We start from the raw sequence: 72,089 nt of genomic DNA, 5'->3' as shown, positions 1-72,089 counted from the left end.
TACTGCAGATACAGGTAAAAGAAAAGTGGACTAACGGAGGCTGGAGGACAATGCTATGGAGGTGTGTGTGTGCAAGGAGTTTGGAATAAAGATCCTAGGGGTCGAAGCAGCTTAATTCCAGTATTTATGTTGTTAGTTTGTTTATGGTTTAGTCCTTAGCTGGTTAAATGTTTTAATCCATTAAAACTATGTACTATTCAGTTTGTTCAGTTTAGGACGCATGTAGGTTAATGTTAGATTGTTTTTCATGTATCTAGAACCTATGTCTGTGAGTTGTGGTACGTTCCAGTGCCTGAAAGTTCTGAAATCAGAAACTCTGATTTCGTATCAGAGTTGGATCGGTCTGCCGACCGATCCGTTGCAGTATCAGGATCCTGGATCGGTCAGCCGACCGATCCAGAGGCATACAGTATGGTATCTGATCGGTCGTCCGACCGATCCAGCACCGAACAGAGAGCATCCAGCGTTTCCAGGTGCCTGGATCGGTCTGCAGACCGATCCAGACACACCTGGATCGGTCTGCCGACCGATCCAGCCTTTGCTGGATCGGTCCGCAGACCGATCCAGCAGGGTACAGAATCGCGACAAGTTTGATCGATCCGTGGATCGATCAGCAGCTAGCTGGGAAGTTAGTTCTGAGTTCCTAGCTCAGATGGGAGGTCAAGTATCCTCCTTAGCACATGTACACCAACCGGAAAGGGTCTTGAATCCTTCCTTATAATAGCATGGGTGTATCAGTTGTCAGATTAACCGAGTCAGTTAGTGAAACTTTATTTTACCCAGTTTTCCGCGCAGTAGCTTCAGTAGTTAATGTAGCGATCCGGCTCACAGATTAGTACCCAGGAGTTGGGTCGTTACAACGAGCTATTCACCCCCCTCCCCCTCTAGCTACTTTTTGGTCCCAATAGTTTCTAGTGCGCTTTCCAACCGCCTTGGATTAACAACCGTCTCGATTGTAACCAAGTCAAATAGCTTAGTCATCTCTCTTTTTATTTCTGTTAATTAATTTAAAATACTCTTATTGCTTTCATTTTGAGTTAAAGTTTTTTGAGGAGGGTATACTCTTTGATTGCAGGCAATTTACCCCCCTCTTGCCGGTCCCGTTGCACTAACACTTTTTATATTGACTAAATAAAAGAATAAGCCCTTTGTTATTATGGAAGTGTGTGCTCTTGATTCTGATATAATAACAAGCACATATATCTAGTATTTATTTCTTTAACTTATCAATGGGTGAGATTTAGTTCGATAAATCAAGAGGTCCGATAAGTTGGGAAATGATATTATTTATAGTGTGTTGTTGATTATAAAAGGAAACTGTGTCCTAGTAATCTAGGTTGATAATGCCCCTAAGAGGAGCTCATAAGGATTGTTATATAAACCTTGTAGGTGGACTTAGTCCGACATGACTATAAGGTTGAGTGGTACTACTCTTGGACTAAGATATTAATTAAAGTGAGTTGTCAATCACTCATTTAATTAGTGGACATTCGACATCTTAAACACAAGGAGATTAACACACTCATGATAAGATGGAGCCCAAAATGTAATTTGGGATTGGTGCGGTAGTTCAATAATAATTCTTTAGTGGTATGAATTATTATTGATGAAATTAAGTTGGGTGTTCAGGGAGAACACGGGAAGCTTAATTTCATCGGGAGACCAAAACCAATTCCTCCTCTTGGTCCCTATCGTAGCCTCTTATTTATAAAATTTTATATCCACCAAATACCCACTTTCTATCCATCTTAAGGTGGCCGTCCAAGCTAGCTTGGAGCCCAATCTAGGGCCGACTAAAACAAGGATAATGAGTGCAAGGTAGTGGCCAGCCCTTGCTTGGAGCTCAAGCTAGGAGGGCCAGCCAAAATAAAATAAAAGGATTTTATTTTTTAAAATATTTTTTTATGTGGAAACCATGGTTTTAAAAGAGAGTTTAAAATTTTAAATCTTTCCTTTTATATCTTTCTACAAAGGATTAAGAGAAAGGTTTGATATCTTTCCTTATTTGTAGTTAAAAGGATGATTTTAATTTTTGATAAAACTTTCCTTTTTTACAACTATGCTCATGATTTAAAACAGAATTTTAAAAATTATAAATATTTTCTTTTATATCTTTCTACAAAAGATTAAAAGAAAGATTTAATATCTTTCCTTATTTATAGATTGAAAGGAAGATTTTAATTTTGGAGAAAACTTGGCTTTTTGTAATCATCCACATGTTTTAATAGACAGATTTTAATTTATATAAGTTTCCTTTTATAACCGACCATGAAGGGAATTTTTAAGAGAAATTTTATTTTAAAAATTTCTAGAAACAAATTAGAAAGTTTTAATTTTGTATTTAAAACTTTCCTTGTTTGGAGCTCAAGGTGGTGGCCGGCCATTGAAGTTTAAAAGGGAAATCGTTGTTTAAATTTTCCTTTTGTTGGCAAGGAGAATAAAGAAGTTTTTATTAAAACTTTCCTTATATGCCAAGACCAAGGAATATAAAAGAGAGGGTAGAGGTGTCTCACCTCATAACCTAACATCTATTATTCCCTCTCTTCTCTTCCTTGGTGTGGCCAGCCCCTAGTCTTCCTTTTCTCTTCTTCTTTAGTGGCCGGCGGCACCCTCTCTTGGAGCTCTTGTGGTGGCCGGATTTTTCTTGAAGAAGAAGGAGAAAAAGGAGGCTTTGTTCTAGCATCCTTGGAGTTTGAAGGTTGGTGGCCGAAATTTGCAAGGAGGAAGGTGGTGGCGGTTCTCATCCTGGTAGATCATCGCCCACACGACGCCCAAGATAAGAAGAGGAATACCATAGAAGATCAAGAGGTTGTTGCTTACAATAAAAGGTATAACTAGTAATTCTATTCTGTGTCATACTAGTTTTCTTTTATAGATTTTGAAATACCAAACACAAGAGGCTAATGAATCTAGGTAATCGAATTTATGTTTTCGATTTTGTGTTTCTTTTGTTTTTTGAACTTGTGATTCGATTGTTCTTTTTGGTTAAACCTAAGGTTATTATAAGGAAATTAAATATTAAATTTCGTTGAAAGGCTTTGTCTAGGAAGTGGTGGATGCTCCCATACCCAAGAAGGCCTAGTGCCTCGTCATGTTTAACCTGAAAGCCAATCTCTGAAATTAATATTTAATTGAATTTGTAACATAGGTGGATTTGGATCAATAATGTTAAGCATCGTTTGCGATTCAAGTCTAAACCACTAAGAACAGATAAGTTGAATTTGGAATCAATAATGTTAAGTTCTGTTTGCGATTCCAAATTTAATTTCTAAAGAACACAATAGGTTATTAGGAAAGGTTCAGGACTTGAACAAAATTTTTGTACAGGGGAATCGATACAATATTCCTAGTAGCAACCAATAGGAATATGTTTAATGGTGTTATCTACCGGTACTTGGCGTGTAGATATGATAACCACTGATCATGTTTGTAAATCTTTGCAGGGGTTCCAGGAAACCCGACAACTACATGAAGGAGAAATCACTATTTATATGGGCAATTCTACATAAGTAGCAGTTGTTGTAGTGGGAGATGTTTATAGGAATAAAATATTGGTTTTAAGAAATTGTCTTTACGTACCAAGTTTTAGATAGATCTTGATTTCAGTTTCTAAACAATACAAGGATGGATATTGTGTCTATTTATGATAGCAATGGTGTTATCAAGATAAATAGGGAAGTTATCTGTTCTGGTACGTTCGTTGGCAATTTGTATACTCTAAATCCAATAACTCCCACGATGCAACAAATGAAAATTAATAACACATCTTCTAAATCTAATAAGAGAAAGGAACCTTCGGACATAAACCAAACATATCTTTGGCATCTAAGGCTTGGTTATATTAACTTAAGTAGGATTCAAAGGACTCTTGGGTTCATTAGTGTTGGAAAATTTTCCAACTTGCGAATCATGATTGGAAGGAAAAATGACCAAGAGACCTTTTAAGGCCAAGGGATATAGAGCCAAAGATGTGTTAGAATTAGTTCATTCTGATTTGTGTGGTCCTATGTCTATCCAGGTAAGAGGTGGTTTCAAATATTTTGTCTCTTTCATAGACGACTATTCGAGATTTGGATACATTCACTTGATGCGTCGCAAGTCTGAATGCTTTGATAAGTTTAAAGAGTACAAGGATGATGTGGAGAAACATTATGGTAAAAGTATCAAGACACTACGGTCTGATTGTGGTGGCGAATACCTCTTTGGAGAGTTTAGGAATTACTTATCAGAGGTCGGGATTCAATCCCAATTGACTGCACCTGGTACACCCCAACAGAATGGTGTGGCAGAAAGAAGGAATAGAACTCTTATGGAGATGGTTAGATCGATGATGAGTTATTCAGAATTGCCAGATTCATTTTGGGGATATGCTCTGGAAACAGCAGTGTATATTCTGAATATGGTACCTTCTAAATCAATACCCTCTACTCCCATGGAATTTTGGAATGGGCGTAAGCCTAGTCTGAGTCATATTCGGATATGGGGTAGTCCATCACATGTGCTGAAGGGAGATACTAACAAGTTAGAATAACGTACAAAAGTTTGTCTATTTGTAGGATATCCTAAGGGAACGAAAGGTGGTTTGTTTTATAATCCTAAAAATCAGAAGATCATTGTTAGCACCAATGCTCGATTTTTAAAGGAAGATTATGTAATGAACCATAAGCCCATGAGTGAAATTATTCTTGAAGAAATTAGAGAGGACACATCTAGTCTAGTACTAACAGTACAAGATGAAATATCACAAGAAACTGCAACATGCGTCACAAATGATGCACAGTTACAGACAGTGCCTCGTCGTAGTGGGAGGGTTGTGATGCAACCTGTGAGATTCATATTTTTGGAAGAGTCGTCGGACTTGATCCCTGGTGAACACGAACTTGATCCCCAGACATATGATGAAGCACTCCAAGATAAAGATGCAGTATCTTGGCAAAGAGCGATGAATTTTAAAATAGAATCTATGTATTCTAATAAGGTCTGGGAGCTTGTAGAACCACCAAATGGTGTAAAAGTCGTTAGATGCAAATGGATCTTCAAAAGGAAAAGAGGGACAGACGGGAAGGTGGAAACCTTCAAAGCAAGGCTTGTTGCGAAGGGGTATACTCAGAAAGAGGGAATCGATTATGAGGAAACTTTTTCGCCAGTAGCTATGCTTAAGTCTATCTTGATACTCTTATCTATTGCTGCTCATATGGATTATGAGGTTTGGCAAATGGATATCAAGATAGCTTTCCTTAACGGAAGTCTTGAAGAAAACATCCATATGAAGCAACCAAAGGGGTTTATTACAAAGGGCAAAAAGTATCTAGTATGTAAGCTCAATCGGTCTATTTATGGATTGAAGCAAGCTTCAAGGTCTTGGAACATCCACTTTAATGAAGTAATCCAGTCGTATGGATTTATTCAGTGTCCGGATGAGTCTAGTGTATACAAGAAGTGTGTTGGAAACGTTGTGGTATTTCTTGTACTATACGTAGATGACATTTTATTAGTTGGAAACAATATCAAAGTGTTGTCGGAAGTAAGGGTATGGTTGTCTAAGCAATTCGATATGAAGGACTTGGGAGAATGTGTACATATTCTTGGGATCAAAGTAATAAGGGATCGCAAGAAAAGAATGTTGTGTTTATCCCAAGCTTCATATATCGATACGATCCTAGTTTGTTTTAGAATGCAAGACTCCAAGAAAGGTTTTCTACCTTTTAGGCATGAAGTATCTTTATCTAAAGAGATGTCTCCGAAGACATCAAAAGAGATAGAAGAAATGAAGATAGTTCCTTATGCTGTAGGAATCCTAATGTATGCTATGTTATGCACGAGACCGGATATCTGTTTTGCCAAGAGCATGGTGTCACGCCCCAGAGGAGTCACTGCCAGAGGAAATTTCGGCAGCATCTCCCCTGTACAGGTGACAATCCTAACCATTTCTACAGACACAATATACCTCAGCCACAGGCGGTTGGAATATACACACAACCACGCAGTTTATATGCAGCCTACTCGGCTGATATAATAAAAACACAACCACGCAGTTATATGTAAATCTAACAGCCCACTCAGCTGTACCAAAACCAAACACAGCAGAAATATAATGGACAACACATACAAACTAAAAACAAAGACTGCTAGCCGGCTAGGCTTACACCACACAACAAAACAACACTCCAAAAACAAAATCGGAACACAAAGCTAAATACACAAATTTCATATACCAAAATAAAAATAAACAAAAGCGGAGATAGGTCTTCTGATGCGACGTGGGGACCAGCAGGCAGGATACTCCAAGCGACTCCATAAATAACCTGGTACCTGAAAAAGATAGTGTCCACGGGGGTGAGTTCAACAACTCAGCAGATACCTAGTTGACATGTATAGTAAACTATAACAAGTAGTAATAACTATGGAGTACAATCTCCTGGACAAAAGTTGGAAATGCACAATAAAAAAGGCTGAAGGGAACTATACTCACCAGGGCCTCCTATCAAAATAGTCAGGCCGTCAGACCGAGAGTATCATAAATCCTGTATGCATATCAAACATATGCATCCATCCAAATGCAGCATATAAGTACAGCAAACACAATCAGTAAATGCATAAATGTGTATGATGCCAATGACATGTCCTGGTCACCCCTACTCTCTAGTCAGCCGTCTCACACACGATGGTGAGACCGAGTGGGTGGGGTTGTGACAACCGTGCACTATGTTGTCACTGCTCCTGATGAGTGACCGAGTGGACGGGATGCTGTCGGAGTACACCTATCCTCCTACCCCAAATCATAAGTGGGGGAGCTCAATGCTCTCATCTCTCTGAGATAATCTAGAAAAGGGATCCTTGCAAGCTACCATGCTGCGTCACACTACTCATGAGCGGACCAACGGAGCCAAACAGAGGAAATCTGTCATGCCGGCTACCACACTACGTCACCACTACCCAGCGGAGCCTAACATAGCAACCTGTCTGCCGGCTACCACGCTGCGTCACCACTCCCCAAGAGTGGACCAGCGGAGCCTAACATAGTATAGCTGCCACACACCCTGCCTGATATACCACTAACACATGAGTGGTGGTGTGTGCAGATCCATGTAACTGGCGATGTGCTCAACAATAATGGAGCCGATAATTGCGCAGCATGCAATCATGCGAGATGATGCATGACACTAAGCATGACAATATCCTGAACCTATATATATATATATAATGTGTACCCTAGCGTCAATGGGTCATATCCGAAGATCTAAGGTACACATGTCAGGTATGATAAAAAAAAACCTAGTCTGGTATATCAAAATGCATGGTATGTCATTACCTCTATGATCATAAATAATCTGAAGGGTATAAACATGAATGCTAAACAAGTAACAATCAAAGCATGCACATGTAATGGATAATGACATACCGATGCAGATATAAAACATAATTATCACTACTTGTTAAAATCTACTAAGCATATCAACATGACATATCAAAAGATAAGTCAAGGTACCCGCCTCCAATCAAAAAATCCAATCCAATCCAAATCTGACGTCGAGATGCTCATCTCGCGTCAAAGTCCTATGTCACCAATATAAATATATTTTATTTAGCTAACTAAAATGTATAGCTAAATAAAATCCTTAAGGCTAAATTAGGGTAAAACCCTGATCAATCTAACCATCTAATAATCCAATTTTATCCCTAATTCAATAAATATACCTAGGTTAACATTAGTTATTAACCTATCTATCAATCATCAACAACAAGATCAAAACCCTATACCATACCTCAATTCACATCCGTTCTTGCTGCGGGTGAAGGGTTGTTTGCTGCTAAATTTCAAGGTAAGCAGCTGCTCCAATCCTGAGGAACCTACTACCAAAATTTCTGGCCACAACTACCTGGAATTATGATCCCTAAATTAAAATATCTAATAATCAGCACTTGCCGTGATCCAAGAGGTTCAAGTGCTATTGATTGAATTTGTAACCCAACCTCAAATCGAAATAGTACTACAACCAGTGATCTAATACATAGAAACAACAAAGATAAGCTGCTCACCTCACTGCTGTCTTGTTTGGATCTGGCAGCAAGAAGAAATCTAGGGCACGACGCTAGGGCACAAGGTCGACGGTGATGCTGGGTCAGACCTAGTGGCCGTCGATAGTGCTAGTAGGCGCGACGAGGGCGTCAGGGTTGGTGACCTAGAGCAGAGTGGGCATGCTCAACACTGTGGCTCGGGCAAGAAGGAAGACTAGGGCACGACGGTCGACGTCAGTAAGTAGATTTGAAGAGGGGAAGGGCGGCGACGCTAAGGTTGAGGGTTCGGTAGCTGGCGACAGGTGTCGGCCATTGCAATCGGGGCGACGCGAGAGAAAGGGAAACTTTCGGCGTTGCTCGGCCGGAAATGGAGGAAGAGATGGGGAAATGGAAGCTTGGCCGGCGCTAGAGAGTGAGGGAGGATCTAGGGCTCGGGGAGGAAGAAGGAGAAGAGGAAGAGATCGGTGAGGCTTAAACCACGAGGGAGTGTGGCGGTTTGCAGCGCTGGTTTGGTCACGCATGAGGGGAGAAGGAAACGGCGGAGAAAAATAAAAGAAAGAAAAACAAAAACAAAAAGGAAAAGAAATCAAACTTTTCCTCGCTTAAATGGGGTAACCTAAACAGGCTTTCCCGGGACCCATAATTGATCCCCGTAACCTACACCTTACGGTATCCGAAAAATTCCAAAAAAATTTCTAAAAACTCCATAAAATTCCCTTATCATTATTTTCCATTTTTGGTATTTTACATTCTCCCCCACTAATAAAAATTTGGTCCCCAAATTTCGTTATCTACCATCAGCAAGTACTAACAAAAGCTAAACAGTATAAATGCTAAACGGAATCATAACTTACATACCTCAAGTGAAAAGATGAGGATAACGAGCTCAGATCGTATCCTCGAGCTCCCAGGTAGCCTCCTCATCCAAATGATGCTGCCATCTGACTTTAACCAGCCGGATAGTCTTGCTCCAGAATCCATACCGAAACCTCCTCATAAGTGGAGTCAGGATGAACGGGAGCTGAGATATCTGTCAGCACATGTGTCGGGTCGGGTATGTATCTCCTCAACATAGATACGTGAAATACGTCATGGACGCCTGCCAGGGACAGTGGTAGTGCCAGATGATAAGTTATTGCTCCAATACTCTCCAGGATCTGGAAAGGGCCAATGTACCGCGGAGATAGCTTACCTCTGAGGCCAAATCTCTTCACCCCTTTCATGGGTGAAACTTGCAGAAATTCATGGTCGCCGGTAGAGAACTCCAGGGGTCTGCATCTCCGATCTGTATAACTCTTCTGGCGGTCCTGCGCCTCTGACATCCTCTGTATGATAGTACGGACCAACTCTGCCTCATGATGAGCTCTATGAGGTCCCAACAACTCGGACTTCCCCACCTCATCCAAGAGGGTGGGTTTCCGATAAGGCCGAGGGGTCGGGTCGAGGGGCCGAGGGGTCGGGTCATTACAATAAAAAGACGTCTTTTATTATAACGACCCGACCCCTCGGCCCCTTGGGCGGCCCAACTGGCGACCCATTTGGTGACCCCTTGGCGGTCCCTTGGGCGGCACAACTGGCGACCCCTTATGTCATCGACCGACGACCCTCGACCGTGCCGTTACTCACTAGGTCTTCCCACCCTTGGCCAGTGAATTTTTGCCTTCCCCAGGATTTGAACTCTAGACCTCCAGGCTAAGTACTAGAGTTTATGAATCCTGGTAGCCAAGTTGGGCCACCAATTTTTTTATTATAACGACCCGACCCCTTGGCCCCTTGGACGACCCAACTTGCGGCTCATTTTGGCGACCCCTTATGTCGTCGACCGACGACCCTCGGCCGTGCCGTTACTCACTAGGTCTTCCCACCCTTGGCCAATGGATTTTTGCCTTCCCCAGGATTCGAACTCTAGACCTCCAGGCTAAGTACTAGAGTTTATGAATCCTAGTAGCCAAGTGAGTGCTGCCACTTGGCTACCAGGATTCAAAAACTCTAGTACTTAGCCTGGAGGTCTAGAGTTTAAATCCTGGGGAAGGCAAAAATCCACTGGCCAGGGGTGGGAAGTTCTAGTGAGTAACGACACAGCCAAGGGTCTTCGATCGACGACATAAGGGGTCTCCAATTTGGGCTGCTAGTTGGGCCGCCCAAGGGACCGCCAAATCGGGTGTCAGTTGGGCCGCCCAAGGGGCCGAGGGGCTGGGTCATTACACATGGTTAGCAAATATCAAAGTAATCTAGGACTTGGACATTGAATTGCCGTATGGCAGATAATTTGCTCCCTGTGGGTTACACGGATTGGGACTGAAAGGTACAATATTAAGTTAACCTCGGGGTTTGTGTTTAGTTTAGGAGGTAGAGCCATAACAATGAAGGAGTGTTAAGCAGAGATGATTTTTCGGACTCCACTATAGAAGCTGAGTATCTGGCAGCCTCTGAGGCAGTCATAAAAGCTGTATGTCTCAGAAACTTCATGATGGACTTAGATGTGATTCCTGGTTTGCCCAAATTTATTATAATTTATTGTTATAATAGAGGTGCAGTAGCAATCTTGAAGGAACCACGAGCCCATAAGGCGAGTAAACACATTGAGTGCAAGTACCACCTAATATGAGACATCGTATAAACGAGGAGAAGTTGTTGTCACCTAGATTGCATCAGATGATAACCGGAATTTCCTTTCACTAAGGCCCTTAAGGCAAGAGCTTGTGATGGGCATGATAAAGGAATGGGAATCAGATGTATGGCAGCATAGTCTTTTAGTATAAGTGGGAGATTGTTAGAGTGTATACTAAAAGCCAAGCTTTTTATAAACATTTATTTTGAAATAAAGAATCACATTGGTCAAATGTTTACATTTATATGCTAAGTGTAGTTGCTCAATTAATTTATATTGTAGATAACATGGTGTGTGGTGTCACACACAGAAGATCATGCTATCAGCTCCTTATAAGTTATAAAAAGTAGCTCACGACTAAGATAGAAAGGAACAAACCATTGGGATAGTCGTAGTGTAATTTGGTATTAATTTATCTTAACTATAAAATTATACTAGTACACTCTAAGTGTATTGAGTAGGACCATTTGAGGTAGTTTCTTTTTATACTGACTATATAAGAGAACACTACTTCTATTATTATGGAAGTGTGTACTCTTAATCATGATATAATAACAAGCACATATACTTAATACTTATTTCTTTAATTTATTAAAGGGTGCGATTTAGCTCGTTAAATCAATAGGCCCGATAAGTTGGGAAATGATATTATTTATATGGTGTGTTGTTGATTATAGAATAAAACTGTGTCCTAGTAATCTAGGTTGATGATGTCCCCTTGAGGAGCTCATAAAGATTGTCATGTAAACCCTGCAGGTGGACTTAGTCCGATATGACGATAAGGTTGAGTGGTAGTACTTTTGGAGCTAGATATTAATTAAGTGAGTTGTTAGTAACTCATTTAATTAGTGGGCATTCAATATCTTAAACACAAGAAGATCAACACACTCATGATAAAAAGGTGCCCGTATAGTAATATGGGATTGGTGCGGTAGTACAATAATAACTCTTTAGTGGAATGAGATATTATTGATGAACTCGAGTTGGGTGTTCGGGGTGAACACGGGAAGCTCAAGTTCATCGGGAGACCAAAACCAATTCCTTCTCTCGGTCCCTGTCATAGTCTCTTATTTATAAAATTTTATACCCACCTAAACCCACCTTCTTACCCATCCATAGGTGGTCGGCCAAGTCAAGCTTGGAGCCCAAGCAAGGGTCGGCCAAGATAAGCCTTGGATGGATCAAGTGGTGGCCGGCCCTAGCTTGGAGCCCAAGCTTAGGTGGCCGGTCACAATAAAAATTAAAAGGATTTTATTTTAAAATCTTTCCTAATGTGGAAGATATGATTTTAAAAGAGAGTTTTAAAATTAAATTTTACCTTTTATAGTTTCTACAAAGGATTAAGAGAAAGATTTGATATCTTTCTTTATTTGTAGATTGAAAGGAAGATTTTAATTTTGGAGAAAACTTTCTTTATTGTAATCATTCACATGGTTTAATAGAGAGATTTTAATTTATAAAAGTTTCCTTTTATAACCAACCATGAAGGGAATTTTTTAAAAGAGAAATTTTTATTTTAAAAATTTCTTAAAATAAATTAGGAAGTTTTAATTTTGTGTTTCAAACTTTCCTTGTTTGGAGGATTTGATATGGCCGACCATTGAAAGAATTATAAGGAAGGTTTTATTCTTAGACATTGACAAGGAAAATAAGGAAATTTTAATTATGTTTTAAAACTTTCTTTATTTGCCAAGACCAAGGAATATAAAAGCGAGGGTAGAGGTGCCTCACCTCATAACAATACATCTATTATTCCTCTCCTCAATTCCTTGGTGCTGGTCGGCCCTCATCTTCTTCCTCCACTCCTTTTCTTCTTCTTTGGTGGCTAGCGACATCAACTCTCTAGGAGATTTTGGTGGCCGGATTTATCTAGGAGAAGAAGTAGAGAAAGGAGGCTTTGTTTCTTAGTATCCCTTAGAGCTTGATTGTTGGCCGAAGTTCTTCATCTCTAGGAGATTGTCGGTGGCCAAAACTTGCAAGGAGAAGAAGGAGGCTTGGGTGGATTCTCATCTCGGTGGATCGTCGCCCACACGACGTCCGAGATAAGAAGAGGAATACGATAGAAGATTGTGAGGTTTATTAGCTACAAAGAAAGGTATAACTAGTTGTCTTGTTCCGCATCATATTAGTTTTCTTTGTATGGATTTTAAAATACCAAACACAAGATGTTAACGATTCTAGGTTTCAAATTTATGATTCGGTTTTGTGTTTCTTTTGTTTTTCGATCTTGTGATTCAATTGTTCTTAATGGTTAAACCTAGGGTTACTATAAGGAGATTAAATATTGAATTTCGTCGAAAGGCTTTGTCTAGGAAGTGGTGGATGATCCCATACCCAAGAAGGCCTAGTTCCTCACCATGTTTAACCTGGAAGCCAATCTCTGAAATAAATATTTAATCGAATTTGTAATATGGGTGGATTTGGATTAATAATGTTAAGCATCATTTGCGATCCAAGTCTAAACCTCTAAGAACAGATAAGTTGAATTTGGAATCAATAATGTTAAGTTCTGTTTGTGATTCCAAATTTAATTTCTAAAGAACACAATAGGTTGTTAGGAATGGTTCAGGATTTGTATAAAATTTTTGTACAGGGGAACCAGTACGATATTCCGAGTAGTAACCAACACTAAGGGTCAAGATTGACTTAAACATCTTAAACTTAGGTGATGATCAATATAATTTTTTTATAATACACCCAATCAATCATCATTCAAAATTTTTAAAAATAGATTTATAAGTTTTCAATTTTTTTTTCAAAAATATTGTTAATTGACTTTAGCATCTCACCCATTCTAAAATATCAAATATGGTAATCCTATAGTTGTGTGAGATGACTTAATTAATTTTGAGTTGTAATTTGAATTGAGTTAAAATTGAGTTTGAATTGAACTTTGATTAAGATTAAGTTAATGGTAACATTATTATTTTGTGAATTAACTAAATTAATATTGTTTATTAATTTATTAACTTATGTTTAGTTTAGAAATTTTAAGGTTAATTGTTAGAGATAGTTAATTAATTAAAAATTAATTTATGATTAAGTTGATTTCTGATTATTAATTAGTTTAAGAATTAATTTTAATTGTTATGGTAAATTTATATAGATTGATTTCTAGATTAATTTAATTTTTCTTAAAGTTAAACTACTTTATTTGTTGATTAAAGTTGAAATTCGTTAAAGATTAATCATGTATATTAAGTTAAATTAGTTAAAGATTATGGTTAATTAATTAAGTTATCAAATTATGAAGTTAAGTCAAAAATTGAGTTTTATTATGAATTACTTGTATTTAGAATTAAGGATTTAGAATTGTGTTTTGAATTGGTTCAGATTAATTTTATTAATTTAGAAAATTTATTACTTAATGTTATTTAATTAAAGTTAAGATTTTAAGTTGAGATTCATTAAGAGTTAATTATGTGTATTAAATTTTACAATTTATTTATTAATTTAATTAATTTAAAATTATTTAGCAATTGATTAATAATTTATAATTAATTTAGTTTTAATTACCTTAATTTAGATTTAAGTTTATATTTTTGAGTTTTAAATTAAATTTATGTTTAAGTTTTAATTAATATTTTAATTTTAAGTTTTTATTTAATTTCTCATTTAACTTTAAGTTATAATTAATTTTAATTTTGAATTACATTTTATGTGTTTAATTTATTGTAGTTTTATTTAAATTTTAATTAATTTTGATTTAAAGTTTTAAGTTGTTTAGTGACTTCAACTAAGTTTAAATTAAGTTAAGTGGATTTAAATTATTAAGAATTTTGAAAAGGTTGTTCAACCCATATTAGATTCAAACTTAGCTTTGGGTTAATTAGGCAAGATTCCTAAGGATAAGTTTTCAATTTAGTGGTGGGGCATATGGCATATTTGTGTATCAACGGTGGTCCACATGCTGAATACTTTTCAAAATATTTCTGCCCAAAAAACTTAATACTAAGTTTTGGTCTAATTAGCCTATGTTTGATTGGGGTAGCTTCGGTCAAATCCTGTAACACCCCACCCTCCACTCTACTAGTCTGTGAAGGTGGGACGTTACTGTACTATTAACTTTTCTAAACTAGTGTTGCTCACATGTAAATATCAATACTTAAAACTCTCAAAAACTCAAAGGATACAATAAGAAACAGTTGGAAACATAAATAACTCATCTAATACATTCTACTCAATTATTTGTTCTCAACTAAAACTATATATGTTAATCTGAACATGCTAAAAGTATATATTAATCTGAACATGCATGCAACAATAATACAACTCAGATAGCGGAACTAATATGCATAGCAAATAAAAGGAAGAATTCTAAAACTTAAAATATTCAATGAACAAATCCAGCAACATGAAAGAATAATCCCAACCGTCTAAATACAAAATCTTAATGAATTCTTAAGCAAAATCCCAAGGCTTCCATAGTCTAGACATCACACATCCATCCACACCTCCTTGTCGCCTTCCTTCACTATAGCTTTCCTTTTCCTTTATCTGCAGTAAGAGGAAAATGCAACTATAAGCAAAATTCTTAATCTAACTCACAAAACTCGAATATGCATATGAACAGGAAGAAATCTAAGAACTGAATACTTTAAAAGAAATACTACTCATGCTCATCTAATAACAAAGGAATCAAACATACTGAAATGCTAAACATGTAAAGATGCTCAACTAATAGCAAATAACAGTAAGAAAAATCTTAACAACATGCTAGCATAAAAGAAAACTAAACTTGCTGATCTTTAAACTTATGTGAAGCTGATTTCACTTGTTCAAAGCTTATACTTTTATACTTCAAAATAATAATCTCTTGGGCCCAGTCTTAGTACTATTGCGCGCTCCCTAATAGAAACTGAGGTAGCGAGCCACCAGTCCTATGAGGGTAAAGACCTTGGTCTAACTAGGGCCGAGACCACGGAACCGGTCACCTGGATTTGTTTAACGACAATCTCGGATGTCAGGTACTAGCCTTCTCAAATAAAATACTTATTACTTGTTAATACTTATAATAAAAGACTGCCTCATACAAAACTGGAATACTTAAACAAATTCTAAAACTGCCATGCTTAAACAAATTCTAAAACTGTAATACTTAACAAAATCTGCACTATGATACTTAACAAAAATCTGCACCATGATACTTAACAAAATCTGCACTGTAAGCTTAACAAAATCTTCACTATAATACTTAACAAAATCTGCACTGTAAGCTTAACAAAATATGCACAATAAGCTTAACAAAATTTGCACTATAAGCTCAACAAAATCTGCACTATGAGCTCTAAAGGGGTTGTTCGTGCCCCTTTTACAGTACAAAACAAAATTGAAACTTGTTGGAATTAAAGCCTATGTGAAGCTTGCTGGAATTTTAAACAAAACCCATAAACATAGCACAAAACCGAATTGCACACAAAACTCAAAAGAAAGCTACTCGTGCCCTTTCACAGCACAAAATTGGATTGCACAGAAAACTCAATGGAAAGCTACTCGTGCCCTTTCACAGCACAAAAATCTGAATTGCACATAAAGGCCTAAAATCTCATGCTTGAGTCAAACAACAAGATTTAAACTGAAATACTAAAACTATAAGCACAAACTGAAAACTAGGGTTTGGATTCTAGCACTTGAAGCAATCAATCACACATGCATGCTAGGGTTCCACGGCTACCACAACCTTTGCAACAGCAAGGAAAAAAAAACAATCTCGGAACTACTCTTACTGCAGGTAAGAGCTCTTACTTTTATTCTTGGACATACAACCGAAATCGCTTCTCGGCTTCAGAGAAACTCAAGCTCTCAGCAACTTCTTCACACCCACTTGTTCTCCTCGACAAGGTGGTCGCGATGGTGGAGAAACCTCTCGGAGATCACCCTACACTGGTCGCCGGAGAGAAGCCCTAGCTTCTCTTTGGTTTTCGCCCAACAGAGACGCCACGCGCGTGCCGTTGGGAGAAGAATTTAGGTCACGGATATAACCCCAATTCTTCTCTTAACTTATCCCTTTTAATACCTAAATATTTCTGTTATCAACTACTACTTAAATTATTTACGCTCTTTCTTAATCAGCACGGCCCTACTGGGTTCCTGGTCATCAGAAACAACTTAAGGCTTTGCTTAACTAAAGGTCTCGGGTTCAAGCCTCGCTCAACCTCTTTATTTTTTCCAACTTGTTTCTTTTAGTAAAAATACCAAACGAACTCCTAAAATTGCTTAAAAATACTCTAAAAATTCTTTAAAATCTCTAGAATATTTCTAAAGTATTTATAAATATTTATAAGTACCATTAGGACTCGAAATGAGGAAATTTGGATTGTTACAATTCTCCATACCTTATAAAAAGTTCATCCTCGAACTTAGAATAATTCTCGATATTTCTGTCTCATACTGTCCTCACGCTCCCAAGTAACCTCCTCGTGCTTCTGGTTCTGCCAGATGGCCTTCACTAGTGGTACTTCTTTGTTCCTTTGTCTCTTAACTTCTCTGTCCACTATCTGTGTAGGTCTGCTCTCATAGCTAAGATCCTCCTAAATCTGCACTGACTGAGACTGAATCACTTGGCTAGGGTCGTCAAGACACCTCTTTAGCATGGAGACATGAAATACATTATGTATTGCTGACATGTCTTGAGGTAAGTCCAGCTTGTAAGCTACTTTCCCAATCCTCTCTATGATCAGGTAGGGTCCTACATAGCGGGAACTTAACTTGCCCTTTTTGCCAAATCTCATCACACCCTTCATAGGAGCAACTTTGAGAAAAACTGAATCCCCTACTTGGAATTCAAGTGGCCTACGTCGTGTGTCAGCATAACTTTTTTGTCTTCTCTGGGCAGTCTCAATTCTCCGTTTGATCTTCTGGATAGCCTGAGTGGTCTCATCTATCATCTCTGTTTGAATGCCCAGCTCCACTTCCATTTCTTTCCTTTCACTTGCTTCTTGCCAGCAAATGGGTGATCTACACTTTCGACCATACAGTGCTTCGTACGGTGCCATCTTGATAGTGGCCTGGTAGCTATTGTTGTAGGCGAATTTAGCTAAGTACAGATACTTGCACCAATTACCCTTAAAATCTAATGCACAAGCCCTGAGCATGTCTTCTAAAATCTGATTTACCCGTTCTATCTGTCCATCAGTCTGGGGATGGAAGGTTGTGCCGAATTTGAGTTTGGTGCCTAATGCATTCTGAACACACTCCCAAAAATGAGAGGTGAAGCGCCCATCTCTATCAGAAACAATAGACTTCGGGACTCCATGAAGTCTGATCACTTCCTTAACATATAGCTGTGCCAACTTCTATATAGAGTGGGACACCTTGATGGCTAGAAAATGGGCAGACTTGGTCAATCTGTCCACTATCACCCATATCGCATCGTATCCATTAGTAGTTCTTGGAAGACCTATTATAAAATCCATGGATATTTCTTCCCACTTCCACTCTAGTATTGGGAGGGGTTGTAGAACTCCTCCTGGTCTTTGGTGCTCTGCTTTAACCCTTTGGCATGACAGGCAGGTACTGACATATTTTGCTACATCTCTCTTGAGTCCAGACCACCAGAATCTCTGCTTCAAATCTTGATACATCTTGGTGGAACCAGGATGCATGGAGTATGGTGTACTATGAGCTTCTTCTTTCTCAATTCCTCATCATTGGGGACACAAAGGCGGCTCCACTGATAGAGGATTCCACTGTCTGATACTCGAAACTCTGAATTTTCTTCTTTTTGTATCCCTTGCTTGATCTTCTAGATATCTGGATCTTCACTTTGCTTTCTCTGTATATCCTCAAGTAGGGTTGACTCTAAGGTCTATGCAGAGAGTTGCCCATCAATAATTTCAACTCCAAAGTCTGACAATTTCTTCTGCAGTGGCAGTGCTAATGATGCCAAGTACATCAGGGTTGCACTTGATTTTTGGCTTAGTGCATCCGCTACTTTGTTAGCTTTACCTGGGTGGTATAGGATTTCACAGTCATAATCTTTAACCAACTCTAGCCACCTATGCTGTCTCATGTTTAAGTCTTTCTGGGTAAAGAAATACTTTAAGCTCTGATGGTCTGTGAAGATTCTGCACTGGACTCCATACAAATAATGTCGCCAGAGTTTTATTGCAAAGACCACAGCTACGAGCTCAAGATCATGAGTGGGCTAGTTCTTCTCATAGTCTTTGAGTTGCTTGGAAGCATAAGCTATAACCTTCCCTCTTGCATGAGAATAGTTCCAAGGCCCATCTTGGAAGCATCACTGTATATGTCAAAACTCTTGTCACTTTCTGGAACAGTCAGAATGGGGGCACTGGTCAGTCTTTTCTTCAGCTCTAGAAAACTGTGCTCACACTTATCTTGTAAAATACCGAAAATAGGAGAATATGAATAAAGGAATTTTCTGGAATTTTTGGAAATTTTTCGGGAATTTTTCGGAGCTCGTACGGATGATTTAACAGGGACAAAAACGGGCCCGGAAAAGCCTGTTTAGGTTACCCCGTTTAAGCGAGAAAATGTTTATATTTACATTTCCTTTTCTTTATTTTCTTTATTTTCTTTATTTACTCTTTTCTTTTCTTTCCGCCGTTCTCTTTTCTTCTCCACTCGGCCGACGCCGATCCCGAGCCCTAACCGCACTCGGCAGTTCCATCTCCACCCGCGTGGTTAAGCCGTGACAAGGGGAGAAGCCGACGCCCATTCCTTTTTCTTTCCCCTGCCGTGCCCTAGATTGGGACCAACTGATTGCCGACGCCGCTGCCCTCTCTGGACCGGAGCAGCGCCAGCCGTGCCCTAGATTGGGTTGTGCCGCCGCCGAGTTTGCTTCGCAGCCACCGACCCAGCACTGCCGCCGGCCTTCCTCAGCCCTAGAGCCTTCCCTACGATCGTTGAGCAGAGCCTCTACCATAGCGACGATAGCCGGCCACTAGGTTCTGTCGAGCACTAGATTTCCACTGACGGGTTCTTTCTTCACCCATCGCAGCAACCATTTCAACTTTGGTTTTGGCTTCGAGAGAAAGAGTCTCTCCAGCATTCAACAGTGGGTTTTCCGGATCATGAGCCAACAGTAGAGTGTTATTGGTTAGATGCACAATTTGCCAAAGAGGAAGCCATTGGCACCGCTTTAGGTAAGACATGGTTGATATTAGATTTTTATAAGTGATGTTGTGCAAATTGGCGTAGTTTGTTTTGGCAGTAACATCTCTTAGGGTTAATCACTTTGCTCTACAGAAAATCCTATTCGGCAGTGACCTAATAGTTGGGCATTCAGTTTTGGGGCTTGTTGATTTATTGCAGCGATCTTGCTTCAGTTGAGGATTGGAAGAAGGAGGTTACTAAGGTTAGTTTTCATGTTGAGTTCTAATCCGATCAATGAATATTGTGGAGTTGGTTATGAAGTGATTTAGGTACGTTTTGATTCATGGTAAATTATAGTTCATGTTTCGAACTTGATATTAGTTAGGTATTATTATTTTGTTGTAGGTGGGTTATACTCGATGGTTAGGTTGGTTAGGGTTTTATCCTAATTTAACCTTAAGGATTTTATTTAGCCATTCATTTGAATATTAGCTAAATAAAATATATATATTTTGGTGACACAGGACTTTGACGCGAGACGAGTATCTCGGAGTCAGATTTGGACCATTTTATCGGAGGCGGGTACTTTTGACTTATATCATTTGATATACATAGTAGTGAATATAACAAGTTGCATTAATTATGTTTCTTATTGTTTCCGGTTAATCACTACCCGATACTTGTTACATGATTGATTGATTGCTTGTTTTGCATCTCATGTATTCCTTACCTGTTGATACATGCTTATAGGGGTAGTGATATACCATGCTTCACCATGTTCAGGACCTAGATTTTATACCTTCTGTGTACCTTTGATTTGATTCGTTGACCTATGATGCACTTTTGTATATATATATGGATTAGGTCAGGATATTTTGTGGTTAGTGCCATGCACCATTTGCATGATTGCATGTTGTGCGATAGTCCGCTCCATTATTGTTGAGCACATCGCCAGTTACATGGATCTGCACATACCACCACTCATGGGTTAGTGGTCGATTCAGGTAGAGTGTGTTGCAGCAGGGACTCTGTTAGGCACCGTTGGTCCGCTCATGGGTAGTGTGACACAACGTGTTATCCGGCAGGGATTCCTCCCCGTCATCGTGTACCTCGAGTTGAGAGCATTGCGCTCCCCCATTTAAGATTTGGGGTAGGAGGATAGGTGTACTCCGACAACATCCCGTCCACTCGGTCACTCATCAGGAGTGGAGACGACAGAGTGCACGGTTGTCACAACCCTACCCACTCGGCCTCACTATTGTGGGAGATGATCGACTGACGTCAGGGGTGACCAGGACGCATCATTGGCATCATATGCATGATTATTTATTGCTTGTGTTTGTGTTTGCTGCATTTATATGCTGTATATTGTTTGGATACCTATGTTTGACATGCATACAGGATTTCCATATGACTCAGACTGTTTGTCCTTATACCCAGGTCCTGGTTAGTACAGTTTCTCTCCTGTTTACTTCAGATGCAGTTTTTATCTTTCTTGTATCAGGAGACTGTACGCATGATTAGTGCTAGGTGTTATTTCCCTACTTTGTATATCAGTTGTACCTGCTGAGTGTTGGACTCACCCCGCCTCCATTGTTGTTATTTTTCAGGTTGATGCTGTAAGGAGAGAATTCCAGTTGCTAGTCCCCTGCAGACCATGAGGACTTATTGATCTTTTGATTTTCTTCTTTATTAGACTATGTTTTGAATTTGTTATGTTTTGGATTGTTTTACTTATGGATCTTGTATGTATTCTTATCGTTGATGGACTTTGTTGTGGTTTGGATACGTTTTACTCCATGCCTGCCTGGACGGCAGAAGAGGTGAGTTTGTCGTATTTGAGCTTTACGAGTGTAGTGGAGTAGTGTTGATTTCGAGTCAGAGTATTATTCTTCCGTTTACTTGTTATATAAACTGGGTGGAATGTCTGTGTATTGTATTTTATTTCTGCTATTATTCCAGCCGCCTGTGGCTGAGGTATGTGGATATGTAGAAAGTTTCAGATTGTCCGCCTTACAGGGGAGATGCTGCCGAAATTTCTTCGGACAGGGACTCCTCCGGGGCGTGACATATCTGACCACTCAAACTTCTTATTCTTTCTGGTCAGGGTTGTAAGTGGAGAGGCTATCCGAGAAATGTCCTCCATGAACTTTCTGTAATACCCTGCCAGACCTAAGAAACTTCTGATTTCCCTGGCGTTTTTGGGTCTACACTAGTTGCTGACTGCCTCTATCTTGGCAGGATCTATTTTGATACCTTCTTTAGAGATGATGTGACCTAGAAACGCCACCTGCTCTAATCAGAACTCGCACTTTGAGAATTTGACATAAAGTTGCTTTTGCTGAAGGGTCTGCAGTACTATTCTGAAATACGTGTCATGCTCCTTTGGAGTTCTTGAATAGATCAGAATGTCGTCGATGAACACGATGACAAATTTGTCAAGGTATTCTCTGAACACTCTGTTCATTAAGTCCCTGAAGATTGCAGGTGCATTAGTCACTCCAAAAGGCATGACTATAAACTCGTAGTACCCATATCTGGTCCTGAAAGTTGTTCTGGGTATATCACTTTCTTTCACTTTCAACTGATGGTATCCAGAGCGCAGGTCTATCTTAGAGAACACTATTGCCCCCTTTAACTGATCAAATAGATCATCTATTCTGGGAACAGGGTACTTGTTCTTAATTGTCACTTTGTTCAGCGCTCTATAATTGATGCACATCCGCATAGATCCATCTTTCTTCTTAACGAACAACACTGGAGCTCCCCATGGTGAATGACTAGGGTGAATGAAACCTTTGTCAAGAAGCTCCTGAAGTTGTTCTTGTAACTCTTTTAGCTCTGCTGGAGACATTCGGTACTGATCTTTTGAAATTGGACTGGTGCCCGGCACTAACTCAATTTCAAACTCCACTTCTCGGCTGGGAGGTAGTCCAGGTAGCTCTTCTGGAAATACCTCCGGATACTCACAGACTACCCGAACATCTTCCTGCTTGGGTCCTTTTTGTTCTTTTGTATTCACAATGTATGCAAGATAACCAGTACACCCTTTAGCTAACATCTGGTGAGCTGTTAGGGAAGAGAGGAATTTCTGGGTCTTCCTCTTCGGCACTCCCGTGAACTCAAAGGATGGTTCACCTTCTGGCCTGAAAATCACTTTCCTTCTGCGGTAGTCCACCGAAGCGCTGTACTTACTGAGTAAATCCATACCCAGAATAACGTCGAAATCCTGCATCGCAAGGACTACTAAATTAACATATAGCTCTCGGTTTGAAATTTTGACTAGTACAACCCTAAGCCACTGGTTGGACTCCATGACTTCCCCGGAAGGTAGGGTTGTCAAGAACTTGGAGTTCATGCTCTCTGTAGGCACCTGAAATTCCTTGGCAAAGGGTACTGATACAAAACACCGGCTCTCCCCAGTATCAAATAGTGTAGTACCTAAATGTATATACATGAATTTCTAAATAGCGGAAGTATTTGTTCATTTAAATCACAACTAATCATACCAATATGCCCAGCATAGTTCTAAACTTAAAGTATCATAATTATCCATTCCTAACATAAGCGTAAGTAAAAGTGGTCATGCAAGTCATCAACATAAAACAAACATATTTCATATCATTCCTAAGTTCACATAAGCAGGTCATATATTTTCTTTAGCCAAGCCACCACCACACACATCTCTTGCCCCTCCTACTGCTCCTTTAGTTTATCCATCCTTTACCTTTATCTGTGGTACAAGGAAAGTAAGCAATGAGCACACAAGGCTCAGTAAGATCCTTTCCTACTCACAAAAACCGTACATATCATATAAGAGTAAGCATATCACATATCATAGCATAAATGAAACTTATATCATAGCATAAATGAAAATCATATCATGGCATAAAATAACAATCATATCATAGCATAAAGTGAGCATCATATCGTGGCATAAACTTATCATATCATAGCATAAAGTAAGCATCATATCATGGCATAAACTTATCATATCATAGCATAAAGTAAGCATCATATCATGGCATAAACTTATCATGGCATAAATGACAATCATATCATAACGTAAAGTAAGCATCATAACATATCATGTCATATCGTAAAAATAAGCATCATGACATATCATATCATAGCAAAAAGAACATCCTATCATAGCATGTGAGTAAGAATCATATCATATCATTCCATATCATAAACATATATGCAAGATGTCCTTTAAATCATGGGTGATGTCATGTGCAAGATGCTTTTCAAAACATGCTTCATGTCATGTGCAAAATGTCTTAAAAACAATATCATATAGTACTTAAAAATAATTTCAACATGAGGGGGCCCGGCTTAGTACCACATACATACATAAATGCGCGCATCCTAAGTAGACTCAAGGTAGCTAGTCTTGAACCTACTAGGAAACTAGGCCCGTAGCTCGACCTAGGGGCACGTAAGGAGCCCACCCTTTACTAGGCATGTTTCTTAGTCCATCGACCTAGGGGCGCATAAGGAGCCCACCCTTTTGGTACAAGCCATACAAAGTAAATATTATGTCATATACATATCATGTTCATGTCATTCATAGCATATTATATTCATGTCATTCATAGCATATCATGCACATGTCATTCATAGCATATCATGTACATGTCATTCATAGCATATCATGTACATGTCATTCATAACTTTTCATAACATAGAGAGTGCTCTTAGTCCCACTTGATAGGGAAGCAACTCTTAGGCCTTTCACTTAGCTTGTCATAAAGAGTGCTCTTAGTCCCAACAATAGGGAAGCATCTCTTAGGCCTTTTCTTTTCATTTCATAAAGCATACATACTTGAGCATATAGCACATCCTAGTAGACATTTTCATGCATGATTCATAAGCATACATAAATGAGCACTTAACATATCATGGAAAACATTAGAATGCATGGAACATAAGTTAGCATCTCCTAATTCATATCATGGCAAAGTGAAGCACATAAAGAGTCATAATTGGGTCTCAAACACTAACCTACTAAGGGTGGCTGAAACATGCAAGGGTTCTTCTAAATTGCAAGCAATCATAAAAGCATATGAACCTTAAATCAATTTCATAACATTTATCATAAGGAACATCCTAAGCATATTAAATTTAGGTTCTAAGCTTCCTAGGTCTAAACTTCATAATGTGGTCAAAACATGCAAGGCCTAGATCTAGGTTACAATTAGCATATCAACATGTGAACCCTAAACAATTTTCATAACATTTAGTATAAGCAACAACATGAGCATATTGAGTTTAGGTTTCAAGCTTCCTAGGTCTACAAACTATAAGTGGCCGAATGTCATAAGGTGTGGAGCTAGGTTCTCAACCAAATACAAGCATGAGAATATCATGTTAATTTCATATCATATCATAGGGAAAAACATGAGCATGTTAGAGTTGAGTTTATGCTTGCCTAAGCCTTAAATTCTATCTTGGCCGAAAGTTTAAAATGTGGAAACCTAGTTCTAAACCACATGAAATCAAGTTATCTTCATATCATATGATGAGGAAGATCATAAGCACGTTAGATTTGAGTTTGAGCCTCACTAGGGTTTTTAATCCTTTCATGGCCGAAACCCTAAGGTAAGGTTCATCTAGTTCCAAACAACATACAAGCATGAAACATCAAGGGAACATTCATAACATGTCATGAGAAAGATCATAAGCATGTTAGTTTGAGTTTAAGCTTCTCTAGGGTTCTTATTCTCTTCATGGCCGAACCCTAAGGTGAGGATTCTCCTAGTTCCAAGCAACATACAAGCATGAAATATCAAGGAAATATTCATATCATATCATGAGAAAAAACCATAAGCATGTTGGTTTGAGTTTTAAGCTTCTCTAAGGTTCTTATTATTTTCATGGCCGAACTTTAAGGTGAGGATTCTCCTAGTTCCAAGCAACATACAAGCATGAAATATCAATGAAATATTCATATCATATCATGAGAAAAACCATAAGCATGTTGGTTTATGTTTTAAGCTTCTCTAGGGTTCTTATTCTTTTCATGGCTGAACCCTAAGGTGAGGATTCTCCAAGTTCCAAGCAACATACAAGCATGTAATATCAAGGAAATGTCCATATCATATCATGAGAAAAACCATAAGCATGTTGGTTTTGGGTTTAAGCTTTCATAGGTCTTACAACCCTTCATGGCCGAAAGTTTCAAGGGTAATCCTAGGTTTTTAAACCATCTAAACTTAAGGAAAATTTCACAAAACCACTTGTACCACAGGTGAGGGGATACTTACATCCTCTTGCTTGGTGTTTTCTTAAGATAAAGATACCCTTGAGAAGAAGAAGAAGAGAGATCCTCCTTCTAGTATTTCCTTTGCTTCTCTTGCTTGTAGGAAGTAGATATTAAGGACTTCTTCTTGAGGTTAGTTTTCCTTAGGGAGAAAACTTAGTTGGATTTCGGAAATTTGGGAGATGGGAGGCTCTAGGTTCGGCAATGGTGAGGAAAGGAAGAAAAAAAAAATTCCTTTCCCTTTTTCTCTCTTATGCTAAGTGGGAGGAAGAAGCAAGGATAAGTTTTGCTTTCCCTTCCCTATTAGCTCATTTCTTATTTTCTTAATGATGAAGAATGTCTCCATTCATTCCCCTTAGTTCTCCTAATCCCCCTCCGTCTTTATCCTCACGAAAATGGAAGGAAGAAAAGAGAAGAAGACAATTTGTCTTTTTCTTGTTCTTCTCTTAATCAAGAGAAGGAGGAAGAAAGCTACTTGATGTTTTCTTGCTTTCTTTTATTAATCATACTTTTCCCTTTATCTACAAATTTCCATTCTCTATTCAACAATAATTTATGATGGCCTAGTGGTCAATCCATAATCATTAAAGCTTACTATTAGATTAAAAAGGTTCAAGGTTCAATCCTTGACCAATTCCTTTTCTTTTATATATTTTTGGTTCTATCTTATCTCCCTTTTTATTCTACAAGAGAACATTTTCGTATATAGCTTAAGAAATTCGTGGGTGTTACAGTACCCCATACCTCATAGAATGTTCGTCCTCGAACTTTAAAATAACTCCGGGTACTTTTGTTTCATATCGTCCTCACGTTCCCAGGTTGCCTCTTCGAACCGTTGATTTTGCCATAGAACTTTTACTAAAGGTACTTCTTTGTTCCTCAATCTCTTGACTCCTCTATCCAGTATTTGGATGGGTTTACTTTCATAACTTAGGTCCTCTTGAACTTGTACTGTCTGTGGCTCAATCACTTGATCTGTACTGGAGATACACTTCTTGAGCATTGAGACGTGGAATACGTTGTGATAGCTGCCATCTCCTGGGGCAGATCTAACCCATACGCCACTTGGCCCACTCTTTTCAGTATCCGATATGGTCCCACATATCGTGGACTTAGCTTGCCCTTCTTTCCGAATCTCATTATTTCTTTCATAAGAGCTACCTTGAGAAATACCGAGTCTCCGATACTGAATTCTAATGGCCTACGCCGTTTGTCGGCATAGCTCTTTTGTCGGCTCTGAGCAGTTTCTATTCTCTGACGAATATTCTGGATAGCTTGGGTGGTGTCATCGATGAAATCCGTTCGGAGCCCCATTTCTTTCTTTTCACCACCTTCGTACCAGCATATAGGTGACCTACATTTCCTCCCATACAGAGCTTCATAAGGCGCCATTCCAATGGTAGTTTGGTAGCTATTATTATAAGCGAATTCCGCCAAACATAAATATCATCACCAACTTCCTTTGAAGTCTATAGCGCAAGCTCGTAACATGTCTTCTAGCACTTGGTTCACCCTTTCTGTTTGTCCGTCAGTCTGAGGGTGGAAGACAGTACTGAACAATAGCCTTGTGCCAAGAGCCTTCTGAACACATTCCCAAAAATGTGAGATAAAGCGACCATCTCTGTCAGAAATAATGGTCATAGGAATCCCATGTAATCTGATAACTTCCTTAACATATAATTGGGCTAATTGCTCCGTGGAATGAGTCATCTTGATTGCTAAGAAGTGTGTGGACTTCGTCAGTCTGTCCACGATTACCCATATTGCATCATACCCATTTGTTGTCTTGGGTAGTCCCGAGATGAAATCTATAGAAATGTCTTCCCATTTCCATTCGGGAATCTGAATTGGGTACAGTAACCCTCCAGGTCTCTGATGTTCTGCTTTGACCCTCTGGCAAGTCAGGCAAGAACTGACATACTGAGCCACATCTCTTTTCATACCGAACCTCCATAATTTCTTCTTCAAATCTTGGTACATTTTGGTGGATCCCGGATGCATCGCATAAGGTGTTGCGTGAGATTCCGCAAATATACTTTTCCGCAACTCTAGGTCGTCGGGAATACATAACCGATCTCGGAGATAGAGTACTCCATTATCAGCGATACGAAATCCATTATCCTTTCCTTCTAGGACCTCTTGCTTGATCCTTTGGGTGCTCGGGTCGCGACCTTTCTTCTCTGATATGTCGTCAAACAGCGTTGGTGCTATCATCAGAGTAGAGAGCCATTCTAAAATGATTCCGACCCCGTAACACATCTTTTCTTGTTGCTCCCCAATAAACTCGAACTTCAGTTCGGCTTCCGGTCGGAAGACTACTTTTCTTTTACGACACTCGATTGAAGCGTCGTACTTGCTCAGGAAATCCATGCCTAGTATAATATCAAAATCCTGCATGTCGAGTATTATCAGATCGCAGTAGAGTTCTCTATCTGTGATTCGGATAGGCACGGCTCACAGCATCTGATCGGATGACATCACTTCTCCCGAAGGCAGGGTTGTCAAAAATTTGCCATTTATGACTTGTGGTGGCAACTCTAACTTTTTCGTGAAGGGTGTGGAGACAAACGAGTGGGTTGCTCCAGTACCAAATAACACAATAGCATACTAACTGATAATAGGTAGCTGACCTATGACAACTGTAGAAGCACTCGCCACGTCCTCCTTGGTGCGAGAGAAAACCCTGGCATTCGTCGTCACTGGTGGGGCTTCTAATCTCCCTTGGCTAATCGGAGTCCCTTCCAGAGCCGCTTGCATCTGATGTAGCTGTGCGGGGGTACTCCTATTCTGGTCATACTGCTGAGATGGTACCTGGAACCGAGTAGGGCAGTCTCTGACCATATGTCCTTTCTGTCCACAATTGTAGCACTTTCTCGTACCCTGGTGGCATACTCCGGAATGCTGCTTTCCATAGGTGGTACACGGAGGGTACCTAGGCTGCATATTCGCTGGTCCACCTTTAGTGCTGTTCCATTGCTTCCTATTTCCAGCGGAGCTTCCTTTCCAGCCTGCTCTTGTACCTTGAGACTTTTGTCCTTTTGTTTGTACTTGGTTCTTACCCTCGTTCATTGCCTTATGATAATGTTCGGTGATCAAGGCACTGCTGACTAGCTCCTCCGTAGTCTACGGTCTATTAACTCCGGCGGCCACATTCAAAGCTATCTCGGGTCAAAGCATCTTCAGCATCAGTCTGGCCCGTTCTCTTTCCGTGCTGACCAACTCTGGACATAGGCGTGCGAGGCGGTTGAAGCGCTTTACTGCTTCGTTGACAGATAAGTCACCTTGCCGGAACTCGGTGAACTTGTTGTAATGTCAATTCGTCACTCGCATATGGAAATACTCCTCCAAGAACTCTACTTCAAAATCTGCCCAATTCATTAGGTTGACTTGTCTTTTGGTCTTAACTCTTTCCCACCACATTCGTGCGTCTCCGGAAAAATAGAATGATACACACTTGATCTTTTCGGATATTGGCCAATCCAGCAGCTCTACGATACTTTCCACTGTCTTGAACCAGGCCTGGGCGTCCCATGGTTCGCAAGTACACGAAAAATTCTCCGACTTCAGCCTTAGCCACTGTATCAAGTAGGTTTCTTGTCGGACCACTGGGGCAGGGGCTGTCGGTAGTACCAGTGTAGCTGTAGGTATGACGGGCGGTGTATTCTGATTTGTTGGTGGGGTGACCGGATTTCCTTGTTGATTCATCAGAGCAGTGATCACTTGTTGTTGTTCCATGACCTGACGTTGGAGGTCTATAACCACTTGGGTCAGATCTGGTGGAGTCACTGTCTCCTCGGTCTTGTTACAGTGTCTTCTAGTAGCCATGTTTATCTTCATAAATGACAACCAGGCTAGCATAAGTCATTATAGTTTCTAACCAAGCTAACCTAAGGAGATTATTATTCTTAACAAATCATAGCCTATGTTATAGTCAATTCTATCCTACCTTCATGTATCCCTAGACTAAAACTGTGAATCATAAAAAAAAAATAAACATGCATATTAGATTAAAACATTACTTATCATGCATAAAAGAAATAAAGTAAGCATAGAAATTCTTACTTGGAGCAGCAGGGTAGAGGCTTGATGTGTGTGTAGTGAGATGGATAACCTGGCTCTGATACCAACCTATAATTGCACGCCCTCCCCTCCTGCTAAGTGGAGGCGGGGTTACCTTCTACAATACATAACGTACGTACATGAATTTCTAAACAGCGGAAGTAATTGTTCATTTAAATCACAACTAATCATACCAATATATGCCTAGCATAGTTATAAACTTAAAGAATCATAATTATCCATTCCTAACATAAGCGTAAGTAAAAGTGGTAATGCAAGTCATCAACATAAAACAAACATATTTCATATCATTCCTAAGTTCATATAAGCAGGTCATTTATTTTCTTTAGCCAAGCCACCACCACACACATCTCTTGCCCCTCCTGCTGCTCCTTTAGTTTATCCATCCTTTACCTTTATCTGTGGTACAAGGAAAGTAAGCTATGAGCACACAAGGCTCAGTAAGATCCTTTCCTACTCACAAAAACCGTACATATCATATAAGAGTAAGCATATCACATATCATAGCATAAATGAAACTCATATCATAGCATTAATGAAAATCATATCATGGCATAAAATAACAATCATATCATAGCATAAAGTGAGCATCATATCGTGGCATAAACTTTTCATATCATAGCATAAAGTAAGCATCATATCAGGGCATAAACTTATCATGGCATAAATGACAATCATATCATAACGTAAAGTAAGCATCATAACATATCATGTCATATCATAAAAATAAGCATCATGACATATCATATCATAGCATAAAGAACATCCTATCATAGCATGTGAGTAAGAATCATATCATATCATTCCATATCATAAACATATATGCAAGATGTCCTTTAAATCATGGGTGATGTCATGTGCAAGATGCTTTTCAAAACATGCTTCATGTCATGTGCAAAATGTCTTAAAAACATTATCATATAGTACTTAAAAATAATCTCAACATGAGTGGGCCCGGCATAGTACCACATACATACATAAATGCGCGCATCCTAAGTAGACTCAAGGTAGCTAGTCTTGAACCTATTAGGAAACTAGGCCTGTAGCTCGACCTAGGGGCACGTAAGGAGCCCACCCTTTACTAGGCCCGTTTCTTAGTCCATCGACCTAGGGGCGCATAAGGAGCCCACCTTTTTTGTACAAGCCATACAAAATAAAATATTATGTCATATGCATATCATATCATATCATGTTCATGTCATTCATAGCATAACATACACATGTCATTCATAGCATATTATATTCATGTCATTCATAGCATATCATGTACATGTCATTCATAGCATATCATATTCATGTCATTCTTAACATATCATGTACATGTCATTCATAGCATATCATATTCATGTCATTCTTAACATATCATGTACATGTCATTCATAGCATATCATATTCATGTCATTCATAGCATATCATGTACATGTCATTCATAACTTTTCATAACATAGAGAGTGCTCTTACTCCCACTTGATAGGGAAGCAACTCTTAGGCCTTTCACTTAGCTTGTCATAAAGAGTGCTCTTAGTCCCAACAATAGGGAAGCATCTCTTAGGCCTTTTCTTTTCATTTCATAAAGCATACATACTTGAGCATATAGCACATCCTAGGAGACATTTTCATGCATGATTCATAAGCATACATAAATCAGCACTTAACATATCATGGAAAACATAAGAATGCATGGAACATAAGTTAGCATCTCCTAATTCATATCATGGCAAAGTGAAGCACATAAAGGGTGGCCGAAACATGCAAGGGTTCTTCTAGAATGCAAGCAATCATAAAAGCATATGAACCTTAAATCAATTTCATAAAATTTATCATAAGGAACATTATAAGCATATTAAATTTAGGTTCTAAGCTTCCTAGGTCTAAACTTCATAATGTGGCCGAAACATGCAAGGCCTAGATCTAGGTTACAATTAGCATATCAACATGTGAACCCTAAACAATTTTCATATCATTTATTATAAGCAACAACATGAGCATATTGAGTTTAGTTTCAAGCTTCCTAGGTCTACAAACTATAAGTGGCCGAATGTCATAAAGTGTGGAGCTAGGTTCTCAACCAAATACAAGCATGAGAATATCATGTTAATTTCATATCATATCATAGGTAAAAACATGAGCAAGTTAGAGTTGAGTTTAAGCTTGCCTAATCCTTAAATTCTATCTTGGCCGAAAGTTTAAAATGTGGAAACCTAGTTCTAAACCACATGAAATCAAGTTATCTTCATATCATATCATGAGGAAGATCATAAGCAAGTTAGATTTGAGTTTGAGCCTCACTAGGGTTTTTAATCCTTTCATGGCCGAAATCCTAAGGTAAGGTTCACCTAGTTCCAAACAACATACAAGCATGAAACATCAAGGGAACATTCATAACATATCATGAGAAAGATCATAAGCATGTTAGTTTGAGTTTAAACTTCTCTAGGGTTCTTATTCTCTTCATGGACGAACCCTAAGGTGAGGATTCTCCTAGTTCCAAGCAACATACAAGCAAGAAATATCAAGGGAATATTCATATCATATCATGAGAAAAAACCATAAGCATGTTGGTTTGAGTTTTAAGCATCTCTAGGGTTCTTATTCTTTTCATGGGCGAACCCTAAGGTGAGGATTCTCCTAGTTCCAAGCAACATACAAGCATGAAATATCAAGGAAATATTCATATCATATCATGAGAAAAACCATAAGAATGTTGGTTTGAGTTTTAAGCTTCTCTAGGGTTCTTATTCTTTTCATGGACGAACCCTAAGGTGAGGATTCTCCTAGTTCCAAGCAACATACAAGCATGTAATATCAAGGAAATGTCCATATCATATCATGAGAAAAACCATAAGCATGTTGGTTTTGGGTTTAAGCTTTCATAGGTCTTACAACCCTTCATGGCCGAAAGTTTCAAGGGAAATCCTAGGTTTTTAAACCATCTAAACTTAAGGAAAATTTCACAAAACCACTTGTACCACAAGTGAGGGGATACTTACATCCTCTTGCTTGGTGTTTTCTTATGATAAAGATACCCTTGAGAAGAAGAAGAAGAGAGCTCCTCCTTCTAGTATTTCCTTTGCTTCTCTTGCTTGTAGGAAGTAGGTATTAAGGACTTCTTCTTGAGGTTTAGTTTTCCTTAGGGAGAAAACTTAGTTGGATTTCGGAAATTTGGGAGAGGGGAGGCTCTAGGTTCGGAAATGGTGAGGAAAGGAAGAAAAAAAATAAAATTCCTTTCCCTTTTTCTCTCTTATGCTAAGTGGGAGGAAGAAGCAAGGATAAGTTTTGCTTTCCCTTTCCCTATTAACTCATTTCTATTTTTTTTTAATGATGAAGAATGTCTCCATTCATTCCCCTTAGTTCTCCTAATCCCCCACCTTCTTTATCCTCACAAAAATGGAAGGAAGAAAAGAGAAGAAGACAATTTGTCTTTTTCTTGTTCTTCTCTTAATCAAGAGAAGGAGGAAGAAAGCTACTTGATGTTTTCTTGCTTTCTTTTCATAATCATACTTTTACCTTTATCTACAAATTTCCATTCTCTATTCAACAATAATTTATGATGGCCTAGTGGTCAATCCATAATCCTTAAAGCTTACTATTTGATTAAAAAGGTTCAAGGTTCAATCCTTGACCAATTCCTTTTCTTTTATATATTTTTGGTTCTATCTTATCTCCCTTTTTATTCTACAAGAGAACATTTTCGTATATAGCTTAAGAAATTCATGGGTGTTACAGTACCCCATACCTCATAGAAAGTTCGTCCTCGAACTTTAAAATAGCTCCGGGTAGTTTTGTTTCATATCGTCCTCACGTTCCCAGGTTGCCTCTTCGAACTGTTGATTTTGCCATAGAACTTTTACTAAAGGTACTTCTTTGTTCCTTAATCTCTTGACTCCTCTATCCAGTATTTGGATGGGTTTACTTTCATAACTTAGATCCTCTTGAACTTGTACTGTCTGTGGCTTAATCACTTGATCTGTACTGGAGATACACTTATTGAGCATTGAGACGTGGAATACGTTGTGAATTGTTGCCATCTCCTGGGGCAGCTCTAACTCGTACGCCACTTGGTCCACTCTTTTCAGTATCCGATATGGTCCCACATATCGTGGACTTAGCTTGCCCTTCTTTTCGAATCTCATTATTCCTTTCATAGGAGCTACCTTGAGAAATACCGAGTCTCCGATACTGAATTCTAACGGCCTACGCCATTTGTCGGGATAGCTCTTTTGGCGGCTCTGAGCAGTTTCTATTCTCTGACGAATATTCTGTATAGCTTGGGTGGTGTCATCGATGAAATCCGTTCGGAGCCCCATTTATTTCTTTTCACCACCTTCGTATCAGCATATAGGTGACCTACATTTCCTCCAATACAGAGCTTCGTGAGGCGCCATTCCAATGGTAGTTTGGTAGCTATTATTATAAGCGAATTCCGCCAAACATAAATATCGGCACCAACTTCCTTTGAAGTCTAAAGCGCAAGCTCGTAACATGTCTTCTAGCACTTGGTTCACCCTTTCTGTTTGTCCGTCAGTCTGAGGGTGGAAGGCAGTACTGAACAATAGCCTTGTGCCAAGAGCCTTCTGAACACATTCCCAAAAATGTGAGATAAAGCGACCATCTCTGTCAGAAATAATGGTCTTAGGAATCCCATATAATCTGATAACTTCCTTAACATATAATTGGGCTAATTGCTCCGTGGAATAAGTCATCTTGATTGCTAAGAAGTGTGCGGACTTCGTCAGTCTGTCCACGATTACCCATATAGCATCATACCCATTTGTTGTCTTGGGTAGTCCCGAGATGAAATCCATAGAAATGTCTTCCCATTTCCATTCGGGAATCTGAATTGGCTGAAGTAACCCTCCAGGTCTCTGATGTTCTGACCAGGGCAGCTGGTGGAACTTCAGTCACCACTGGGGTCTCCACATTGATAGTTGGGGGAGTGGGAGGGACTGGCTGCCGATTAGCCATCAGATTGACGATCACTTGTTGCTGCTCCGCCACTTGTCTCTGGAGTTGAGCAGCAACTTCAGAGAGATTTGGTTCAGTTGCTCTGGGCTCTTCGTTCTCCTGTGCTTGGTCCTCAGTACGAGCGGTACGGGGACGCCCCCTTCTTGACATCTAGTCATGTAGAGAGAGAAAACCTAAAATTGTCTCTATACTCTCTAGACATATATATACGACATAGAAAGACAAACAAGAACTTTTATCTAACTTACGCACATATAAGCAAATATTTCTAAGGATTTCTCTATACTACAAATAACAAGGAAAATCATACTAAATAAAAGAATTTAGGTACTTTCTTACTTGAAGACGGCAAGGCTGATGCTGATGTGTGTGTGATGCTGGAGAACGGGGACTGCTCTGATACCAACTTGTAACACCCCACCCTCCACTCAACTAGTCTGTGAAGGTGGGACGTTACTGTACTATTAACTTTTCTTAACTAGTGTTGCTCACATGTAAATATCAATACTTAAAACTCTCAAAAACTCAAAGGATACAATAAGTAACAGCTGGAAACATAAATAACTCATCTAATACATTCTACTCAATTATTTGTTCTCAACTAAAACTATATATGTTAATCTGAACATGCTAAAACTATATATTAATCTGAACATGCATGCAACAATAATACAACTCAGATAGCGGAACTAATATGCATAACAAATAAAAGGAAGAATTCTAAAACTTAAAATATTCAATGAACAAATCCAGCAACATGAAAGAATAATCCCAACCGTCTAAATACAAAATCTTAATGAATTCTTAAGCAAAATCCCAAGGCTTCCATAGTCCAGACATCACACATCCATCTACACCTCCTTGTCGCCTTCCTTCACTATAGCTTTCCTTTTCCTTTATCTATAGTAAGAGGAAAATGCAACTATAAGCAAAATGCTTAGTAAGCTCTATCTAACTTACAAAACTCAAATATGCATATGAACAGGAAGAAATCTAAGAACTAAACACTTTAAAAGAAATACTACTCATGCTCATCTAATAACAAAGGAATCAAACATACTGAAATGCTAAACATGTAAAGCTACTCAACTAATAGCAAATAACAGTAAGAAAAATCTTAACAACATGCTAGCATAAAAGAAAACTAAACTTGCTGATCTTTAAACTTATGTGAAGCTGATTTCACTTGTTCAAAACTTATACTTTTATACTTCAAAATAATAATCTCTTAGGCCCAGACTTAGTACCATTGCGCGCTCCCTAATAGAAACTGAGGTAGCGAGCCACCAGTCCTATGAGAGTAAAGACCTTGGTCTTACCAGGGTCGAGACCTCGGAACCGGTCACCTGGATTTGTTTAATGACAACCTCGGAAGTCGGGTACTAGCCTTCTCAAATAAAATACTTATTACTTATTAATACTTATAATAAAAGACTGGCTCATACAAAACTGCAATACTTAAACAAATTCTAAAACTGCCATGCTTAAACAAATTCTAAAACTGTAATACTTAACAAAATCTGCACTATGATACTAAACAAAAATCTGCACCATGATACTTAACAAAATCTGCACTGTAAGCTTAACAAAATCTGCACTATAATACTTAACAAAATCTGCACTGTAAGCTTAACAAAATCTGCACTATAAGCTCGACAAAATCTTCACTGTGAGCTCTACAGGGGTTGTTCGTGCCCCTTTTACAGCACAAAACAAAATTGAAACTTGTTGGAATTAAAGCCTATGTGAAGCTTGCTGGAATTTTAAACAAAACCCATAAACATAGCACAAAACCGAATTCCACAGAAAACTCAAAGGAAAACTACTCGTGCCCTTTCACAGCAAAAAAATCCGAATTGCACATAAAGGCCTAAAATCTCATGCTTGAGTCAAAAAACAAGATTTAAACTGAAATACTAAAACTATAAGCACAAACTGAAAACTAGGGTTCGGATTATAGCACACTACAACAAAAATATTAAAAGACAATGGTTAAAAATCGTTGTCGTAGGCTCTTTAAACCGTTGTAATTGGCAGTGTTGTTAAATGTGCAGTAAAAGACAACGGTTTAAAACCGTTGTCTTTGACAACATTAGACAACAGGCATGCAACGGATTTAAAGAGTTGTCTTTTAATACCAAAGACAACAATTCTGCAACATATAAAACCGTTGTAATTGTCAGTTTTGCAATAATTTGGATCGCATGCAGATATGCTTTTGACAACAAATACAGTACTGTTGTCTTTCTACCAAATTTAGTTTAAAAACCATTGATCCATTGCATACTCTTCACAACGGTTAAAAAATTGTTGTCTATATACATTCACAAAACCGTATATACATTCACAAAAATCGTTGTCAACATAATTTTTTTACACACAAACCTGTACAACATATATATATATAAACATTAGCAAAAACCGTTGTCAACATATATACATTAAGTTGTCTTTTATACATCTTGTCTCAACCAAAAACTGGTACAACGTAACATATATGTACATTCACTTAAGTTTATAAACTTCTACAATTACTACAAGCTATCCAAACATGACCACAAGTTCATGGCCACCACAAAAGATGAGACCACAAAATTAAGTTTATCAGACCACAACCATGAAAATTAACTTGTCCTTTTCTGAATAGATCAAGCCAGGATTGTGCAACAATCTTCATGTACTGGTCCTTTTTCTGCATACAGAATTTCATAGACTTAGCTTGCAAACCCAGCTTTCTCCCTTTTCTGAAAATTAAATATAGTTAAAGTTATAGAAAAAGTAGAAACATGCATGTATAAACTGATAAACATTGTAAACTGATAATTGAAATGGATAATCTAATAAACCACTACAAACTAAAGTGATAATTGAAACAAACAAGCCCCAAAAGTAGAAAACCAAATTATAAACTTCTTGCAGCTTTGCATCTTTTGCACAGTAGAAACCAAATTGTGAAGTACATAAATCTGGACCTTCTGAAATGTTGAAGTAAAAGAATAGCCAAATAAGCACGAGAAATGTTGCTGCTTCACATTTTCATGACTAGTCAAGCAAGTGAGCACGAAAAAAGTTGATGAATATATAAACTTGACATTATATCTTAAACCATGTATTATGTGAAAGCAGCTAGAATAGCTAACAACAACAACAGAAAGAAGGAATCATAGAGGAAGTCATGTACCTTATGTCTCAACATTACAGCAGCAACACTCTAGTAAGATCTCAAAGCTTAAGGATGTGCAGTTTGCATAAAAACCACAAAGCAGTATACGAAACTAGTTTCAACATTATTTCTATAAAAAAGCAAGAACAAACTAATCCATTAAACCATCTAAATTTTTAATCACTTTATACAATCTAGAATATGATTTTCTAAACTGATAATCACTACCACCTAAACTTACAATCACTACAAACTTAATTAACTGATAATCTGACAAGTGTGTTAGTCCTACAGAAATGTGTTTACCAGCAAATGATATATATGTTTGAACATCTCAAAATCTTAAGATGTTGGAAATCACTTCATGCATTCCAGAATAAGAATAATAATAAAATAGAGATGTTCTACCTAGATGTCCTATACACTAAAGTTTTAATAATCATGATGTTTCCAAGGGCATATCTGTTAGGATCAGATTATGTAATTTGCATTATATGCAAATACTTTCCGAATAGATCAAGTCATTGTATGACTTTACATACCTAGTCATAAATATAGTCTTGTATGCATTCTGCCCACTCGGAACGCACTTCATCAATTTCTTCTCTAGAGTACTGTGTTTTGATGAACTGTGAACAAAGACATAGATTAGATTAGTAAAAAACAATCAAAAGATGATAAGTGCAAAATGATAAACACAAATATTTGAGAAGATTGAGAATGGAATGTCAAATATTACTATTGATCGAAGTGAATCTCTCTCGATAGTTTCCACTTCTTCAATAATATCTCTCATATATCTCATCACATAAAAACCACACTGTTTCAAATCTAGTTGGTGAGGACCCTATATTAAAAACAAATTGTAAATGTCTTATATACATGTTTAATTGTTTATAATTTAATCATAAGTAGGCATGCATACCTTTATTACTTCCCATGTAACATGTTTTTTCCCTTTTTTTTCCTTGTTTGAATTAAACAATCTTATGCTCCTTTATACATCAATAAGAATGGACATATAAGAGTTTTACTGATTAAAAAAATGCTTAATAAAATTAAAATATGTACTCACATATCCACTACGTATTTCCAGTCCTCGTCACGAATGCGATGACTAAGTGAATCCAACAAATAAACTATCTCCTTATATGGATCAATGACTATGAGAATCTAATGATAACTATACACAAATCACATAATTATTCCATGCATATTTCTCGAAACAATAAATTAAAACTGATATTATAAGTCTTACTTACCCAACATTATGTGACACCAAAACTAGTTGATTTCTTGATGCTTGACTCAGCTTATCTGCTAAGACATTCATTGAGATAAATTGAGCACAACTTAAAACATTCAGTGAATTTCACTATAGGAAACAAAGCCAATGAATAATATTGCCACTTCATAAATCAAGTTTCAAGAAAATTCCAAATAGAAGAGACCATTTTAGGAATATATTCTACCATTTTCTGTGTTTCTTGAGATAAATGGCTAACACAGGTAACACCCAAGGAAAGATCAGATAAATCAGAAAGACCATAATATCTTAGCTAAAAAAACAACCACATGTTGGATTAACGTCATTATTAGCAGCCTCCCTTAAAAAAAGATAATGCAATAATATTAAAAATTGTCTCAAGACAAGCATAAAAAAAATGACAAGAGGCTTACAAATTAGAAAAGAGTTTGCAGCAACAACGTTCACAGATTTGAAAACATTTCCATTTTAAAGACATACTAGAATAGTTCAAAGCAGCTGCCAATATTATGCAGTCAACCATACCAAGGAAATTCACGAAAAGCTAACTAGTTGTAGATTCTAAATTATATTCAGATGCTTAAGTATAACTATTAAGAAGTATTAGTATTAATAGAATTATGGTGTAACAAGTTCAGTCCTGCATTGATATTTCAGTTTAGGATTGTATCCAACATTCTATGCATATCCATGTTAATATTTCAGTTTAGGATTATTGTGACATTTTTTGTACTTAGTGTGAGATACTTTCCAGTGCTTCATCAATTTTGTCTCAATTTTCAATGTAATTTGAGGGTTTGTTTTGTTATTGCATCAGTTAAGAATAAATAAGTTTATATATATAACCACAAAAGAATGTTGCTTAAAGTTGCAATTTCGGATTTCATTGCTGCATATAACGCAATGGCCAAAAACTATAATACTTGATTGAAATTCTAGACAACAACAGTCACACCTGGGATGACTTTAAATAAAAGATATATTTAGAGAACATAAAATAAAACAGTTGTTTCAAATATGGCAAATAAAGCAAACAAATACCAAGGAAAAACGAATTATGTGGCAGAAGCTTACATTTGCTCTAATTTTCCATTGTTTACAAAATATCCATTATGTTTTGTTGACATTTTGTTTACTTGAAAGTATTCATCCTGCAAAAAATACCATATTCAATATAATCTTTCAATGTTAAACCAGCAAAAAGAAGAAAACAGAATTAAAGGCATCATTAATCAAATGCAAGGTGGAAGACAATCTTGGATGCACCTTCTGATCCAGAACTTAAAAGGAACAAGCAATGCATACAAAGACAACTTGGCTGCCAGACGGTAGGTAGGTGCTAGCTCAATTTCTGCTTAGGATATATGCTGCTAGTCAGGGCCTCCTAATAAATGGAAAGACAAACATGACTATAATTTTTTCTGGATCAGTGTTCATACTATTAGTTCAAGCGAACAAACAGAAAGCACAGATGGATATGTGCTCAGAGAAGCTGTTAGTCATCCTAGAGGGTCTTCAACATTTATGAAGTGAAACTACAAACCATGTATCAACCATATATTTGTTAAGTCAGCACAATATTTGTGTTCGGTAGGTATTTGGACAAAAACTAACAAAAGAACAATATGATTAATGATTGCTTCTCAGTTCTCTTATCTATTGATATTTTTTACATTATTTCTAAAAAGGTGCCCAATTTCCGTTAGGGTTCTTGAATCATTAGCTTAGGATTGACAATAAATAAATAAACACTGCTTAAAGCTAATCTTTTTATGCTGTACTCACCTCCCAACTCATGATTCTTCCCTTTCTCTTGCAGCTCATAGACCAGATCCACAATTCTTTTTTGCTCGGTGTGCTGAATACTCTAGTATGCAGCCCGAGGACATTGAGGATATTATCGATCTTGTCATTGACCCTCTCTAGGCATATGAAATCCTTCTTCCTGACAACATTCATAAAGTGTAGTTCTTCCCTCTGCTCCCTTGACAATCCCGTCTCCTTCTTCGCAATCTCCCTTTTAACTCTTGCTGCTCCCTCAATCGAAGTTCTCCTTGACTCCTCCATCTTTTCCTCCTCCGCCTTAGCCTCCTTGAGCTTGTCTTCTTGAGCCATGTCGGCCCAACACATCCGGATTTGAGGGGACTCTGGCGAAGAGGTCAGATCCGGGTCATACCCAGTTGGTTGGGCATCGGGAAAGGGGGCAGCAAAGCTAGCAGAGGCATAAGATGCCTGATCCTTCGTGGAAGTGGACCTGGAGGCATCTGCGTCGGCTTTGGCAGCAAACCCTAAAGAAGAGCACCATCCCAGCGAACTAAGTAATCTAGCATTCTTCCAAAGGGAAAGGGATCAACAAATCAAGAACCGAGAAAGGAAAGGCGATACTTGGGCGAAGGGAGTCGATGCGGCTTCAGACAGTGGCGGAGCAGCCATCATAGAGGGATCGGGTGAGGAAGGGAAGCCATTTGGTGAGGAACTCGGCTACGATCTCCAAGTATTTTGGATCGAACTGTTGGAGGAATAAATCGTCGTCCTCCATGAGCAGCTGTCTTCTTCGTTCAACAAGACGAACAGGATATGAATCGTCAGAAGAGTGCCACCTTTGGCCTCGTAGAGCTCAGAAACCAGCTCACTTGGGAGAGAGGAGAGCACACAGTAGTGGATGGCGTGAAGAGATCGAGAATGCGAAGGGGAAAGTAAGGAGCCGAAAAAATTTGGGGAGAGAGGGAAAGCAAAATTGTGAGAGGGAAAATGACGGAACAAATAAAGTCAAAGACAATGGTTTTATAAAAACTATTGTTGTAGCCCCTAAAAAAGCGCTTAAAGACAACGGTTTTAGATAACCGTTGTAAAATGTGTTGTTGATTTTAAAAAAAATTACCCAACGACAACGGTTTTCACAAAACTATTGTCTTTTGTATTTTATGGGAGCTCAAAGACAACGATTTTTTCTAAAACCGTTGTCTTTTACCAAATTTACAATAATTTCATCTAAAACTGTTGTCTTTGTGGTGTTGTCGTTTAACATTTTTGTTGTAGTGACTTGAAGCAATCAATCACACACGCATGCTAGGGTTCCACGGCTACCACAACCTTTGCAACAGCAAGGAAAAAAAAACAATCTCGGAAATACTCTTACTGCAGGTGAGAGAACTTACTTTTGTTCTTAGACTTACAACCGAAATCGCTTCTCGGCTTCGGAGAAACTCAAGCTCTCGGCAACTTCTTCACATCCACTTGTTCTCCTCGACAAGGTGGTCGCGATGGTGGAGAAACCTCTCAGAGATCACCCTACATCGGTCGCCGGAGAGAATCCCTAGCTTCTCTTTAGTTTTCGCCCAATAGAGACGCCGCGCGCATGCCGTCGAGAGAAGAATTTAGGTCATGGATATAATCCCAATTCTTCTCTTAACTTATCCCTTTTAATACCTAAATATTTCTGTTATCCACTACTACCTAAATTATTTACGCTCTTTCCTTAATCAGCACGGCCCTGCTGGGTTCTTGGTCATCAGAAACAACTTAAGGCTTTGCTTAACCAAAGGTCTCGGGTTTGAACCTCGGCTCAACCTTTTTATTTTTTTCCAACTTGTTTCTTTTAGTAAAAAATATCAAACGAACTCCGAAAATTTCATAAAAATACTCTAAAAATTCCTAAAATTCTCTAGAATATTTCTAAAGTATTTATAAATATTTATAAGTACCATTAGGACTCAAAATGAGGAAATTTGGGTTGTTACAGATCCACTAAGACTAGTGTACCAGGTAGAATACATAAGATTCATCTTAGACATGTCTTCGACAAAGTTTCATTAACATACTATCATCCTAATCCATTCTGATGCTATATTATTAGGATTTGGTAAACCTTTTTAACTAACCATTTTAAGCTAAGCATATGGAGAGAATGCATGACATGATATATAACAAACAAGTATGCATGATCATGACAAGCCAATCAAATCAAATAAGTCATATTATTTATTATTATTATTATTATTATTATTATTATTATTATTTTATGATTATTGCTATTATTATTATTATTATTATTTTTATATTATTTTTATTATTATTATTATTGTTTTATTTTTTTTTATTATTGTTGTTTTATTATTATTGTTGTTGTTGTTATGTTATTAGTATTTTTAAATTATTGATTAGTTTCATAATTAAAGGGTACATGATTATAATTAGGTTTGTCGAAGTTTTGTTTTAGATTTTTTTTTATTTGTAACATAGATCTAGATTTTGTGAGTTGATAAAATTATTAATAATGTTTTATAGTTTATTAATTTTATTTTTCAAAAGATTATTTTATTTTTCAAAAGATTATTTTTTTTTCTAGTTTTCTAAAATTTAAATTTATATTTAATTTGGAATTTTTACCATTTAGTTTCTTATTTTTATTTTCTAAATTTTTTGTTAAATTTTGTTTATTTTTAATTAACTTTAGATAGTTATTATTTTAATTTAAATTTAAATCATCTTTATTAAATAAATTTTGATTAACTAGATTTAGGTCTTGATTAAGGTTTGGGTTGATTTGATTACATTTGGATTATTTTATTTTTTATTAATTTAATTATTTTTATTAAGTAATGTTAATGTAGGATTTTCATGCTTTTTTTAATTCATAGTACAATCTAAACAGGAAAGATCTAAAGCGTATAATTTTCATATAAATTAAATTGATTTACCTTAATTGCTCCCCCTACGTCCTTAGGCCTTCTCTTTGGGCATTAAGATTTGTAATGTCCCATTCTTTTGCACTTGGAGTATTTGATATAGTCCTTCCTTTTCCAGACTCCAGGCATTGGTTCCTCCTTTGCCTTCAGTTGTGCAGAACGATTCTTTGGATATTTACTTTTTTAGTGCCCTTTTTCACTACACTTAAAACATGTTATGTGATCTTTAAATTTTATATTCATAGTGTTACCTTTTGAATCCTTGTTAGGATTCACCCCCTTGTCTGTTGCCATCTTGGATTCGATCTTGGACACTTGTTTTGACTCAAGTTCGAATTCATCAGCTTCTTCCTCAACGATTAGGATAACTCTCCAGATTTAGACTCAGATTCAAAATCACTTTTTCCTTGATCTTCTAGCCTTGATGGAGTCTCATGAAGCTTGATCAATTTGGTCCATAGCTCAAATGTATTTTTGTAATCTTCTAATCGACACAAAATTTTATTAGGAAAAACACTAATTCATTTATCCATTACCTTTGTGTTTGCTTCTAAGTTTTGAGAGGGTTGTCTCAGTGCAATCCAGTTCTCGAAATTGTTGCTTCCTTCAAAACATTCCATCATTCACCTCCAAGAATTAAAATAGACTTGATCGTACGGTGGAGATTCATGGATGTTTCTCCCTTCTAGATAAGAAGTCGACATTCTTGCAAGAAAAAGATAGAAAACAAATTTCAAGACTTTTTTCTTGGGATTAGCAGTGCAGGATAAAGAATAAAAAATATTACTTAAGTATTAAAGAAAACACTCTTAAAGAAAAAAAAAGTTTTTTAAAATTGCTCGAAAAATGGTTAAGTAATTTTTAGAGCAACCTTGTTCTGATACCAATTGAAGTAACGAGAAAGTGTGATAGGGGGGTGAATATCGCTTTTTTAAAAACTCTTTTCTTTTTAAGTGTTTAAACCAAAGTATTGTAGCGAAAAATAGAGAACATGATTCAGTTACTTGGTTTGGAGCCTAGGTCGACTTCTACTCCAAGACTCATGATCCTTGATCGCACCGTTGGACAATTCACTAAAATCCTTCTTTCTGAAACCTTCGGAAAGAAGCAATTCTTACAATGAAATGTGTAAGATAGTAACAACCTATTATCTTACTTTAAATAAAGGATAAATCAAGCTAAATAAAAATATACTGACACTAGATGTAGGGTGAAGCTTGGTTGGTACTTCTTGGATAGAGCAGTAACTTGTTTGGAGATGAGTAGTAGACTTGTTGCACGAATGGTAGTTTTGCACAGAGATGAACTCAGATCCGATACACAGCCTCGAACCTCGAGCGCCACTTTTATAAGAATTGTCAATGTTTGGTCGACCGATCCTTGGGTTCGGTCGACCGAGCCCGCTCTCTTCATTCTTCGCTAAGATCCGATCTTCGATCATTAATTGATCTTTAATGGTTCGATTGATTGATCCCCTTATTCAGTCGACCGAACAGTGGCCTTCCCTGTTTGCCAAGATTCACACTTAATACGCCTTTAATATAATGATCATTAGGTCGACTGATCCTACTTTTCAGTCGACCGATCAGCTAGGTTTCCTTCTCCGCATTGGCTCGGTCTGATCTGTGCCACATCATCAAGGTTTTGTTCTTCTTTGATTTGATCTTTGGTTTGAGTCCACTTGGTTCGGTCGACTGGTCCCTGCGTTTAGTTGATTGATCAGGCGGATTTGCAAAATAGTGTTAGATAATATAATGTTACAACATAATGGTTAGCACAGTAATATTATATTTGATGCATGAGCAGTATTAGAAAGTAGAATTGTCTTGATCTCAACTTAGAATCCTTCCCAGTTTCTTCAGTTGGATCAGCGACCTTAGGTTATTCCTTTCAGGAACATGACCGCATTGTCACTCCTCTAGTTATTTACCTCAACCTACCTGCTAAACCTTGATCCTCTAGACCTATTTGGACTTTGCCGCTTAGCATTGGATTGGCCACCTAGGACTTTTCCTCGATCTTTTCTCCTCCAAACCTATTGAGCTTTCCTGCCAAGTGTCGAGTCCTTTCGACCCACTTAGACTTTCTGCCTGGCTTCCACGATCTACTAAGTCTTTCTTGTTTAGCCTCTAACTAGGACTTTCTCAGTTGAGTAAATAGCTTGCACACTTGGTCAACTTGTTAGATCACAACAAGACTTAACTTGAACCTTTGACAATATCAAAACTCAGGTTTGATTCAGATGCACCCTGCACTAACATAAAATTCATCCTTACGCCCTATTTCTCTGATACCATGTAGAATTGTATGAAGGGAAAAACACCATACATATTTTCATCTACTATATTATTTACAAAGAGTCCAACTAAAATAAGAGGATGCATGAGACACTAGAAAAGGAAGATCACAAATAAAAAGAAAATAAAAATCTCTCTCAATCATAGATTAACATCTCCCTTCCTTCTATGTTACTTCCCTAATCTATCAAATGATATCAAATAAAAATATTCTTAAATATTGTCAACAATTAGGACACCTACATTTTTTTTTTTTTGGGAGGGGTCTATAGCATGAGGTTTTTGCTATAAACCTCCCATTATAAATGGCATCCCCACTACATGGGTGAGAATTATAATTTTTTCTCTATACTGGTCCCAAAATTTGGGACCAGTTTATATATATATATATATAAAAGTTGTAAAGAGAGTTTATGCTCTCCCTCTTTGTCACGCCCCCCGAGGAAATACCTCCCGAAAAATTTCGGCAGCATCTCCCCTGTACCGGTGACAATCGGAAACATCCATACAAACAAAATACGTCAGCCACAGGCGGCTGGAATATTTATGCACCAAAGAAACACAACCACGCAGTTAAATATCTAGCCCACACAGATATATATCAAAACACCGCGGAAAAACGAATAAAGAACCCACAAATGCGAAAGTCCACAAAATACCACAGGTATGAGTCCACAATACACGAATCAAACATAGTTCGTTTTCACAACTCTAAATCCAACAAAATCGAAGGGTAGGGAAAGAGAAAACAAAACCAAAAAGGGGCTCCGGATGTGACGTGGGAAGGGGGAACCGGCCAGCAGCACACTCCAAGCATCATCATATCATCTACCTACTGCCTGAAACCAACAGCATATAAACGGGGTAGTGAGTACAGGGAACTCAGCATGTATAGACAGGATAAAGCATGGTCTACATAAAGATATAGGAATCAAAGGATACAGTCTCCATAAGCAAAGAATAAGAATATGCTAACATAACACAACTCATCTATCTATACCTGATAAGATGACTGTGCATGAACCTACCAGACATAATAAAAGCATATAACGTAAATGTACATACCCGAAAAGAACCAACCCCCTGATATCATGATCCGTAAACCCACCGAGTCAATAACATACTCCGGACACCTGTGCAATATATATACGTCTGCAAATATATGTAAAGTAAATGACATGTATGCAGCATGGCATCCATATGCAGCATACATAGCTCAGACAAATGCAACAGTACACAGTCACATGCAACTAATATCTAGTAAGCATGTATGCAAAAATATCCCCACAGATGCATCGTGCATCATATGCAAAAGTGCATGCATGCTCCATGGTCACCCCCGCCACCTCTCTAGACACCACGACCCCTGTATGGCCGAGAGGCTTGGGTGTAACCAGCCCACAATAGAGTGGTCGAGGCGGACAGTCCGCTAGTAGCTATCTAACTACATAGCATCAGGGTCCCTGACTGCTCACAACGCCGGATCTCACTAAACCTCGTGACCGGGTGGCACAACAGGACAAGCGGCGACTGCTCCAGCTACCACTACCCATGAGTGGCCGAAGGTGCGCGCTAAACCAAACCAACTGATGACCTTCTCAACCACAAGGAAGACAACGGTCATCAGATGCAATGAATGATGAGCATGATATACATATATATAATCATCATCCATGCAACAACCTTCCCCCTCATAAACGCCTCCAATAACCACAACAGACGTAACTACACATACCACTATGCAAATGGAATGGTAAACCTGTAGGACCTATAACCCCTACCAGTCACTACCTAGACAGGTATAGCCCACAAATATCCAATACAGTCCTCCCTACAACACTCTACATGTGTATAAACAATAGAGTCACAAATAACAAGAATAGAGACTGTAACGAAGCAACCCAGATCATATCAAAGATCAAGCAAAAGAGACAAGCAGGAAAGCAACAAATAATAAGATTTAAGGAATGCAACCTAAATATCCAAAAACATATAACCATGCTTTAAAGTTCAAAGAGCTAAATAGAAATTTAGGAAGAAATACCCGCCTCGATATATCCCAAAATCAACAGAACAACCACGTCGCGCGACTCGTCGTCAATCAAGGTCCTGTATCACATATACAAATTTATATAACTATATATGTGTACTCTACAAATAGATGAATAAATCTACAAGTAACTAGCCAACTTCCTAGCAATAGCTGACCACGATTTCTACGCCTTTCTATTAGTAAGTGTAGATTAAATTTCACTTAGCTTACCCATCCATAAATTAAATCCCCTTACCGATCCTAGTCATCACTAATCCTTTCTATATCACCTAACAAGAAATGAACCTAACCATCATGGAAATCCATTTTAGCTTTAGGTGAATCCACACTTACAATCCTCAATTATTGAGGTAGCACGACAGAACATAACCCCACAATATTTAGGTTAACCTACAATGTGTACCCTTTCATTATCCAACATAATAACACTTACCACTGTTAACCAATGTTGCTCCACACAATCCACCGTAATTAGCTCCACTGGAACCGCACATAAAAGAAGCTTCCAACACCTAAACACCCCCAAAACCGGTTACTCCTGCTAGTGATCCGGATCATGGACTATAAGGATTCGGTGTTAACAATCTGTTGGATACACAGCTAGGTCAAGAAAGTATGATTTAAGCAATGGGTCATTTCCCTACCACAAAAGACTACATGCTGCATCTGCACCAACCGGATCAAGAAGAAAGAAATAGCAAGAAATCATCCAAACAAATCCGTTAACAACAGCAATAAATTGATCTCAGTACCTCTTCTTGATCGCCGGAGCAAACCACAGATCTGAGGAAGAAGAGCAATCCCCACCAGAGCTGTAGTGGCCGGAATCACAACACAAGCTCTGCTTCTCTCAGGATCTTGGCTAGAGTACGATCACAGATCCGGTGGAGGAGTTGATCTAGTCCAGCTGTGGTGGCCAGAAACAAGACACCAATCTCTGCTTCCCAAGGAAAACCACCCGAATCAGCCCTAGAAAAGATCAAGGTTCGAATTCACAACCAAAACCAAACCCTTACCTCAGAGATCAAAGTAAGGGCTCGACTTGTGCTTGCCTACGAACCAAACAAAGGAAAATCGGAAGGAAACACCGGGCGTTACCTCACACCGCCGGTCGCCGACGCCCAGATCCAACGCCGCTTCCCTTGATTCCCACCCAACCGCCGGCGAAATCCACCGATCAAGGATCTGTCGCCGCCGTTCGCCGAGATCAGAGAAGAGGAAAAGGGATCGGGGAGAAGGAGGGTTTCGGTTCTACTAACCTTTCTTCCCTTCGATGCTCCAAGATCCGCTCCTCGCCGGCGACACCGAGGGAAGAAGCGATCGCCGGTCTCGGTCGTGTGGCGTCTGAGATCGCGAGGCGTAGGGGAGGAATAGAGAAGCCGAAGGTGAACAGGGAGGCTTCGGGCTTTATAACGAAATCAATCCCACCCCTAGGTTAGCTTAATTAAGGCCTAAGTCTAGCCTTAATCAATTTCCGCTTAATTTGGGTATTCTAAACCTGCCTTTATCTAGCCCCGTCGGCGTATCCCTCATACGGAGTCCTATGGACTCCGTTTAGCTCCAGAAAAATTTCTAAAAATTCTTAAAAAATTTCCTAAGGTTATTCCACGATAACCCTAAATTAAATTCGCATATATTACATTCTCCCCCACTAATAAAAATTTGGCCCCCAAATTTACCATTACCAACTAAAAGCAAGAAGTAGTAGATAAACTTATTCTAGTTACTAAAATAAACTTTACTCACCTTCAGTAAATAGGTGTGGGTAACCAGCTCGCATCTTATCTTCCAACTCCCAGGTGGCTTCTTCGTCTGAGTGATGCCGCCATCCAACCTTGACCAGTCGAATTGTCTTGTTCCGCAACCGGCGCTCTTTGCGGTCCATAATCCGAACTGGAATCTCCTCATAAGATATATCCGGCTGAAGTGCAACTGATACATCAGTGAGAATATGCGAAGGGTGCGGTACATATCTCCTCAACATAGATACATGGAATACATCATGCACTCCAGTAAGTGATGGGGGCAGCGCCAGTCGATACGCCACCTCACCTATCCTCTCGAGAATCTGGAAGGGTCCAATGTAGCGAGGTGCCAACTTACCCTTCAATCCAAACCTTTTTACTCCTTTCGTAGGGGATACCCGTAAGAATACATGATCACCAACAGAAAACTCTAAAGGTCTCCGTCTCTGGTCTGCATAACTCTTCTGTCGATCCTGAGCCTCTGACAGTCTGCGCCTGATAGTACGAACCATCTCCGCCTCACGCTGAAGACTCTGTGGCCCCAAAATCTGTGTTTCCCCCACTTCTGTCCATAAGGTAGGAGATCTACATGCTCTGCCATACAACGCCTCATAAGGTGCCATCTGTATCGCTGAATGATAACTGTTGTTGTAGGCAAATTCTACTAAATGTAAATGATCCTCCCAACTACCCCCGAAGTCCATGACACATGATCTCAGTAGGTCCTCTAGTGTCTGTATAGTATGCTCTGACTGACCGTCAGTCTGGGGGTGGAAAGCGGTACTGAATCGTAACTCTGTACCCATAGCCTGCTGTAAACTCTGCCAGAATCGCGAAGTAAACCGCGGATCTCTATCTGAAATAATACTGAGGGGTACACCGTGAAGCCTGATAATCTCTCTGCAATACAACTCTGCCAATCGATCTAATGAGTCCGTCCTGCGGATCGGAAGGAAATGAGCAGATTTGGTTAATCGATCCACGATCACCCAAATAGTATCATGTGTTCGTCGAGTTCTGGGTAGACCCACGACGAAATCCATCGTGATATGCTCCCATTTCCACTCCGGTATCTGTATCTTCTGGAGCAAGCCAGCGGGTCTCTGGTGTTCAGCCTTCACCTGCTGACATACAAGGCATCGTGCAACGAAATCTGCGATGTCCTTCTTCATGCCAGCCCACCAATAAGGACGTCTCAGATCCCTATACATACGTGTACCACCAGGGTGAATCGCAAATCTGGATCGGTGTGCTTCCTGAAGTAGGTCCTCCCTTAAAGAAGGTAGCTCAGGAACACACAATCTCCCCCGGAAGTATAGAATCCCCTTTCCATCACAAGAAAACTCGGTCTGCTGTCCTGAGGTAATTCTGCTACACAGAAACTGCAGATGCTGATCAGTAGCCTGAGCCTCTTTAATCCTCTCTACAATGGGTGACTGGGCAACCATAGATAACAGAACACCCCGCTCAGTCTGCCCCTGCTCTACTAATCCCAACTCAGAAAATTTCTGTACCAGTTCTGTAACCATCACACGGTGGCAGGCAAGAACTCCTCGGGATTTCCTACTCAACGCATCAGCTACTACGTTCGCTTTCCCTGGGTGGTAGTTGATCGTACAGTCATAATCTTTCAAGAATTCCATCCATCTTCTCTGTCTTAAGTTCAATTCTCTCTGAGTAAATAGATACTTAAGACTCTTATGGTCTGTGAATATCTCGAAGGTAATCCCGTATAGATGGTGTCTCCAGATTTTTAGCGCATATATAATGGCTGCCAACTCCAGGTCATGCACCGGATAATTCTTCTCATGCTCCTTCAACTGGCGTGAGGCATAAGAAACTACCCGTCCGTGCTGCATGAGTACTGCGCCTAACCCCTGTAATGATGCATCTGTATAAAGTACGAAGCCATCATCTCCGGAAGGAAGCACTAATATAGGTGCAGAAATGAGTCTTCGCTTCAGTTCCTGAAAACTCGTCTCGCAAGACTCTGTCCAGCAAAACTTCACCCCTTTTCTGGTCAACTGAGTCAACGGCAGAGCTATGCTAGAGAAGCCCTCAACAAATCGGCGGTAATACCCGGCCAGACCAAGAAAGCTACGAATTTCCTGTACAGACTTTGGCTGCTCCCAGCTGGTAATAGCCTCTATCTTTTGTGGGTCCACGGATATACCACTGCTAGAAACAATATGTCCCAGAAAACCCACAGAAGATAACCAGAATGCACATTTGCCGAATTTTGCATAGAGACGTTCTCGTTGGAGCGTCTCCAATACTATACGAAGGTGTCGCCCATGTTCTTCTTCGGATCGAGAATATATCAATATGTCATCGATGAACACAATCACGAACTGATCCAGGAATTCCAGAAATACCCTATTCATCAGATCCATGAAAACTGCTGGAGCATTGGTAAGCCCAAATGGCATTACCAAGAACTCATAGTGTCCATATCGAGTACGGAAAGCTGTCTTCTGCATATCTGAATCTCTCACACTGAGCTGATGATAGCCAGAGCGCAGATCAATCTTAGAATACACACAAGTATTCTTGAGCTGATCAAACAGATCCTCTATACGTGGCAGCGGATATTTATTCTTAATAGTCACTGCATTCAGCTGCCGATAGTCGATGCACAATCTCATCGATCCGTCCTTCTTCTTCACAAAGAGTACTGGAGCTCCCCACGGAGACACGCTAGGACGGATAAACCCTCTATCCAGTAGCTCCTGTAATTGTACTTTTAACTCCTCCAATTCTTTAGGTGCCATGCGATATGGAGCCTTTGATACCGGTGCTGTCCCCGGCATCAACTCAACCGTGAACTCCACTTGCCTTTTTGGGGGCAAGCCAGGTAATTCCTCTGGAAATACATCGGGGTACTCCCGAACTATAGGAATGTCAGAAAGCGGTGGGGTATGATCCTGATCAGTCTTAATCATAGATAACAAATACCCCTGGCATCCTTGAGACAATCTCTGAGCTTGCATAACTGAGATGATAGAAATCCCCTCATCCTTAGTACCCATGAAAACCCAGGACGGTAGACCCGGAGGTCTAAATGTAACCACTCTCGCGCTGCAATCCACGGTAGCGTAATATCTGGCCAACCAATCCATGCCCAAAATGATGTCAAAGTCTAACATATCCAGAACCTGCAAGTCCACTGTAAGGGTCTGACCCTCGAAACCCAATGGACAATCTCTAATCTCCTGACTGATATTTAATATCTCTCCCGAGGGTAGAGATACCACTAATGTATGAGTCCGACGAACTGGTAATCTACAAATCTTACTCAGAAATACTCGAGAAATAAAAGAATGGGAACTACCAGTATCTATCAACAATTCAGCAGGAAAAGAATAAACAGTAATCATACCCCGAAAGACCGATCCCTCGGCCCGCTGTGCCTCCTCTCGAGTAATAGCATAAACCCGTCCTGCCTCCGTGCCTGCCGGCGGCATCTCAGTGCTAGTCTGAAACTGTGCTGATGGAGTAGTAGCTAACTGCTGAGACTGGATCACCGGACAAGAGCTAGGTGGCGTCGGAAAATACTGATGTGCCGGATGCATCTGATGTGACGGGACAGCCGAGGAATACTGCATAGCCATAGGTACCGCCGGGTACTGCTGACTCTGAATATGGTATACCTGTGCCCGAGAAGGTGGTATACTCTGCTGATGTGAAGTGCTCTGCGTCTTCTGCGGTCCCTTCGGCCGTCGAGTCTGAGTAGTATGACTTTCTTGAGGGGTAACCTTAGCAGCCTGTAACTGAGCCTTCAGAGTACAATCGCGGCTCACATGCCCCGGAAGCTTGCAGTAGTAACATATATCTTGGCTCAATGGGCAGTTAGGTTTAGCGTGACCCTCAGCACCACATCTAAAACATCTGAGTTCCCCAGAGTAATCCTTCTGAGGAGGTCTAGAAGAACCAACAGATGATCGTCCTGTCTTCGATGATCGATGGGACTCCCCTGAAGTAGCCCGGGATCCCTGCCATTTCTTCCGTTTCTTCTGACCTTGGTTCTGTTGTTTCTGAGTCGAAGTCATACCCTGAGCATTTTGCTTATCCTTTCCCTTTTCTAGGGAAATTTGCTGTTGTGTCATCTCAATCATCAAAGCTCTATCCAACGCCTCCCGGTACGTACTAGGAGTGAAGCCAGATATCCTAATACGGATATATACTGCAAGACCCTGAGTGAACTGATCTAACCGATCACTCTCCTGGGCAACTAAATGAGGGCAATACTCAGCCAATCGGTTAAATTCCGCATCATACTCCATCACAGACCGATCCCCCTGCTTCAGATGTAAGAATTCCTGTCAACGTGCCATACGATAAGGAGCTGGGAAATACTGTCTCTCGAATGCCTCTCGGAATAAAGTCCATGTGATGCTCTGGTCTCCAAAAAGTGTCTTCTGCATCTTCCACCATGTAACAGCCTGATCTCGAAGGTGGTACGCAGCTAATTCAGCTTTTTCTTCCTCGGTACACGACAAATACTCAAAAGTATCCTCCACATTTCCCAACCAAGACCGAGCAACCGTCGGGTCGGGAACCCCATGAAATAGAGTAAATCGGTCCTTCACCGACCGAGCCAATAATGGGATGCGGGCTCTATCCCTCACCTAAGGAGTAGCAACCGGAGTAGGGATAACTGGGGGTAATCTCGGAGAAACCGCCTGAGTCTGAACACCCGGATTTCTCATAGAAGTCTGAGGAGTCTGTCGGCTACTGTCAACCTCAATGCCTGCAGAATCCGCCTCGTGCTCCTCTGGCTCAACCTCTACTGACTCGATAGGCTGCTTCCGGGGTCGCCCCGGAACACGACGCGGACGAGGGGTCGTATCTCCGCGCTTCATTCCTGATAAGAACCACAAGGTAAGACTACAACACTATAATACACAGTGATTTAACTTACATCCTATAGCTTGGAGATATCCTGCCGCTGCCTGGTCCCAACATCCGGACAGTCACATCGGAAGAAAGAAAGAAAAAAAAATGGATCCCGAGTGAAAAACCTCGTAACTTCGGAGTCCTCGTAAAACTCGTATATCTCGCAACCCTCGGAAATCCAAGACCCGAGAAATAGACATCGTAACCTCAGAACTAAAACACGAAATAACGAAAACCTCCGAAAATCCAAAACCCGAAAAGAAATAGGCCCCGTAAACCCGATCTGATACCACTAAATTGGTATCAGAAAAATCTCAAAAAAAACCGGAACACATAGCAAGACAGGTATCGTACCTGCTCTGATACCACTAAATTGTCACGCCCCCCGAGGAAATACCTCCCGAAAAATTTCGGCAGCATCTCCCCTGTACCGGTGACAATCGGAAACATCCGTACAAACAAAATACGTCAGCCACAGGCGGCTGGAATATTTATGCACCAAAGAAACACAACCACGCAATTAAATATCTAGCCCACACAGATATATATCAAAACACCGCGGAAAAACGAATAAAGAACCCACAAATGCGAAAGTCCACAAAATACCACAGGTATGAGTCCACAATACACGAATCAAACATAGTTCGTTTTCACAACTCTAAATCCAACAAAATCGAAGGGTAGGGAAAGAGAAAACAAAACCAAAAAGGGGCTCCGGATGTGACGTGGGAAGGGGGAACCGGCCAGCAGCACACTCCAAGCATCATCATATCATCTACCTACTACCTGAAACCAACAGCATATAAACGGGGTAGTGAGTACAGGGAACTCAGCAGGTATAGACAGGATAAAGCATGGTCTACATAAAGATATAGGAATCAAAGGATACAGTCTCCATAAGCAAAGAATAAGAATATGCTAACATAACACAACTCATCTATCTATACCTGATAAGATGACTGTGCATGAACCTACCAGACATAATAAAAGCATATAACGTAAATGTACATACCCGAAAAGAACCAACCCCCTGATATCATGATCCGTAAACCCACCGAGTCAATAACATACTCCGGACACCTGTGCAATATATATACGTCTGCAAATATATGTAAAGTAAATGACATGTATGCAGCATGGCATCCATATGCAACAATCATAGCTCAGACAAATGCAACAGATCACAATCACATGCAGCTAATATCTAGTAAGCATGTATGCAAAAATATCCCCACAGATGCACCGTGCATCATATGCAAAAGTGCATGCATGCTCCATGGTCACCCCCGCCACCTCTCTAGACACCACGACCCCTGTATGGCCGAGAGGCTTGGGTCTGTGACGACTGTACTACCCTCCAGCCCACAATAGAGTGGTCGAGGCGGACAGTCCGCTAGTAGCTATCTAACTACATAGCATCAGGGTCCCTGGCTGCTCACAACGCCGGATCTCACTAAACCTCGTGACCGGGTGGCACAACAGGACAAGCGGCGACTGCTCCAGCTACCACTACCCATGAGTGGTCGAATGTGCGCGCTAAACCAAACCAACTGATGACCTTCTCAACCACAAGGGAGACAACGGTCATCAGATGCAATGAATGATGAGCATGATATACATATATATAATCATCATCCATGCAACAACCTTCCCCCTCATAAACGCCTCCAATAACCACAACAGACGTAACTACACATACCACTATGCAAATGGAATGGTAAACCTGTAGGACCTATAACCCATACCAATCACAACCTAGACAGGTATAGCCCACAAATATCCAATACAGTCCTCCCTACAACACTCTACATGTGTATAAACAATAGAGTCACAAATAACAAGAATAGAGACTGTAACGAAGCAACCCAGATCATATCAAAGATCAAGCAAAAGAGACAAGCAGGAAAGCAACAAATAATAAGATTTAAGGAATGCAACCTAAATATCCAAAAACATATAACCATGCTTTAAAGTTCAAAGAGCTAAATAGAAATTTAGGAAGAAATACCCGCCTCGATATATCCCAAAATCAACAGAACAACCACGTCACATGACTCGTCGTCAATCAAGGTCCTGTATCACATATACAAATTTATATAACTATATATGTGTACTCTACAAATAGATGAATAAATCTACAAGTAACTAGCCAACTTCCTAGCAATAGCTGACCACGATTTCTACGCCTTTCTATTAGTAAGTGTAGATTAAATTTCACTTAGCTTACCCATCCATAAATTAAATCCCTTTTTACCGATCCTAGTCATCACTAATCCTTTCTATATCACCTAACAAGAAATGAACCTAACCATCATGGAAATCCATTTCAGCTTTAGGTGAATCCACACTTACAATCCTCAATTATTGAGGTAGCACAACAGAACATAACCCCACAATATTTAGGTTAACCTACAATGTGTACCCTTTAATTATCCAACATAATAACACTTACCTCTGTTAACCAATGTTGCTCCACACAATCCACCGTAATTAGCTCCACTGGAACCGCACATAAAAGAAGCTTCCAACACCTAAACACACCCAAAACCGGTTACTCCTGCTAGTGATCCGGATCATGGACTATAAGGATTCGGTGTTAACAATCTGTTGGATACACAGCTAGGTCAAGAAAGTATGATTTAAGCAATGCATCATTTCCCTACCACAGAAGACTACATGCTGCATCTGCACCAACCGGATCAAGAAGAAAGAAATAGCCAGAAATCATCCAAACAAATCCGTTAACAACAGCAATAAATTGATCTCAGTACCTCTTCTTGATCGCCGGAGCAAACCACAGATCTGAGGAAGAAGAGCAATCCCCACCAGAGCTGTAGTGGCCGGAATCACAACACAAGCTCTGCTTCTCTCAGGATCTTGGCTAGAGTACGATCACAGATCCGGTGGAGGAGTTGATCTAGTCCAGCTGTGGTGGCCAGAAACAAGACACCAATCTCTGCTTCCCAAGGAAAACCACCCGAATCAGCCCTAGAAAAGATCAAGGTTCGAATTCACAACCAAAACCAAACCCTTACCTCTGAGATCGAAGTTAGGGCTCGACTTGTGCTTGCCGACGAACAAAACAAGGGAAAATCGGAAGGAAACACTGGGCGTTACCTCACACCGCCGGTCACCGACGCCCAGATCCAACGCCGTTTCCCTTGATTCCCACCCAACCGCCGGCGAAATCCACCGATCAAGGATCTGTCGCCGCCGTTCGCCGAGATCAGAGAAGAGGAAAAGGGATCGGGGAGAAGGAGGGTTTCGGTTCTACTAACCTTTCTTCCCTTCGATGCTCCAAGATCCGCTCCTCGCCGGCGACACCGAGGGAAGAAGCGATCGTCGGTCTCGGTCGTGTGGCGTCTGAGATCGCGAGGCGCAGGGGATGAATAGAGAAGCCGAAGGTGAACAGGGAGGCTTCGGGCTTTATAACGAAATCAATCCCACCCCTAGGTTAGCTTAATTAAGGCCTAAGTCTAGCCTTAATCAATTCCCGCTTAATTTGGGTATTCTAAACCTGCCTTTATCTAGCCCCGTCGGCGTATCCCTCATACGGAGTCCTATGGACTCCGTTTAGCTCCAGAAAAATTTCTAAAAATTCTTAAAAATTTTCCTAAGGTTATTCCACGATAACCCTAAATTAAATTCGCATATATTACACTCTTGACACACGCGTAAAGGCAGCAAAAAACAAGGGCCCGTTGCCCTATTTAATATTTTATTTATTTATTTATATTTTTGTTAAACATTTATTTATTTTTATCGAATTATTGTTTTTACATAAATAAATGTATAAAATTTAAAAGAATAATATAATTATAAATATTAATTAATATTATATATAGTAAATAAAATTATAAATAAATATAATTGGAAATATAAATAAAAATAAGTAAATTGATAGTGGAATCTTAAGAAAAGTTGTTGGAGAGGTTTATGATAGTAGAGAAAGGTTTTTTAAAAAAGTGAGATTTTTAACTTTTGATATGACAGTGATGGCGGAGCATAAACATCTGTAAAAGGTTTAGGCTATGGATGCCCTTAGACAAGAAGGTTGTTGGTCAATAATTTCTCACTTGTGATTAAATAAGTTTCTTGGTCAATAGTTTTTCACTTTCCATTAGGTCGAACAATGATATTTTAATAGCATAACAATGTAATTTAGATATTTATATCTGGTATCAAGTGCACAAGATTTATCATGAGATTATGAAAATTAAAATGATTAAATTTGGATGATGGAGTTTATGAATTGAGAGTGTAATTGTGAGGAAATTTGTGGTCCTCGAAAGTTATTTAGCTTGATAAAGGATCTAGAAACTATGTCACACATGCATTTGGTTGATTGATTTAATCTTGAGTTTATTTCAAAAGATGATTATATTGATGTTTTGACAGGTTATGTAGAAGTTAGGCAACTTGGAGCTTATCTTTTGAACCCTTGGGTGGTAAATTTTTATCGGCTTCTCAAGTCTCAAATCGTAAGGTAGCTTTTGGGGTTCACAAACTAACCAAAGGATGACTCTCTTGTAGTAATGGTGTAGCACTAGGGTGCCTTTGTGAATTAAATACATGAAATATGAAAATTACAATGCCTATAAAACTATCCAAACATACAGTTATCTCACAAAGGAAGGCAATCTCTTGAAGACAAAGAACAAATTTCGTGCTTGTTGTCCGAAGAGCGATTAGAGAATCAGAAAACCCTTCACAAATCCACAAACAAAATGACGAAATCTTTCAGATGTTCTTCTTCTCACTACTTCTTGCCTCCCTCTTGATGAAAGACTTAGATGCATTATATAATGGGAATCCCAAGGGGTAGAATGGTAATTTCCCTTATTAAATGTGGGTAACATGCATATCATTGGCAACCCCCACTATTGCATGTTCCCATTACCAATATCTCCCATTCATACAAGTCAAATCACCAAGGCTAAATTAGTCACCAAGATAAAACAAGAATTAAGTCACAAAGACAATACAAGAGTCAAGTCACAAAGACTATACAAGAACATCCATTTCATACATTAGAGAAAATGATTCGTGCGACAACGAGCATACTATGTGATTGATGCTAAGAAGATTGTTACACCTTACATAGCAACTCTCTAAGCGATTAATGCTAACAAAGTTGTTACACTTTACTTAGCCGCTCTCCCAAGTGAATTAGAGATATCCATATCTTGCTTTAATCCCATATTAAATTATTTACATTAGTATGAACATCTCTAATCCCTCATAATGATAATTATGTTTAGAGCATGTTCCATATCTTCAATTAATACAATTATTCACAATGACATTTTATGTACCCAAAAAAAATATAATTGATTGACTAGTGAATAAATATTAAAGATGTAAATCTATCTTAATCTTCCTTTTTAGCTATAATTTATTCATTCTAATCAGTCACTTTCCTAGTTATGCACCATAGACCGAATCATCTATAGCCATAGGATACACGCTAAGGCACTGATTAGAACATTAAGTAAATAGTTAAATAGTCACTTAGGATAAAATTGAGATTAACTTATAATCTCAAGGGTCTAACATAGTAGAGAAGCAAAGATCGATTCTCCTATTACCCTTATTGTCGTAATAACATATGTGGTATGAATCACATGTTATGATGTTATTTTCTTTACTAAAAGAGAGCATGTTTTCCTCAAATTTAATATCATACATATTTTGATCTAGATATATCTAATATCTAATATTGAATTCAAATTATGAATTCCAATCTAGCTTCCAATATGTTTAGTAAATAATGGGTTCATTTACTTCGATCATTATTAACATATAAATAATCTCATCTTGATACAATTATTAAGACGACATTAACTTATGGGTATGTTTCTATTCATAGTTATATAAATCGTTCCATAAGTAATAGTTTTATCTCTATTTATACTTAACAAATAGAGATGATTGTCCATGTGAGTGGACGAATCTCAACCTGCAAACATGCTTACTAAGACTTTATTCAAATGTAACAAAGACATTTACATTGAACAGATCATGAAATTTCATATATCCAATTGTCTTTACAAAATGTTACATTTTACGAAGTCCCAAACACTTCACATATCCTTGAAATACTCTTTAGTCAATGACTTAGTAAAAGAATCTACAATTATAACACGTGTAGGGACATACTTAAGAATTATCTTTTTATTGTCAACAATATCCTTATAAAATTATACTTAATTTCTATATACTTGCCTTTGCTGTAATATTTGGGATTCTTAGAAAAAGTTATAGTAGCTCGACTATCACAATACACTATAACAAGATTCCCACTATCCTTAGCAATCTTTAGATACTTCAAAAACCTTCTTAACCAGACAACTGTTGGGATGTATACTATATGCCTAGCTTTTGTATAAACATCTATTTTTGAGATATTTTGAAATGAAAATCACTTTGGTCAAACGTCTACATTTTATATTTATATATATGTCAATGCAGTTGCCCTTTTAATTTATATTGTAGATAACATAGTGTGTGGTGCCACACAGAAGATCATGTTATCAGTTCCTTATAAACTATAAATAATAGCTCACAACCAAGATGGATAGGGACAAACCATTGGAACGGTTGTAGTGTAATTTGGTATTAGTTTATCTTAACTATATAATTACATTAGTACACTATGTGTGTATTGAGCAGGACCATTTGAGGTTATTCGATTTATACTGACTATATAAAAAAATAGAACCTCTATTATTATGGATGTGCGTACTCTTAATCCCGATATAATAATAAACACATATACTTAGTATTTATTTCTTTAACTTATCAATGGGTGAGATTTATTCATTAAATCAATAGACCCGATAAGTTGGGAGATAGTACTATTTATATGGTGTGTTGTTGATTATAAAGGGAAACTGTGTCCTATTTATTTAGGTTGATGATGTGCCCTTGAGGAGCTCATAAGGATTATCATGTAAACCCTGCAGGTGGACTTAGTCAGACATGATAATAAAGCTGAGTGGTACTACTCTTGGAGTCAGATGTTAATTAAATGAGTTGTCAGTAACTTATTTAATTAATGGGCATACGATATCTTTGTTAGGATGTATACTAAAAGCCTAGCTTTTTGTATGAACATTTATTGAATGAATATTTATTTTGTAATAAGAATAACATTGGTCAAATGTCTGCATTTAGTTAAATGCAGTTGTCCATTTAATTTATATTGTAGATAACATGGTGTGGGGTGTCACACAAAAGTTCATGTTATCAGTTCCTTATAAATTATAAATAGTAGCTCACAACCAAGATGAATTGGGACAAACCATTGGAAAGGTTGTAGTGTAATCTGGTACTAGTTTATCTTGACTATAAAATTACACTAGTACACTATGTGTGTATTGAGCAGGACCATTTGAGGTTGTTCCTTTTATAGTGACTGCATAAAAGAACATAACCTCTGTTATTATGGATGTGTGTACTTTTAATCCCGATATAATAACAAACACATATACTTAGTATTTATTTCTTTAATTTATCAATGGGTGAGATTTATTCGTTAAATCAATAGGCCCGATAAGTTGTAAAATAATATTATTTATATGGTGTGTTGTTGATTATAGAAGGAAAATGTGTCCTAGTTGTAACGACCACCTTTCTTACTACTACTACTCTCTAAGGATGACCGTTACTTAACTACTAACTCTACTTAACCGGTATGATTAAAAATCACATGGAAACCCTACCGAAAAATTTTGAAAGAATCTCCCTTGTACCGGTGACCATATTCAACAATACATGCAATATATACTCAGCCACAAGCGGCTGGAACACTTATCAATCAACCACGCAGTATAATAAATCCAAAATAATGAAAACAACACCAGAAATCATCACACAAGATTACAATTCTTCTACTACATCCTAATCATATCAAAATAACAAATACTATCTCAAATACTCCTAACATAGCAAAAGACAATGGAAACTAAACTAAAACTTCTTTCCTAGTCCCAAGGCTTCCATAGTCCTGGCATCACACATCCTTCGAACACCTCCTTATCGCCTTCCTTTCTATATCTTTTCCTTTCCTATATCTACAGTAAGAGGAAGTGTAGTCTATAAGAAAAATTTGCTTAGTAAGCGCTATCTAACTCACAAAATCACGAATGTGCATGTATACGAAAAGAACTAGAAACTATATGCTCTAAAAAGAAATAAAGCATAAACATAACTGCTCATGTCAAACTAATAGCAAAGAAAAGCTAAGGAATCTACTCATGTAATTCTAATAGTTAATCATGCTGCTCATCTAATAGGTAAACATGAAAACTACTCATCTACTAGATAAACATGGTAGAATAAAGAACTAAACTTACTGATTTTTAGAACTATATGAATCTTATTTCATTTGTTCTAAACTTAATCTTTAATACTTTATGTTTATGTAAAACTCGTTTTACTTATCCAAAAACTTATACCTATAATACTTCAAAATAATAATCAACTTCTTCTTGGGCCCAGGCGTAGTACCATCTTATGCGCGTTCCCTAATAGGTTGGGGTAGCGAGCCACCAATCCTAAAAGAGCAGACCTCGGTCTACCAGGGCCAAGACCTCGGAATTGGACACCTGGATTTGTTTAACGACAACCTCGGAAGTCGGGTACTAGCCTCTTCTTAAACGTAAAATACTTATAATCTTAATTACTTCTTCTTTAAATGCCTTGACATTTTAATAGACACCTTGTGTGCGCCAAAAATCCCTAAAGTCTTGACTTTGGGATCTACATAAGGCCTCGGCCTTTTCTTTCTTTTCTTTATCTTTCTTATACTTTTCTTTATCTTTCTTATGCATCTATGAATGAAACTAACTATGTAACACATAATCATGCATAGAATACAAAAGAAATCTGCACATACAATACTTATCAAAAATCTGCACTAATGCTTAACAGAAATCTGCATACTAGCTTGAATAAAATCTGCATAATAGCTTAACAGAAATCTGCATACTAGCTTAAATAAATCTGCACTTGCTTAATAGAAATTCTGCAAAGCAACTTAACAAAAGAAACATATTCTGGCTAGTAAAGATTTTCATCGTCTCTCAGACTTCCTTTCCATAATATGACTAATACACAGCTTATATGGAATTCACTCAATAAAGATATTATAACTCGTAATCCATTTAAAATTCCAGAATCAGCCAAGCACATATGTTATCCATATACTTGAATGGAAGTAGCATATCTAAACCTCAAGCTCAGATTCAACATAAGCAATTTATCTAAACCTCATGCTCAGATTTAATGTAAGCAAATTATCTAAACCTCATGCTCAGATTTAATGTAAGCAAATTATCTAAACCTCATGCTCAGATTTAACGTAAGCAAATTATCTAAACCTCAAACCAAGATTTGCAAGGCTACAACCAATTAAAGCTTGCTGGAAACTAAAACAATACCCATATAAAACTTATTCACAGCTAAACTTTTATAAGATAACTGTAATCTTTTAACCATGCTTCAATAGAGTTGCAAAGGAAACAACAAAATCTTGGGGCTATTCTAAAAATCCCTAACAATCAAAGCTTTACAAAATAAAACTGTTCTGAAATAGATTTCATGGCGACACACTTTAACAGAACTACAAAGGAGTAATCAGATCTTCCTTAAGCTTGCTACAATGGGACTACACAGAAACAATCGAATTCCTCCTTAAGTATGCTATAACAGGACACTAAGGAGCAATCAAACCTTCTTTAAGCATGCTATAACAGAACTACAAAGGAGCAATCAAATCTTCTTAAGCTTGCTACATCAGAACTAACTCAACCCACTCCTAACTATTGAAACTAACTCGAATCAACAATCCAGTGGAAGCCATGCAAGGAACATAATTCAGATTCAAAACTTCTCAAATATATTCTATAGAAATCAAAACCGCTATACCAACGCAAGGCCGCAACATAACCTACAACATAGCTGTTCTTCATGAAACTACAGGTATAAAAATTTCCCACACAACTGCCAGGAAATTAAATTCTGAGGTATTACAAACATAGCATTCTTCTAAATCCTTTTCATTCTAAGAGGGAAACATTAAAACCTTATCTAACCTCTTCCACATTCTCCTGTTCTTCATGCTTAAACTCAATCAATCCTTCTCTTCTTTCTTTAGGGCTCACGGCAGCAAACAAAACCAAGAAAGAATCAACAACAGAAATTAAAATCTCTAGAAGCAAGCTACAAAAATCAACACCCAGCAAGCTTCAGAATTCATGAACACTAAAAGATCCGAAAACTGAAACCACAAGAAAATTCATGCAAAGCTTCGGAAACAAGAAAAGAACAAGGAATAAAACCTCGGAGCTATCCTACTGCAGGTGAGTAGCAACTTACCTCGGGTTTCTTGGACTTACAGCCGAAGAAAAGGCTTCCAACGCTTCTAGCGTTTGTGGAGGATCTCGCAAACTTGCCCTCTTCCTCGTGCTTACGGATTCTCCTCGACAAGAGGAGCTTGGACTTGTGAAGAACCCACGGAGAGGTCCCCTTTGGCCGACCGCCGGAGAAGCCCTAGTTTCCAACTGCTGCGGTTTCGCCCGAGAGAAAGTCGACGCCGCGAGAGAGGAGAAGGAGAGGTTAATTCCCGAAATTTCACTTAAGTCCTCTCTTTTATAACTAGGGTAATTCGGTTAACTTGTTAAATAATTTTGCTACCAATTCTAAACAGAACCATCCGCTGGAACAGTTGGTCAGCCAGGTTTTGACCAAATCACAGGTCTAGGTTTCGAATCCCTCAGCCGTGCACCTTTTTCCCAATTTACTTTAAATGTTCCAACTTCTTCTTAAATGGAATTTTTCTCCTTCTTTAATAAGAAACGATCGCTGGATCAGTTGGTTGGCCGCGTTCGGCTTAAGGCGCAGCTCGTGGGTTCGAATCCCGGTTGTAACTTATTATCTTCCTATTATTTCTCGCTATTAACTTCTATTACTTAAATAAAATTCTTCCTTTATTAGATCAAATAATAACTTCTAGCCCAGTTGGTTAGCTTGGTTTTGCTCGGGTCAAGGGTTGTCGGTTCGAGCCTCGGCTTGGATATTTTTTTGTCAAAACTTCTTTCTTTTGGTAAAAATACCAAACGACCTCCAAAAATTACGTAAAAATACTCTAAAAATTTCTAAAAATATCTAGAATTTTTCTAAAGCATTTCTAAATTTTAATAAGATCTTTTAGGACTCCAAATCATGAAATTTGGGGTGTTACACTAGTTATCTAGGTTGATGATGCCCCCTTGAGGAGCTCATAAGGATTGTCATGTAAAGTCTGCAGGTGGACTTAGTTTCGACATTACAATGAAGTTTAGTTGTAGACAAGGAGCTAGATATTAATTAAGTGAGTTGTCAGTAACTCGTTTAATTAATAGACATTCGATATCTTAAACACAAGGAGATTAATGCACTCATAATAAGAAGGAGCCCATAATGTAATATGGTATTGGTGCGGTAGTTCAATAATAACTCTTTAGTGGTATGAGTTATTATTGATGAACTTGAGTTGGGTGTTCGAGTCGAATACAGGAAGCTTAAGCTCATCGGGAGACCAAAATCAATTCCTCCTCTTGGTCCCTGTTGTAGACTCTATAAAGCCTTGTATCCACAAAGTCCACTTCTTACCCAAGTAATTGGTCGGACACATCCTTGCTTGGTGCAAGGAGGCCGACCAAGCATTAGCTTGAAGCCAAGTAGTGGCCGGCCAAGCCTTGCTTGGTGCCCAAGCAAGGGGTCGACCATAGCATGATAGAAAAGGAGATTTTATTTAAAATTAAATTTTGGTAAAATCTTTTCTTTTTTGAAGCCATCCACATGGTTTTAAAAGAGAGTTTTAAATTTTAAAATCTTTCCTTTTGTAGCTATCTACAAAGGATTAAAAAAGATTTATATTTTGTTAAAATCTTTCCTTTTTTTTAGTTATCTATAATGTTTAAAAGAGAGATTTTAATTTTGATAAAACTTTCCCTTTTGTTACCATGATTTAAAAGAGAATCTTTAATTTTAATTTTTCCTTTTTTGTAGGCTTCTACATTGTTTAAAAGAGAGAGATTAATTTCAAAACTTTTCTTTTGTAGCCATCACAATAGGAAATTTAAAAGAGAGAGATTTTAATTATTATTAAAATTTCCTTTTTTACCATGACCAAGGATTATAAAAGAGAGGTAGAGGGTGCCTTACAAGATGTAGAAAAATCTCTCAAAAGCTCCTCTCTTTTCCTTAGTGGCCAACATCCCTCTCTGTATTCTTTCCTTGCTTGTTCTCCTAGGGTCGGCCACTATTTTTAGCTATTCTTCTTCTCATCTTGCTTGGTGGCCGAAACCTTGCTTGGAGGGGAAGAACATAAGTGTCGGCGGTTGCTTGGAGAAGAAGGAGAAGAGAAGGAAGTTTCTTATTTTGGCATTCTTTGGGTGGCCGAAACTTATAGGCAAAGAAGAAGGTTTGGGTGGATTTCATCTTGGTAGATCGCCGCCCACACGATGTCCAAGAGGAGGAAAGGAATACAGCAAAAGATCAAGAGGTCTTTGTTTACAAAGAAAGGTATAACTAGTTCTTAATTTTGCAGCAAAACTAGTTTTTCTTTGTATGGATCCTGAAATACCAACACAAGAGGCTAGTGATTTCGTGTTTCATTTTTTTTTGTGTTTCGATTTAGTTTTTGATCTTGTGCTTCTATGGAGGTCTCTGTAGTTAAACCTAGGGTTACTGTAAAAAGTTTAAATGTCACGCCCCCAAATGAGTCTCTACCAGACAAAAATTCGGCAGCATCTCCCCTGTACCGGTGACAATCTGAAGCATCACTACAAGCAAAATACGTCAGCCACATGCGGCTGGAATATTTATATACACAACCACGCAGTTATAATAACAACCCACACGGCTGGAATGAAACAATCACAACCACGTAGTTATATATAAAACAGCCCACACGGCTGTACCAAAACACAGCGGAAAAACGAAGGAAAGCCCACACAAAACAAATAAATACAATGCATGCTGGCACGGCTTAAACACAAATACAACACCAAAACCATAGGATAGCCACATGGCTATACACAAATACAATGCCAAAAATAAGAAAAGAATATACAAAAGAAAGTAAGCACGGTCTTCGGATGTGACGTAGGACCCGGCAGACAGGATACTCCGAGCGACACCAACCATCTACAGGCTACCTGAAAACATAAATGTATACATGCGGTGGTGAGTATAGGTAACTCAGCGGGTAATAGAAAAGACAGTGCACGGTCCACAAATAAAACATGGAGATCAAAAGTATACAGTCTCAGTAGAGAATAAGAACATGATCATACTATCATAAACAATGCACCTAAACATAACTGACATAATAATCTGACATATAAACTGTACAAACCACAACTAACATAATGACAGATACATACCCAATCTGGAATCAACACATGGTACAATGATCAGTAAACTCACCGGATCTGCAACAGATATACACGTGACACCTGTGCAATATAAGTACGACTGCATATACATGTAAAATAAATGACATGTATGCAGCATGGCAACCAAATGCAACAACCATATCTCAATCAAGTGCAACAACGACAATCACATGCAACTAGTATCTACTAGGCATGTATGCAAATGCAGATGCACCGCGCATCAAATGCAAGAATAATAACTGCGTATGCATGCTCCATGGTCACCCCCGACACCTCTCCAAACACCACGACCCTAGTATGGCCGAGAGGCTTGGGTCTGTGACAACCGTACCGGCCTCATACTCCAAACAGCTATAAAGCAGCTGAGGCAGACAGAATGCTAAGTAGTTATCTAACTACATAGCATCAGGGTCCCTGACTGCTCACAACGCCGGATCTCACTAAACCTCGTGACCGGGTGGCACGACAGGACGAGCAGCAACTGCTCCAGATACCACTACCCATGAGTGGCCGAGTGTGCGGCGCTAAACCAAACCGATGACTCTCTAACCACAAGGGAGACAATAGTCATCAGATGCAATGAATGATGAACATGATATATATATATTTATAATCATCATCCATGCAACACCCCAAACCTCATAAATACCTCCAACATTAATATAATCATCATGATACCTCCACGTATCCCACCAAACATATGTACACACTACACATGTATAATCAACCAAAAATCTTCAATAATCCCGCCAGACACATGTACACCAAATACAAGTACAATCAACATGTATCCTCCAATAAAACACAACAGACATGTGTATATACCACAAACATACAATCCATACAACTCCTCAAAAAGTACCTGACAAATACGTATCTACACACCACATGTAAATCCACGGTCAACAAGATGACTCCTATAACACATATCCACCTATGTACAGTCCACATCATATACCCAATCTGCATGGTAATACCAACAACCCGACAAACCCTACAAGACATACTCTACACGTGTAATCACAATAGAGTAGATATCAAGAGTGGAGACTGTATATGAATTAAATAGATCATCACAAGGGTCAAGCATAAGTATCATGCAGGAAAAACAGCAACCGATCATGATATAAGACAGAGTAGCCTAATTCATCTAATAATAACCATGCACTAAGTTTCAAAGAAACTATAAAGAGGCCAAGGAAGAAATACCCGCCTTTAATCTGTTGATCGTGATAAGATAAATCCCACGTCGAGACGCTCGCCTCGAAACCAAGTCCTGCGATCACATGATATATATTTAGCTAATTACATAGGTAGCAAATAGCTAAATAAGCTCTTCAATCTAATTAGAGAAAACCCTAATCGAAATAGATTACTTAATTTCTTAATCCATAATCTATTAATTCATCCAAAACTCACTAATCCACACATCTTAAATCCAACTCACATAATTCATCATCAATCCAACACTAATCCAAACTCATCATAAGTCCTTCCAAATCCACTAATCAATCCAATACAACTTAATTTAAATTCCTACAATCCATCACTACTAATCCAACCCATTGTTGAAATAAAATCACCTTAATTCTTAATCCACAATAATAAATTAATAAATCCAATGATCCTAAGAATGATCACATAACAATCTACATCAACCATGATCAATCACAAACTCCAACATGATTCACCTTTAAATTCTCATCCATACCCATAATTTCCAATACCAAATCCCTAATCTAATATCAACATGGATTCAACAATACTTGCTAATATATCTATGCAAGAAGAAAACCCTACAACCCATAAAAACCTAATTGTGTAACATGCTACTAAGAATCGAAAGTGCATCACTGAAATACACTCACCTTGAGATAGAGCAGCCAAATCCAGTATCTCACAGCCTTACACCCACTGTCCAGAAGCTACAAAAGCGCACAAACACCTATGCTTCCAAGAAACAATCCAAAACATACCCATAATGATCATGTATCCATCTACATTGCACTCCCAAACAAATACAAACAAGTAGCATTACATCAAGCATAAACCATTATCCAAACTTACCCGAATCCAAAGACTTCGTCGTCAATTTAGTCGGAGAACTTGCTGCTGAAACCAAGCGTAGCCACTACAAGATCATGCAACCACTACATCAATCAAGCACCCAATAACCATAATGAATCGACTCCAAGACTTACCCGAGCTCAAGGTGATCACTAGTAGATCACAACCAGAGTAATCCACTGTTAGAAGAGTATGACCGGAGCTGTGGGTCTTTGGCTAACAGTGCTTGAATGCCCAGATCAGGTGCGTTTGGATGCTGGTAGTAACTGATCGACGAAGCAGCATAATCGGGAGTTAGGGCAATGAATCTCCATGATCCAAGATTCGATGATGAGAAGGGGTGATCGAGAAAGAGGCGACGACGAGGCCGTGCTGCTTCAACCTCGATCGATCGGAAGAAATGGCGACCAATCAAAAATCAATAATCGAGAATCAGCGAAATCGCAAGAAAGGGAAAAAGGCTCAGGAAACCTACTATCACCGGCTCATGTGCTTGGATTCCGACGAGTCCCTGATGTCCGCGACTAGGGTTGGAAAGGTGACAACCGAATCGGAGCTCGAGTCGTCCACGCCGAGGATCGGAGGATGGTCGGCTTCGATCGGCCGAAAGAGGGGGAAGGAGTCGGAGCAAGAGGGAAGAGGCTCCACACCTTGAGAGGGAGAGGAAAGAGGGAGGCTCGGCCAAGGTTCACCGGTGGACGGTGGCGTGCTCGACGTCGCTGGGAGGAAATCGTCGGAGAGGGAGGGGTTTCGGGCAGAGGGAATCGGGGAGGAAAATGAATCGGGGAAAAGAAAATAAAGAGATGGGATTTAAACTTAGGTTAGACTAATTAAAGTCTAAGTCCATTCTCAAATCAACTCCCACTTAAATGGTGTTCCAAGCGGGCCTTCATTGTACCCCGAATCCATCCCCTCTAAACAAGTCATACGGACTCCATTTAAATCCCGAAAAATTTCTAAAAATTTCTGAAAAATCCAATAAGTTTTTTCGTCCAATAACATTTATTATTTAATTTTACGGTATCTTACATTCTCCCCCACTAATAAAAATTTGGTCCCCAAATTTACTGGTCAACTCAGGGATCCTCCTCCAAGTGCAACATCCAATCAACATACTCATATACCACTCTATCCAAGTATGGTGAACAAATCTCCAACCGTGATGATCCACCTCCAAGTGAATAGCGATAACCCTGTGAGCTATGAGCCCACCCTGCTTCCGCTACTTCCATACTACTATCTAACTCACTGTGGATAAATCAATTATCTATGAAATCCATAATCCACTATCATCAGATCCTTCAACATCTGTATAGGGCACTCAAACTATCCATCAGTTCGAGAGTGAAAATCTATACTAAAACAAAAACTCTGAATCTAAAGTCTACTGTAACCACAGTCAAAACCCACATGAAAAATCACAGATCTCCATCCAATATAACACTCAGAGATATACCATGAGGTCCGGTAA

The 72,089-nt window shown here is 38.7% G+C and overlaps 1 protein-coding gene and 3 long non-coding RNA genes across 4 annotated transcripts; all 4 read right to left on the bottom strand.

Moving 5' to 3' along the window:
• Positions 1-37,680: 37,680 nt before the first annotated feature.
• On the bottom strand, positions 37,681-38,980 carry LOC122003703. Its single transcript, XR_006118044.1, has 3 exons — positions 38,900-38,980; positions 38,703-38,789; positions 37,681-37,741 (listed from the first exon to the last, which is right to left on the bottom strand). It is a non-coding gene; the product is annotated as an uncharacterized LOC122003703 (long non-coding RNA).
• Positions 38,981-39,376: 396 nt separating this feature from the next.
• LOC122003757 lies at positions 39,377-40,747 on the bottom strand. Its single transcript, XR_006118081.1, has 3 exons — positions 40,694-40,747; positions 40,502-40,578; positions 39,377-39,477 (listed from the first exon to the last, which is right to left on the bottom strand). It is a non-coding gene; the product is annotated as an uncharacterized LOC122003757 (long non-coding RNA).
• Positions 40,748-41,197: 450 nt separating this feature from the next.
• Positions 41,198-41,966, bottom strand: LOC122004308 (RNA demethylase ALKBH9B-like). Its single transcript, XM_042559217.1, has 2 exons — positions 41,844-41,966; positions 41,198-41,758 (listed from the first exon to the last, which is right to left on the bottom strand). The coding sequence occupies exons 1-2, from the start codon at positions 41,964-41,966 to the stop codon at positions 41,198-41,200; spliced, it is 684 nt and encodes a 227-aa protein (XP_042415151.1).
• Positions 41,967-57,159: 15,193 nt separating this feature from the next.
• Positions 57,160-58,114, bottom strand: LOC122003702. The gene is made up of 3 exons (XR_006118043.1): positions 57,878-58,114; positions 57,559-57,637; positions 57,160-57,179 (listed from the first exon to the last, which is right to left on the bottom strand). It is a non-coding gene; the product is annotated as an uncharacterized LOC122003702 (long non-coding RNA).
• Between the last annotated feature and the right edge of the window lie 13,975 nt (positions 58,115-72,089).

Source organism: Zingiber officinale, chromosome 7B, assembly GCF_018446385.1.
Source record: "Zingiber officinale cultivar Zhangliang chromosome 7B, Zo_v1.1, whole genome shotgun sequence".
NCBI classification, from domain to species: domain Eukaryota; kingdom Viridiplantae; phylum Streptophyta; class Magnoliopsida; order Zingiberales; family Zingiberaceae; genus Zingiber; species Zingiber officinale.
Note: the sequence above shows the minus strand (reverse complement) of the source record. Positions and strands in the feature narration are given on the sequence as shown.

What these genes read in the sequence shown, in the direction of transcription:
- LOC122004308 (XM_042559217.1), bottom strand. Translation starts at nt 41,966, where the DNA reads ATGGAGGACGACGATTTATTCCTCCAACAGTTCGATCCAAAATACTTG. An exon ending in ATGATGGCTGCTCCGCCACT is followed by an intron (nt 41,759 to 41,843) that starts GTCTGAAGCCGC and finishes TCCCTTTGGAAG; the next exon opens with AATGCTAGATTACTTAGTTC.